At 37.9% G+C, this 61,062-nt stretch overlaps 3 protein-coding genes across 4 annotated transcripts; 2 read left to right on the top strand and 1 right to left on the bottom strand.

The window, feature by feature from the left end:
- The first annotated feature begins 33,496 nt into the window (after positions 1 to 33,496).
- LOC118491143 (sister chromatid cohesion 1 protein 3-like) lies at positions 33,497 to 35,023 on the top strand. Its single transcript, XM_035988626.1, has 2 exons — positions 33,497 to 33,819; positions 34,683 to 35,023. The coding sequence occupies exons 1-2, from the start codon at positions 33,696 to 33,698 to the stop codon at positions 35,021 to 35,023; spliced, it is 465 nt and encodes a 154-aa protein (XP_035844519.1). The 5' UTR covers positions 33,497 to 33,695.
- Positions 35,024 to 38,051: 3,028 nt separating this feature from the next.
- Positions 38,052 to 44,802, top strand: LOC110874624. Of its 2 annotated transcripts, none has more exons than XM_022123163.2 (8): positions 38,052 to 38,282; positions 38,352 to 38,504; positions 38,588 to 38,674; positions 38,747 to 38,977; positions 39,064 to 39,222; positions 40,280 to 40,333; positions 40,448 to 40,594; positions 44,377 to 44,802. In XM_022123163.2, the coding sequence occupies exons 2-8, from the start codon at positions 38,379 to 38,381 to the stop codon at positions 44,749 to 44,751; spliced, it is 1,179 nt and encodes a 392-aa protein (XP_021978855.1). In that variant the 5' UTR covers positions 38,052 to 38,282; positions 38,352 to 38,378; the 3' UTR covers positions 44,752 to 44,802. The 2 variants fall into 2 exon arrangements, with proteins under 2 accessions (XP_021978855.1, XP_035845940.1); XM_035990047.1 differs by having other exon boundaries at positions 38,270 to 38,290.
- An 8,556-nt stretch (positions 44,803 to 53,358) lies between these two features.
- Positions 53,359 to 57,408, bottom strand: LOC110929343 (phytosulfokine receptor 1). The gene is made up of 2 exons (XM_022172487.1): positions 56,239 to 57,408; positions 53,359 to 53,505 (listed from the first exon to the last, which is right to left on the bottom strand). The coding sequence occupies exons 1-2, from the start codon at positions 57,406 to 57,408 to the stop codon at positions 53,359 to 53,361; spliced, it is 1,317 nt and encodes a 438-aa protein (XP_022028179.1).
- Positions 57,409 to 61,062: the final 3,654 nt, after the last annotated feature.

The following is a 61,062-nucleotide window of genomic DNA, read 5'->3' on the forward strand; positions in this document are numbered from 1 at the left end:
ATAGAGTATTTTGGACTTTATAAACTGTTCGGAAAACTCAGATTTCCTGTAGAACTCGGAAACCTCTTTTATAATCTTTAAAAATGACCGAAATACCCCTACGGGGCATATAATGGATTTAAACTCGTTACGGGCATTATGGAAGGTATCCTACTGATACCACAACCTCTTTAAAGCACATTGACTTAGGAAACCTGTGTAGGACTCTTACGGTTACCCGTTACGCCTTTTGCGCGCACGGTTCGGTTTATATAACTAGTTTACATAAACTAGCCGAAACGGGTCAAACCTTATCGTTTTCATCTCAAAATCCAGAGTGTGGTTATATTACCCATATGAAACAAGTCTTCAAACTTGTTGGGTCCGAATCACAATCCATTCCCGGTTTTCGCCTTTCACGCGATTAAGCCGTAATTATCTTTTGAAACCAACCGGTCTAGCTAAGGCTACATTAAAGACCCGTTAGGATTCTAATAGGTTGTTATAAACCTTCGTTCCAGAATAGGAGACCAGTAAAAGATACTTGCATTTATTTTATTGAGGATATTACTTGCAAAGGTAAATACTTTTAACTTATTTTCCGTTATACGGGCTTGGGTTACGGTATTTAAAATACCGCTTGGTCGGGCAATTGACCCCAATTCATTGGTAGTTGGGTATTATCAATGTGACCCGTTTAAAAACTTGTTTTGTTGGCTTTACGCCTTTGGGAGCTTAATGACCATGTCCCGGATATCCTTGGCATCATTTTACGAAATGGCCACGACCCGACACACGGGTGTAGACGTACACCCGTAATGTGTCTATATTATTAAAGGTATAACCGTTGGTTTTCCCGCCACGGCTTTATGCTTTGTGGCGTGTCTATTAACCTTTAACCCGGCACGACCCGGGCGACCGAACGCATAGTAGACATGTAATTCTTTTACAAGATTTAATTATAAATTTTCCCAAGTTATAAAGAGTTTGTGCCATGTGCATTCAAATCAATTTTATTAAACATTTTACAAAAGTGTCGGTTGAATGTATTTACCAGTATAAACTGACGTATTTTCCCAAAAAGATTAAATGCAGGTACTAAGGGTAATTGGCTGGATATTTCTCCTTAGCATCAATAAAGAGTCTCGCAAGCTTAGGATTCCTACGTCTGTTGAACAATACTTATATTTTATTTTGATCCCCTGTGGATTATATTTCAACGATCGTGATACTTTGATATTACATTCAATGATTGAAATATATTTATCTTTATGCTTCCGCTGTGCATTTATATATTGTGTGGTTTGACTATATTGTTGCCAACTACGTCACGGTAATACCCCACCGGGCCCACCGGTGATACACGTCGAAATCGGGGTGTGACACTGCAAGCCTCTGAACTTTGACAGCACTGAAGGTGCTGTAGCTTTCGTAAGATGGGCTGAGAAGACGGATTTTGTGCTGCGAATGAGTAAGTGTGCACCAGAGCATCAAGTCACTTACATTTCTGGACTATTCCTAGATGGAGCTCTATCTTGGTGGAATCTTCAGGTTCAGACCCTAAGTAAGGCTGCAACGTATGCTATGACTGGGGACGAGTTGAAAGAGTTGATGCGCAAGAAGTACTGTTCTTGAGCTGAAATTCAGAAGTTGGAGACTGAGTTTTGGAATCTAAAAATGGAAGGTTCTAAGATAGCTGAGTACGTGCAGAGATTCCATGATCTGTCTCGTGTTGTCCCCTACATGGTAGAACCAGAATTTAAGCGAGTTGAATGCTTCATTTGGGGATTGGCGCCCCAGATTTTAAGCATGGTGACGACTTCTAAGCCGCCAACGATCACTGAAGCCGTTGACCTGAGTGTAGCTTTGACTGAAGAAGCAATTAAATTGAACAAGTTTTCGATCTCTGATCAAAAGAAGAAGGAGACTCATGTCGAGTCGTCAGGAGAAAACAAAAGGAAGTTTTCAAACTTCAAGAAAGGTACCCAGAGAAGCAATAACAGCGCTAGTAAGCGAAGAGATGCGAATCCACCAGCCGAGGTCAGGACTGGTGTTGCTACTACTGAGAACAAAGGAAAAGGATACATGGGCACTCTGCCCAAATGTAATGTATGTCAGTATCATCATGCCGGCCAGTGCAAGTTTAGGAAGTGTGAAACTTGTGGAAAGAATGGTCATTCTAAGGAAACATACTAGGTTGGTAATGGTCGCGGAAATGGCGGTCAAAGAGGAAATGGAAATGGCAATGGCAATGGTAATCGTGGTGGAAACGATAATGGGGATAGAAATAATCAGGGAGGTAATGGAAACCGAAATGGAAACCAGGCGGGAAATGGAATCCGCGGAGGAAATAACAACAACAATAGGGTGGTACTGGAAACAGACAAGGTTGCTTTAGCTGTGGTGATGTTGGGCATTTCAAGCGGGATTGCCCAAAGAACAACCAAGCCCAAGGAAGAGTCTTCAACATTGGAGCCTGGGAAGCTCGTCAAGATCTGAACGTAGTCACTGGTACGTTCCCTATCAATCAACATTTTGCGTCTGTACTATTTGATACTGGTGCCGATTATAGCTTCGTATCCCTAGAATTTAAAAATATACTTGGGTTAGATGTAAGTAAGTTAGATATCCCATACTCGATAGAACTAGCTAATGGGAAGCTAGTGGAAGCCAACGAGGTGATTAGTGGCTGTGTGATAGAGCTTGGAGAGCGTGAGTTCCCGATAGATCTTCTGCCAGTTGAATTGGGAAGTCGATGTAGTAGTTGGAATGGATTGGTTATCGAGCAACCGAGCTGAGATCGTATGTCATGAGAAGATTATCTGCATCCCGGTGACGAATGGAGAGACGATCGTGATTCACAGGGAGAAGCAGGATATGCCTCTACGGATTATCAGTTGTTTGAAGGCATGAAAGTTGTTGCGTAAAGGATATGTTGCCTTCTTGGCTCACATAGTTGACAAAGAAGCCGAAGAGCTGAAGTTGGAAAATATCCCTGTGGTAAGGGAATATCCAGAAGTCTTCCCCGAAGACTTGCCAGGATTACCGCCCCAACGACAAGTCGAATTCCATATTGAATTGGTTCCAGGCGCCGCGCATGTAGCCAAGGCACCTTACCGACTTGCGCCTTCAGAGATGCAAGAGTTGTCGACGCAGCTTCAGGAGTTACTGGACAAGGGATTCATTAGACCAAGCTTCTCGCCTTGGGGAGCTCCAGTTCTGTTTGTCAAGAAGAAGGACGATAGTTTTCGTATGTGCATCGACTACCGAGAGCTAAACAAGTTAACCATCAAGAATCGGTATCCTTTGCCGAGGATTGATGATTTGTGCGATCAACTTCAGGGTTCAAGTTACTACTCCAAGATTGATCTTCGATCATGTTATCACAAGCTGCGGATTCAAGAAGAGAGTATACCAAAGATTGCCTTTAGAACTCGATATGGACATTACGAGTTTCTAGTAATGTCGTTTGGTTTGACAAACGCGCCTGCAGTGTTTATGGACTTGATGAATCGAGTTTGCAAGCCATATCTCGATAAATTCGTGATTGTATTCATCGATGATATTTTGATCTATTCACCGATAAAAGAAGATCATGAGCAACACCTTAGAGCCATCTTAGAGCTGCTAAAGACGGAGAAGCTCTATGCTAAGTTTTTGAAGTGAGAGTTTTGGTTGCGTGTGGTACAGTTCCTCGGTCACGTGGTAAATGAAAATGGTATTCATGTGGATCCCACAAAGATTGAGGCAATCAAGAATTGGGAAACTCCTAAGACGTCAACCGAGATCCGACAGTTCTTGGGTTTAGCAGGGTACTATCGCAGATTCATTGAGGATTTCTCCAGGATTGCTCAACCGCTGACCTCCCTTACAGAAAAGGATAAGAAGTATGAATGGGGATATAAACAAGAAGAAGCTTTTCAGCTGCTTAAGAATAAGCTTTGCGATGCACCTATTTTATCCCTACCCGAAGGCACCGATGACTTCGTGGTATACTGTGACACCTCGCGTCAGGGATTGGGCTGTGTGCTGAAGCAGTGACAAAAGGTTATCGCTTATGCTTCACCCCAGTTAAAGGTTCATGAGAAGAACTACACCACGCATGATTTGGAGTTAGGCGCAATGGTGTTTGCTTTGAAGATTTGGCGACATTATATGTATGGTACTCGCTGTATGATTTTACAGATCACAAGAGCCTACAACACATATTCGATCAGAAAGAGCTTAACATGAGATACCGACGATGGGTAGAGTTGTTAAATGATTATGATTGCGAAATCAAGTATCATCCAGGAAAGGCGAATGTTGTGGCATACGCCTTGAGTCAGAAGGAAAGGATTAAGCCCATAAGGGTTAGGGCTTTAGAGATGATTATTCAGACAGATCTCTCGTTGCGTATACGTGCTGCACACAGAGAAGCTCTTAGGAAAGAGAACATTAAGGATGAATATCTCCGTGATGGAGAAAAAGTTGGTACCCAACGAGGAAGAAACCTTGTGCTTTATGGGATAAATTTGGGTTCCGCTTTTTGGTGGTCTTAGAAACATTATTTTTGATGAAGCTCATAAATCAAGGTACTCGATCCACCCAGGATCGGATAAGATGTACCAAGATTTGAAAGGTTATTATTGGTGGCCAAGACTTAAGGGTGATGTTGCTACTTACGTTGGAAAGTGTTTGACTTGTGCCAAAGTGAAGGTCGAGTATCAGAAGCTTTCAGGTCTTCTGCAACAACCAGAGATACCCATGTGGAAGTGGGAGCAGATCTCTATGGACTTCATAAAAAAGTTGCCCAAGACACCCAGAGGTCATGTTACGATTTAGGTAATCGTGGACCGATTGACAAAGTCTGCATACTTTTTGCCAATCAGAGAGAAGGATAACACTGGTAAGTTAGCTGAGTTGTACCTAAGGGAGATAGTTGCATGACATGGAGTGCCTATCTCGATTATATCAGACAGAGATGGAAGATTTGTGTCAAGGATTTGGCAATCCTTCCAAGAAGCTTTTGGTTCTCAGTTGAATCTGAGTACTGCAAATCCACAGACGGACGGTCAGAGCGAGAGAACGATTCAGACGCTTGAAGATATGCTTCGTGCTTGCGTAATGGACTTGGGTGGCAGTTGGGACACTCACCTACCTTTGGTTGAGTTCTCCTATAATAACAACCACCATACAAGCATCCAAGCTACACCGTTCGAGGCTCTTTACGGAAGCAAGTGTCGATCACCGCTATGTTGGGCATATGCAGGTGATAGACAGCTGGTTGGTCCTGAACTGGTCCAAGAGACAACAGATAAGATCTTGCAGATCCGAGAACGCATCAAGGCGGCTCGTGATTGTCAGAAGAGTTATGCGGACCGAAGACGTAAACCCTTGAAATTCGAAGGGGGTGATATGGTTCTGTTAAAAAGTTTCACCTTGGAAAGGTGTGGCACGCTTTGGGAAGCGTGGAAAGTTAAACCATCGATTTATCGGACCATTTGGAATCTTGGAAAAGATTGGTACAGTAGCATACAAGTTGGAGCTGCCATCAGAACTTAATGGTGTTCATGATACATTTCATGTGTCTAATCTAAAGAAAAGTCTAACTCAAGAAACCGTGGTTATCCATGCTGACGAAGTTCACATTGACGACACACTCCACTTTACTGAAGAACCCGTAGAGGTTACTGTCACACCCCAACCGATGGCGGAATCATCGGGGCGCGGCACTGAGCGAAACAGATTGTTCAGAAGTTTCCATAACAACTATTTATATAATCCAGTTAAAGATATGTCCCATACCGTATCCCGAATAAACAAACATGTCATTACAGATAATCGTCCAAACAAGAAATTCTGTTCCGACAACTCAGATTCAAATATTATTACAGCAATTGTTTATCCGCTTCTAGACCCCTATTCTGTTGACTTTCTGGCTGTAATGCCAGAGGACAAGATCTACAGACAACTATGCCTTAGACGCTTGTTCCTAGCAGACAACTATTTGTTGGGGGCTCCTAGAAACTTATTCAAGCCTCGCTTTCCTAGCAAATAAGCATCCTAATTACCAATCACATACGTTAAAATAAAGTCAATACATAAAATGTAAAGGTGAGCATACAAGTTTAACAATAGCATATAGAGTTCGAATAGTTTACGCATAACCAGCACGTACACAGAGGAAAAACGAAGCATGTTAATTATCGACATGGATCTATCGATACCAATGACTACGGGTTGACCGTCCAAGACGGTTCGCAATACATGATTACCACCGTAATCCATGCAAGTAATTGTCCTTAACAACCCCCGTGTGAACGGGTGCTGAGTCCAAACTATAGTACTACGTCGTTAAGGCAGGTAGACAGCATTCCACGTGTAAACACAATCAACAAGTATTCATTAAGTCACGTAATACATGCATATTGGTTAGCGTTCAAATAGTTTGAGTAGTGTGATCGTTTGTGTTTTGATATAAGCAACGTATGTAACACCCAAAAGTGCTAAAAGCAAAAAGGGATCGAGTATACTCACAGTGATTGATTATGGATTGAAGGGAGCGCTGAGAGTAGGGTTAGCCTGAATAGTTCGATAGCACAACAATGAGTAATGCGGAAAAATAAGACAAGTGAATGGATCGAATGGGCTGGTCGATCGAACGGCAGGTTCGATCGAACGGGCTGTTCGGTCGGCTGGTATGTCCGGTTGGACAGTCCTGTTTGATCGGCCGGTAGGCTCGATCGGCTGGGCCATTCGAGTGGATTGTTTCTTCCTCTGGTGTGTTTGTGTTGGAGGATTTGAACTTTTGAAGTTTTCGTTGCAGCATTTGAGAACACTGAAGTGTTCCTACCTTTCAAGTCGGTCGATCGAACGGTCTGTTCGATCGGCCGGCTTAGCCGATCGGTTAGGACTTCAGAAGTAGTTCTCTGTGGGATGTCACTCGATCGAACAGCCTGTTCGATCGGCTGGCACACCATACTACGAACGAGTTGCAAAAACGATTGAGTGTTGAAGTATAGTATCTCATGATCCGAAGAGTAATGTTTACGAATCGAGTAGCGTATTTGATCGAACATCACTTCGTCAATAACATACTTCATGAAACTTGAAAAGTGTGGGGCCATGTGCTAGCCGATCGGCTGGCCCGGCCGATCGGCTGGTATGTTCGATCGGCTGGGCTGTTTGTTTGAACAGCCTAGCCGTTCGGCCAGCATCTCTGACCTGGTCGGCCTTTCATCTAACACTTGGCTGCTTGATTTGATATGATTTTGAGGTATGTTGATAACAAGTTGAACCATAGAACACGGGTTCCTACTTGTTTCACTGGTTCGGACAGGAATCACCCAAGTCCGGCCGGTGAACTGTTCGAAACGTTGGTTTAACGTTTAACCCGAAATCGATGAACCTCGTGGGTAGAATCCGAATCTTGAACCTCTTGACTGTTAGAATGGCTAGTCAGTTGGGTCAAGCTTCGTTTCTATCGATTTTAAGGCATTGAGTGTAAAAGAGTTGAAAGAAGGTCGGGAAAGTCCTTCTTTCAATCCTTTCCACAGTGAGATATGTTAAGATTCCGGCGAATCCTAGTTTGTTCATGTTGAAATCGGTTAGATCTAAGCCATTCATGGTTGAATGAGGCCAAAGTTTGGTGTTCTTCAAGAACACCATGATGACATCACCCAAGAACACTTAGATCTTGGTGATTTCACGGTTAGAAATCAAGTTTTGAAAGATAGAAAGGTGTAGAATCATGTAGTGATAAAAAACGTACAAGAATTAGAGTGGAAACTTACCGGAGTTGAGAGAAATCTGAGAAAAGGTGAAGAATAGGAGCTGGCCGGTCAGAACTTTCCAAAAGTGGAAATGAAGACAAGGACAGCCCTATTTATAGGCTTCCAAAAGGGGAAAGTGGCAGCTGATCGGCTAGGAGCTCCGATCGAATGGGCTGCTCGATCGGCTAGGAAGATGCTAGCCGATCGGCTAGCTTGTTCGATCCGGATGCCTCCTGTTCGATCCGCGACCCACTTTGAGTATTTCGCGATGATTTTCGATGTTTCGATTTCGATGGACGATGGTACGAACACGGTAGAGTTCCTAGTCAAATTACTTTCAGTCTCAACTACTATATCTAACCTACAATCTTCTATAAGTCACGTTTCGATGTCGGTTTCGATTGAGTTCGATTCATTTTCGAGTTTCGATTTGATTTTCGATTGATTCACTTGAATACCACACCAAACATATAAGTAAACACGCACAAGTAGCACATATGGCACACACACACATATAACAACACCAGAGTTCGCATAATTCGAGTCTCGAGTTTGATTGATGAGTCGATTAGCTTGATTATTGATTGATTAACTTTATCCCGTTGTTACTTCCTACTATTCACAGTCGTAAATCGGTCGCATTGATTAAACATTCGATCATTTCATTTAGACAACACTTACTCCACATAATACAAAAAGTAAAGAGAAACATTAACAGTCAAAGAAGTCAAAGTTGACTTGGACTTTGACTTTGACTTTGACTTTGACTTTGACATTCGAAAACACGGGGTGTTACAGCCTCCCCTTGTTTAGGGAATTTCGTCCCGAAATTAGGTCGAAGGCTACACAACACCACGATTTACCAATTTGATGCTTCAGATCTATTTATTTAAACAACTGCGGGTACTTGGCCTTCATGTCGCTTTCGAGTTCCCAAGTGAACTCCGCGCCTCGTTTGCCTTCCCATCGGACCTTCACGATCGGGATGCGAGAGCGTCTGAGTTGCTTGGTTTGGCGATCCATGATTTCGACAGGCTTTTCCACGAAGTGTAACGTTTCGTTGACCTGAAGATCGTCGAGCGGTACGATTAGATCATGATCAGCAAGGCATTTTCGGAGGTTAGAGACGTGGAAAGTCGGGTGGACGTTACTGAGTTCCTCCGGTAGTTCGAGTCTGTAGGCGACTTTTCCGATCCTTTCCAGAATCTTAAAAGGTCCAACATATCGAGGCGCTAGTTTCCCTTTCTTGCCGAATCTGACTACACCCTTCCAAGGGGATACCTTTAGGAGTACGTAGTCGCCAACGTCAAATTCAAGGGGCTTGCGTCTTCTATCGGCGTAACTTTTCTGTTTGTTCCGAGCTTTCACCAAGTTGTCTCAAATCTGGTGGATTTTGTCAGTCGTTTCTTGTAGAATCTCGGGACCGGTTAGTTGCGAGTGACCGATCTCGTGCCATACAATAGGCGATCGACATCTTCTACCATACAAAGCCTCGAAAGGTGCCATTTGGATGCTGGTATGATAGCTGTTATTGTACGAGAATTCCACCAATGGCAGGTGTTTGTTCCAACTACCACTAAAATCTATGACACACGCTCGGAGCATGTCTTCAAGAGTACGGATCGTTCTTTCCGTCTGTCCGTCGGTTTGAGGATGGAATGCAGTACTCAGATTAAGCGACGTACCAAGGGCCGCTTGAAACGTTTCCCACAATCGCGAAGTAAACCGAGCGTCACGATCTGAAATGATGTCACGAGGCGTACCATGATTACGAATGATCTCGTCGGTGTAGATTTGGGCTAGTCGTTCCACCTTGTAGTCTTCCCGTATCGGCAAAAAGTGGGCTGATTTTGTTAGACGATCGACTATAACCCAAATACTGTCGTGACCTGATGGCGTGGGCGGGAGTTTTGTTATGAAATCCATAGCTATACTCTCCCACTTCCATATAGGTATCGGCGGTTGTTCGAGTAAGCCAGAAGGTCTTTGATGTTCAGCCTTGACTCTTGCACAAGTTAAGCAACTTCCAACATAGAGAGCGATATCCCGTTTCATGCCCGGCCACCAGTACTTGTAGCGTAGGTCCTGGTACATCTTATCTGCGCCGGGATGAATAGAATACCGGGACTTGTGGGCTTCATTCATGATAATTTTTCGCAATTCGGTCCGCTTAGGGATCCAAATTCGGTCCAGGTAATAGAATATCCCATCGGATTTGCTTACCAACTGAGCTCCATCGTGATAGATTCTCTCTTTCTTCAATGTACGCTCGTTAAAGCAAGCATGTTAAGCTTCGCGAATAAGGGTTTCGAGGTTGTGCTGGGCTTGGATGTTTCGGGTACTGAGCACGTAGCTCTTTCTGCTGAGCGCGTCAGCAACCACATTCGCCTTGCCTGGGTGATAACGAATCTCACAGTCGTAATCGTTGAGAAGTTCTACCCATCGGCATTGACGCATATTAAGCTCTCTCTGATTAAATATGTGTTGTAAACTCCTGTGATCAGTGTAGATTGTACACCTAGTGCCATACAGGTAGTGTCGCCAAATCTTCAATGCAAAGACAACCGCGCCTAGCTCGAGGTCATGGGTTGTATAGTTCTTCTCGTGGATCTTGAGCTGACGAGATGCGTAGGCTATAACCTTGTCTCGCTGCATGAGGACACAGCCGAGACCAAGGTTAGAAGCATCATAGTAGACAATGAAGTTGTCGCTTCCGTCGGGCAGCGTAAGAATCGGAGCGTTGCACAACATATGCTTAAGGGTTTGAAAGGCAGTCTCTTGTGCGTTTCCCCACACAAAAGGCTTGTCCTTATGAGTAAGAGCGGTAAGTGGCACAGCGATCTTGGAGAACCCTTCAATGAATCGTCGATAATAGCCCGCTAGTCCGAGAAAAGAACGAACTTCAGACGGGTTCTTAGGCGTAATCCAGCTTTTGACGGCTTCAATCTTCGCGGGATCAACATGGATACCCTGACTATTCACGATGTGACCCAGAAACTGAACCTCCTCCAACCAGAATTCGCACCTGGAGAATTTGGCGTAGAGTTGGTTCCCCTGGAGTAACTCGAGAACCAAACGTAGATGTTACGCGTGTTCGGCTTTCGTTTTGGAATAAATCAAGACATCGTCGATGAACACGATGACGAAACGGTCAAGATAAGGCTTACACACGCGATTCATCAGATCCATAAAAACCACGGGTGCGTTGGTTAGACCAAAGGGCATAACAACAAATTCGTAATGGCCATAGCGGGTTCGAAAAGCGGTTTTAGGAATGTCTTCTTCTTGAATCCGTAGCTGATGATATCCTGAACGCAGATCGATCTTAGAGAAGCATGCTGCACTTTGTAGCTGATCAAACAAATCGTCGATTCGGGGCAAGGGGTATCGGTTCTTGATGGTTAGCTTATTCAATTCCCGATAGTCGATGCACATCCGGAACGATCCATCCTTCTTTTTGACGAAAAGGACTGGCACGCCCCAAGGAGAGGTGCTTGGGTGAATATAGCCTTTTTCGAGTAATTCCTGGAGTTGGTTCGAGAGTTCCCTCATTTCGGAAGGTGCGAGTCGGTAAGGGGCTTTAGCAACGGGGTTTGCTCCAGGAATGAGGTCGATGCGGAAGTCGATATCACGACTTGGTGGTAGTCCGGGAAGATCGTCAGGGAACACCTGAGGAAATTCACGAACCACTGGAACGTCTTTGACTTCAACTTTCTTTTTCTTTTCCTTCTCTGCTACTACAATGTTGGCCAAGAAGGCTCGGTATTCCTTGCGGAGATACTTGCTAGCTTGGACACATGACATAAGCTTGAGACCCTTTGACGCTGTTTCACCGTACACACACAATAGATCACCATTCGCGAGCGAGAATCGAATCATCTTTTCAAAGCACACAACTTCAGCATGGTTTTCACGAAGAAAGTCCATGCCTATTATGGCGTCAAAGCTTCCGAGTTGCATTGGAATAAGGTCGATTGGGAAAATGTGATTGTTGAGTTTGAGAGTACAATCACGGAGTACTGAATTAACGGCAATAGTTCTTCCTGTAGCGACTTCGACTTCGAATGACGAGGACAGATAAGAGCGCTTACGACTAAGGAGCTTCTCGAATTCAAACGACACAAAGCAGTTATCGGCTCCAGTATTAAACAAACATGATGCATAAATACCATTCACAAGGAACGTACCATTAACCACGTTGTTATCCGCCTGAGCCTGACGGGCATTGATGTTGAAGGTTCGGGCATGGGCTGCTTGCTGCTGTTGCTAAGGCTGTTGTTGCTACTGGGGCTCTTGCTTAACCACCCTGTTCGGGCACCTGTTTGCAAAGTGGTTAGGGTCACCACATGCAAAGCAGACTCGAGCATTGGCTGCTGGTGCTTGAGCTGCTTGTTGGCCTTGAGGGGCAATGAGTAGAGCTTGGTTGATAGTGGCTTGAACTGGGGCTTGACGAGGACCATAGCGACAGTTCGCAGTGAAATAACCGTACAGGTTACAGTGAGCGCAAAATCGACAGGCTAGACCCACCGGGTGATGGTAAGAGCATGTCGGGCAGAGTGGGTGAGGGCATGTGTATGCACGCTTTGTTGGCGGTGCATTGATCACTGGAGCTGAGCGCTGGTGCTGCTGCTGTTGAACCGGTATAGCTTGAAGAGGAGCATCAGTAGTTGTCACAGCACAGTTATTGTTGCTGGAGCTGTTGTTGTTGTGCTTCTTCTTCCTTCTTGATGACTTGGAGGATTGAGCAGATGAGTCGGTGGGTGTTGCGGTGGCTTGGTGCAGAGACTTGGTTTGCTTATCCCAGAAACCAGACTTCACTCGCTTGTCATTAATCTCAGCGGCGAGTAGGTAGGTTTCTTCCATCGTTGCTGGCTTGGAGGCGTAAACAAAATCTGCTACACAGTCTGGCAGAGCTCGGATATACTTCTTGATGGTCATTTCTGGAGTCTTAACTTGATCGGGACATATGATACTGAGCTGCTTGAAGCGAGCAGTGAGAGCAGCGTTGTCTCCGTCTTTCTGCTTGATGACCCAAAATTCATCCTCCAGCTTTTGGCGTTCATGGGGAGGGCAAAATTCGTCAATCATAATTGCCTTCAGTTCCTCCCATGTCAGCTCGTAAGCTGCATCATTCCCACGCTTGTTTCGTTCAGCAGTCCACCAGTCTAGAGCACGGGACTGGAAGACACCAGTAGCATTGAGAGTGCGGAGATTTTCGGGGCATCCGATTTGTCGCAGAGTGACTTCGACTGAGTCGAACCAATGAAACAAGGCGGTAGGGCCATCCTCACCGGTGAACTCCTTCGGTCCGCAAGCTTTAAACTGCTTGAAGCTAAAAGCAGTCTTGCTTGAATCCTTAGGGTTCTCAGCTCGGGATTCTTCAGACGTTTTGCTGGCATTTTCATACACCTCACTCACGGCTTTTGCCACTTGTTTGGAGATGATAGCAGCGAGGCGTCTGTCTCTCTTTTCTTGGCGAGTCAGACGGTGACGTGATCCAGACGACGACATGGTCTGCAATAGACATCGTCACAGGACTCAACACAACGTAATCGAATCTCACCTCACACGTTTACTACTATCTAAAGCTTAGAATCACGTCGAAACACACGTCACGAAATCTCATAGACACAAAAGCACAGAATTCACATAGTCACAAAAGCACATAAGCAAGTAGGGCACAGAATCACATAGTCACGAAAGGCACATACGCATTTAAGCACAGAGGTAGTCAGAAAACAGAAACCTATCCTTCAAAGCTCGCGTGTCGCTCGAATAGCATGTCGAATAGCATCGTATTAACCTAACTTAGTTATATAGCATAACATAGTATGATATCGTCTAGAGTTGCGACAACTGGATGTCGAATTGAGATAGAACAGCAAATGCGAGTCGTGTGTGTCGATTGAAATGATAGCAAAATCGAATAACATCCCAAGTATAAACTCAAAAACAGAAAAAGCACACATATAACACATAAAAATCAACGAGTCATCAGAGTACACGGTTGCGGTTCTCAGAATCGAAACACATAAAATCGAGAGATAGATTGTCTGCGGCTACTAGACATCGACTGCCCTAGGCAACTCGACTATTCACAGTAGACTTGTCATCACTTTCGACTCTAGAGGTCGTGTTTCTGCCTCGATTCTTGGGCATTCCACAAGCGTTCCCTAGGTCATACTTGTGAGTTCAGGTTGTTGGAGTCCGTCGAGGCCTTGGTGAGATAAATAAAGTCCAGAACAAACTACCAAGGTTAGGGTTTCACCCCTTGGCTTAGCAATCTCTTCCTTGTTTTAAGAAAATTCAAGGAAAAATTTCGTCAAAATGGGGGGTTTCACACCTGTTTTGGTATAATTCTCCTCGTTTATTGGCAAAAATGTCGAGATGAAGGAGTAAAATCCCCATAAGCCAGTCAACTTAGTCGGGAGTTTGCGGTTTTCACACCTATTCCAGACTGAATCGTCTAACTTTAATTGAAAACTCGAGTGCAGTGGTAGTGAAGAATTGCAGAATAAGGCACATGAACTGGGTCTGTTGGTTCCTAACTATAGTCTAGGTCTCTAAGACAGCGACCCGGACTAGGTCGTGTCTAACCTAATTCCCTATAGTTATGGCTCTGATACCAATCTGTCACACCCCAACCGATGGCGGAATCATCGGGGCGCGGCACTGAGCGAAACAGATTGTTCAGAAGTTTCCATAACAACTATTTATATAATCCAGTTAAAGATACGTCCCATACCGTATCCCGAATAAACAAACATGTCATTACAGATAATCGTCCAAACAAGAAATTTTGTTCCGACAACTCAGATTCAAATATTATTACAGCAATTGTTTATCCGCTTCTAGACCCCTATTCTGTTGGTTTTCTGGCTGTAATGCCAGAGGACAAGATCTACAGACAACTATGCCTTAGACGCTTGTTCCTGGCAGACAACTATTTGTTGGGGGCTCCTAGAAACTTATTCAAGCCTCGCTTTCCTAGCAAATAAGCATCCTAATTACCTGTCACATACGTCAAAATAAAGTCAATACATAAAATGTAAAGGTGAGCATACAAGTTTGATAATAGCATATAGAGTTCGAATAGTTTACGCATAACCAGCACGTACACAGAGGAAAAACGAAGCATGTTAATTATCGACATGGATCTATTGATACCAATGACTACGGGTTGACCGTCTGAGACGGTTCGCAATACATGATTACCACCGTAATCCATGCAAGTAATTGTCCTTAACAACCCCCGTGTGAACGGGTGCTGAGTCCAAACTATAGTACTACGTCGTTAAGGCAGGTAGACAGCATTCCATGTGTAAACACAATCAACAAGCATTCATTAAGTCACGTAATACATGCATATTGGTTAGCGTTCAAATAGTTTGAGTAGTGTGATCGTTTGTGTTTTGATATAAGCAACGTATGTAACACCCAAAAGTGCTAAAAGCAAAAAGGGATCGAGTATACTCACAGTGATTGATTATGGATTGAAGGGAGCGCTGAGAGTAGGGTTAGCCTGAATAGTTCGATAGCACAACAATGAGTAACGCGGAAAAATAAGACAAGTGAATAGATCGAATGGGCTGGTCGATCGAACGGCAGGTTCGATCGAACGGGCTGTTCGGTCGGCTGGTATGTCCGGTTGGACAGTCCTGTTTGATCGGCCGGTAGGCTCGATCGGCTGGGCCATTCGAGTGGATTGTTTCTTCCTCTGGTGTGTTTGTGTTTGAGGATTTGAACTTTTGAAGTTTTCGTTGCAGCATTTGAGAACACTGAAGTGTTCCTACCTTTCAAGTCGGTCGATCGAACGGTCTGTTCGATCGGTCGGCTTAGCCGATCGGTTAGGACTTCAGAAGTAGTTCTCTGTGGGATGTCACTCGATCGAACGGCCTGTTCGATCGGCTGGCACACCATACTACGAACGAGTTGCAAAAACGATTGAGTGTTGAAGTATAGTATCTCATGATCCGAAGAGTAATGTTTACAAATCGAGTAGCGTATTCGATCGAACATCACTTCGTCAATAACATACTTCATGAAACTTGAAAAGTGTGGGGCCATGTGCTAGCCGATCGGCTGGCCCGGCCGATCGGCTGGTATGTTCGATCGGCTGGACTGTTTGTTTGAACAGCCTAGCCGTTCGGCCAGCATCTCTGACCTGGTCGGCCTTTCGTCTAACACTTGGCTGCTTGATTTGATATGATTTTGAGGTATGTTGATAACGAGTTGAACCATAGAACACGGGTTCTTACTTGTTTCACTGGTTCGGACAGGAATCACCCAAGTCCGGCCGGTGAACTGTTCGGAACGTTGGTTTAACGTTTAAGCCGAAATCGATGAACCTCGTGGGTAGAATCCGAATCTTGAACCTCTTGACTGTTAGAATGGCAAGTCAGTTGGGTCAAGCTTCGTTTCTATCGATTTTAAGGCATTGAGTGTAAAAGAGTTGAAAGAAGGTCGGGAAAGTCCTTCTTTCAATCCTTTCCACAGTGAGATATGTTAAGATTCCGGCGAATCCTAGTTTGTTCATGTGGAAATCGGTTAGATCTAAGCCATTCATGGTTGAATGAGGCCAAAGTTTGGTGTTCTTCAAGAACACCATGATGACATCACCCAAGAACACTTAGATCTTGGTGATTTCACGGTTAGAAATCAAGTTTTGAAAGATAGAAAGGTGTAGAATCATGTAGTGATAAAAAACGTACAAGAATTAGAGTGGAAACTTACCGGAGTTGAGAGAAATCTGAGAAAAGGTGAAAAATAGGAGCTGGCCGGTCAGAACTTTCCAAAAGTGGAAATGAAGACAAGGACAGCCCTATTTATAGGCTTCCAAAAGGGGAAAGTGGCAGCCGATCGGCCAGGAGCTCCGATCGAATGGGCTGCTCGATCGGCTAGGAAGATGCTAGCCGATCGGCTGGCCTGTTCGATCTGGATGCCTCCTGTTCGATCCGCGACCCACTTTGAGTATTTCGCGATGATTTTCGATGTTTCGATTTCGATGGACGATGGTACGAACACGGTAGAGTTCCTAGTCAAATTACTTTCAGTCTCAACTACTATATCTAACATACAATCTTCTATAAGTCACGTTTCGATGTCGGTTTCGATTGAGTTCGATTGCTTTTCGAGTTTCGATTTGATTTTCGATTGATTCACTTGAATACCACACCAAACATATAAGTAAACACGCACAAATAGCACATATGGCACACACACACGTATAACAACACCAGAGTTCGCATAATTCGAGTCTCGAGTTCGATTGATGAGTTGATTAGCTTGATTATTGATTGATTAACTTTATCGCGTTGTTACTTCCTACTATTCACAGTCGTAAATCGGTCGCATTGATTAAACATTCGATCATTTCATTTAGACAACACTTACTCCACATAATACAAAAAGTAAAGAGAAACATTAACAGTCAAAGTTGACTTGGACTTTGACTTTGACTTTGACATTGACATTCGAAAACACGGGGTGTTACAGTTACTGATTGGAAAGTTAACAAGACTCGGAGGAGTAGTGTTAAGCTTGTCAAGGTTCGATGAAATGCGCGTCACGGCTTTGTTCCCTAACTCCCCTGCTGCTAGTAATAAAGCTGAAAATTTCGGGATGAAACGAAATTTTCTTAACAGGGGGAGAATGTGGCAACTGTCAAAATTCCAGGTATCCGTACAACTATTAAACCATGATTAGTGCTTAATGACTGTGCTGCATTACAATAAATGATTTGAATTGCTTTCTGATATTGTCATATACAAACATGTGCATCATATATTGCAAATGACTACCATTATTGCATGCAAACTTTGTTGATTCAAATGATGTACGAAACACAGTTAGCACAGTATCAGACAAATCAGAAAAATGCTGACGGAGTTCAGTACATAGACAAACATTGTGCTGAGACACAGAATGAGCCATAAACCAAGTATTACACTAGTATAGTGTGTAGGAAAGTAAGGATCACAAAACTGCATTCCTAGTGATAGTTTAAGTGCCGGAAAGTGCCTAAAACTCACATAAGTAAACACTTTATGTTCCTGCTTTCTTAAACATATGAACCATTGGAAAAACCCTTGATATGGATTATAAGTAAACACTTTAAGTCCATAGCTTCATATCTTTCACACACTAACACACACATACACACACTCTTCTCTCTTCTCCCTTACTTGTTCTCGGCCGAAACCCAACAACCATACCTCCACCATCATCACTCATTCTTCATACATTCTACATATAAACCAAGGTGCTAGAAGACATACATAGAAGCTTGGAGCTTGTAGAAGTTCAAGGACCTTCTTCATTTGCTTTTATCCACTCTATTTCTTCTCTTGATCATCCCTAGCCTTGAGCTAGTGGTAAGAACACTAATCTTCTCATTTTTACATCTTATCTAAGTGGTTAAAAGATGACACATAATGTTAATCACAAAGAACACTAAGAATCAAGAGAATGAAACTTGAACATAAGCTTAAATCATGAAGAAATCATGTTGTTTATAAGTTGTTATGCTTGTTGATTATTGATTGCTTATGAAAATGATGTAGATCATCATATGATCTTGCTAGATCATGATTAAAAACATAATCTAGCAAGATGAGAGTATGAACATGTTAGAGATTAATGGATCATCCTCATGAAAGTCATGAACTTGAATGAATATATTGTTTCTTGTAAAATGATGAACAAAGTAAGTTTAAAGTCTTGTAAATCTAAAGATTTCAAGTATGATTTTCCAAGAAACCAAGATAAAAATACAAGTTTTACTAAATCTTGATTCTTAAAGAAATCAACCGTGTTTTTAGTGGTTAAACAAGTGTAGAAGCACATGTGTAACAAGAAAAATCCACGAAGAAACATTTTTAGAAAATGTGATCACAAGTTGTAAAGATCTATTTTCTTTAAAAAATGACGTTTTTAAAGAATCAACTACACTTTAAAGGGTAACAAGACTTACTAAACACCCTAGTAAGTTACTACAAATTTTTATAAATTTTCAAGTTCATGAAGTGGTAGTTTATGCTTGCTTATGGCAAAATTGGTAAGTGTAGAATGTTTATTGTTAATTGTTGATTAATTGTGTTGATTTTACAAAAGAAAATGATATACCTTCAAGGTATGGAAACCTCCAGTTTTAAGAGAAACTATGACAATTTTTTTCTAAAAATTAAACACTTAGAAAAATAGTTTTAAACAAATATTTACAAGTGTATTTTAAACCATGGATTTTCACATAAATTTGCCATAATTTTTGTTACAAAAATTACATATATTGGAGGTTGGTTTTTGTGAATAAAAGTGACTAAATATGTATTTAGGAAATATATATTTAGAAGCCACCTTGTGTGTGATTATTTGTATATTATGTGTATTAGTTATATTATTTTAGGACTTGAAATAATATAACTCATCAAAATACCAAAAATTACAATCCAAAATATTCCCAAAATCCCAAGAATATGAATACATAAATTATACCCAAAATATTGGTGAAACCGAACAAAGGAATATAACTCATAAAAATATTCTGGAAATATTACTCATAAGTATATTTTTGGTAAATAATATTTTGGACACCAATAGAACAAAAATACGATTTTTACAATTATTACAAGATTATATCATGTTTTTGGCAAGGATAAAATATATTATTTTTGACAAGTAAAAATATATATTTTTCTTGAAATTACTAGAAGATATATTATTTTTGGAAGAAATATATATTTTCTCAAACCAACATGAAATACATTATTTTTTGGAGGAAATGTATTTTCTTAAATAAACTTGAAATATATTATTTTTGGAAGGAAAATGGATTTATATATATTTTCTAAGTTAGACTTGGAAATCTATTATTTTGAGTCTTGTATGAAATTACAAATATTTCTGCCAAAGGAAAAATGATAAATAATTTTTCTAAGTAATGTTTCTTAAAATATATATTTTAGAAATATATATTGATGTATTTTATTTAAAGATATTATTCCGGAAAAGTTAATACAAAAATTAAGTATAAGAATACTTAACAATTACAAGAAAATACTATTCTCGTACGTATGAATACACTCCAGAATACGACACCAATACATGGCAAAAATATACAAGTATAAGAATACAAATACAAATATACCCATCCTTGGGAAGGATATACGTGTATAAATACTTGAAAGATATCAAGTTAAAATATATTGTTTTAACAGTTATTCCAAAATTTAATAAATATAATTTAAGTTAAAATATTTATTATTTTAACATATAATTATATAACTTGGTATAATATCAAAGACACAAAGAACGTAACTCAAAGACACTAATTGATGCTAAGTCAAGACATGGCCCGCTCGTCTAATAAACCGTAGTACGTTGTAGGTAGTCGTGTACACCAGAAGAGCTTTGAGTTACCGTTGGTTGTGAAGAACGCAACACTATGAGTTCATGTCCCCCTTTTCTCTAACTGTTTTTGGTTTTATAACTTCGGGGGTGAAGTACATGTTACAAACTGTTTACAAACGTTTTATACATGGTATGGTTAGCTAAGGAAGGGTACTGCTTGATCATGTGAGTGGTGGGTATAACGCCTAAAACCATTAATCCTCATTGTTTGACCGAGGGACATGAGTGATAGATATACCACACCAGTACTCAGGCCGCTCCGTTTGAGGCATTGTACGGACGTAAATGCCGGTCACCTCTTTGTTGGGCAGAGGTTGGCGACAGCCAAATCACTGGCCCAGAACTTGTGGTGGACACAACTGAGAAGATTGCTCAGATACGACAACGAATGGCGGCAGCTCGTGACCGTCAGAAAAGCTACGCTGATAAGCGCAGGAAACCACTCGAGTTCCAGGTTGGGGGTCGAGTGCTACTCAAAGTCTCACCTTGGAAAGGTGTAGTTCGTTTTGGCAAACGAGGCAAACTCAATCCGCGATATGTCGGACCGTTCGAAATCATTGAGAAAATAGGCAAAGTGGCCTACAAACCCAACCTACCAGCAGAACTCAGTGGAGCTCACAACGTTTTTCACGTGTCGAATCTGAAGAAGTGTCTGTCATATGAGACCCTCATAGTTCCTCTCAAGGAACTTACTATCGACGATAAGTTGCAATTCGTCGAGGAATCTGTAGAGATTACAGACCGAGACGTTAAAGTTCTCAAGCGCACCAGAATTCCTCTTGCTCGAGTTCATTGGAACTCCCGTCGTGGCCCAGAGTTCACCTGGGAAAGAGAAGACCAGATGAAACACATGTATCCCCAGTTGTTCGATGAAAGTAAAGCCGCTACTAAGGCTGAAGCTACTGCGGAATTTTGGGACGAAATTCCAAACCAACGGGGGAAGGATGTGACACCCCAGGAAAACCGGGAAAACCATACAACTTAACTAGCTTCCTCAGTGAGTACGTGCTAAATTTCGGGACGAAATTTCTTTCAACTTGGGGATAATGTGACAACTCGTATTTTAGAACCTTCCTTTGTATTTCGATTTAACCTGTATGAACTCTATGTGATTATGTGATACGTGATTTTAATGGAATGTATGTGTTATTTTGTTATGTGTTGGAGTATGATATGTGTGTACATATAACTTAGTCGCGCAACACTAGTCCAATCGCACAAGCCCTTTGGGCGCATCTCTCTCTCGGCCCACTCTACTTGACTCGAGACCAAGGATGGCAACCCAAGATGGGTTCGGCCCACCCCTCTCATGCGCATAACACACAAAGGGTTGTGTATAATCCTCATAATTGCAACATAAGAAAACACACAAAACCCTAAGCTCTCTCCCTCTCCTCTTGGAAACTCGACGACAGCCCCACTCGAGGTCCTTCCTATCGATCCAACCAGTTCATTCGAGTATCACGGTTAGTGTTCCACCATTATTTGTGTATTAGATGATGTGTGATTGCCTTGATTGAACATGATAGTTAGGGTTGTTCATATGCATGATGATTGATTCTTGGGGTTGCTAAGTGATGTATTTTGATTGGTTTTTCTGGATGATTGAACCGGACCACGTGATGATTATGAGATTTGTATTCGTATGGAATTAGGGTTATGTGTTGATGTTCATATAAATCGGATTGCATAATTTAAAGCTAGAACCGAATAGATGTAATCGGCTGTCATGAGGTAATAATCGAAAGGGTTGCATGATGGTTAGGGTTGCATGTTGGTATTAGAATTCACTAATCTGATGATCCAGTTGAATGTTTGATTGTTGTTCATGATTAGATGATGATTAAGGTAATATGAATGTGTATGATTTCCGAATTCAATGATGTTTAATCTGAATTGAAACTGCCAAACTTGTTAAACAATTGTTACGTGAAGGATCGTTGTTTGACCCGACTGAGTCGATCAGAAGAGCTTTAAATCCGGTTCAAAGGCGGAATCAGTGAAACGGATGTGTAAACATCTTGATACTATAATATATGTCACTTATATTGCTTTTAACAAAGATTACAACCTGGACAGATTTTGGCAGCACTTCGTTACAATTTCGGAAGTCGCGATACCAAATGAATACACAAGTGCACTATATATAGTGAGTTAATTTCGCTCTTATGACCAAGATGCACGTATGATCGAAATCAGAAGTTTCTGATTTCGCTCCAAATGACCTTTGGTCATTATAAGCGAAATCACGTTCTTCTGATTTCGCTCCAAATGACATTTGGTCATTATGAGCGAAATCAGCACACTAACTTCTAAACTTTGTTTCTCGAACCTCGTGCACTGAATATCCTAACCTATTCTATTACATGATACAAGACGAAGTCAACAGACGTAATGCACTAACAGACTCCCCCTCGGATATTGACGAAGTCTTCAGTGTCTAGTCTTTACCATGACACCTCTTCAGTCTTGATCATTATGCCTTCTCTTTCAAGTTGTAACAATGTAAACATCCATCAATCTTTAACTTTTTCTATCAGCTTCAGGCTCCCCCTTTCGTCAAGCTTCCGTGCTTTGGGATCGACGCCTAGCTTTCCATCTACAAGCTCCTCTTTGCTTCAAGCTTGTCTTCAGAATCCCCCTTAGACTCTGCTCTCGGGATCGTAGTATGGACTATCTGCAAAACACTCAGACATTCATAAATACATTGTTTTCATATTATCAATCAAATTCTCTAATCCACTCCCCCTATGAACAAACTTTACAGATTTGGCAGCGTTAAAGAATCCAACTCCCTCACAGTTAATCATCCAAGTTCAAGTTAATGACCTTGGAGATGTCACAAACTGTTTTTGAAATTTTTGATTTTAATTCAAGTTTCAAATTAATGAACTTGTTTTATTTTCAGAAACACAATCAGCATTTTGAAACTCTGCATCTCAGACATCGGTTGTCGAAAATAAAGCAGAATCAAAAATCTTTTTGAATTTTTCTGAAAATATGAAACAGTAAAGAAATATGTACAAACATATTTACAGACAACATTTTTGTTTGAGTATGCGTCAGAGGATCATATCAGTTTTTGACAAATCACAAGTACCGTTGAGCTTAGTTACACAATAAGAATTAAACAATTCACTTAGATTGTCGATATACTGATCCACTTAAATTTTCACACAAATTTCAACTGATTCAGGATACAAATTAGGTGTTTTAAGAACTTAAACTCATTCATGTGTCCCACCTCTTGAATATACTCCCGTATCCAGATCCCAATATTCAGTCTTACAGGTGAGTATACCACAGATGATATCTGTAAGGGGTTAAATGCGAGGGCCGTGAGAGCTCAGGTCGATACTTCCGTATACGCAATGAGATGACGGCTTCGATTTTTCGGTGTGTCCCCTTTAGAGGATCTTTTTGTTTCAACAGCACACGATTAGCATTTTGCAATGTTTCATCGTTTTTTATGCTGAGGGCGATGCTATGTTTCAAGCAATGCGGAAAGTATTATTCGGGGACTAGGTCAGAACTTCCATTCAGCAGAAGTCCCGGAATAATACCCCAGATATCACTGAGTATAAAGACCTAGTATCTCAGAAAGAGGGACCTTTCAAACGAGATTTCAGGGGTTACCTATATATCCAAGTAGTGTTCCCCACGAAATAAGCAAGTTTGAATTTTAGGTTTATATCCCGAAAAAGTTTACTAAATGTATAAAAACCTATCGGCATATCATCAGTGAGACTGTTTAACGCTATTTAATCATTACATTTCTTTAGCATACTGTAACTGTCTACTGATATACTATCATTTCCTCTTTTTACGCAAAACTCAATTTTTGAATTTTATCATGTTTTTGGTTTTTTTCAAATTTTCTAATGTTTTTGTATTTTCTGACAATTTTTCTCCCCCTAAAATGCAAAACCATTAAAAGAAAAATTTGACAACACGATGCTGAAAGCTTTGTCTCGCCATCCATGTTCTGCTAACTGTGCACTGAATTACACTAAAAGCAGTAATTACCCCAATGATTTACAACACATTGATTTTTATAGTTTGAATACCATTTTTCAATCTGGTGAAAGTAATCATGTTTGTTCAGCCATGAGGGTTTCGGCGTATTCAATCAACATATAATTTTGTAATTTTCTATTTTTGACAAAAATAAAAAACAAACATATTTTTGGTTTTTCAAATTTTAACAAACTAAAAACATATTTTTGGTTTTTAATTTTTCAAATTTTTATGGTTTTGAAAATATTGTTTATTTATGTACAGAAAAACAAATAAACTCCCTGTTCAACCAAACCAGGGTCCAGCAGCAGCCTCCTCCTCTTGTTGTGCCAGGCTGCTCCAAGTTCCATTATCACAGTCTTTGGTATTCTTGAGCACCTGCACATTTTAGCTAACTGAATTACTTGAACAATTTAGCCCATGTCTGTTGAACCTTAGGCATTTCAACACAATAATTTTCATTCAATGCTGGAATTCATTGTCATTTTTCACAAAAACTTTCTCAATTTTAACTTCAACTTTCTCATCTTTTACCGGAGTCACTTGTTTCTTAACAGACCATGTCTGTCCTTTCGGTGTACCTCTTTTGTAAAAATGTGAATCTTTTTGAACACTTTGTTTTTGAACAACATTTGGTTTCCAAAACTGTTGGGGTTTTGTCTTATCAACTGATGTTTTCCAACTTTGTGTTGTTCTGTATCTGGGTGTATGAGAATTCCAGGTCTGTCTTGAATCGAACCTGTTCGGGTTTGATTTCCAATTTTGATTTGAAGCAAACTTGTTTGTATTGTACCTCCAAGTTTGTTTCGAATCAAATCTGATTGACCTTTATCTCACATTCTCAGATTTTTGTTTCTCAGCATCATTCTTCTTTTTGTCAACATCCACAGGTTTTAGATTTGGACATTTGCGTGCAAGATGTCCTTTTTTATCACATTTGAAGCATGTTCTCATGGACACATCTTTGACCTGTGGTTGTTGCTTTCTCTTTTGAGCATCAAACTCAGCATTAGACTGTCGTCCAATTTTAAGTTCTTTCTCTTCAGCTAAACTGTTTCCTTGAACAAAACTCATTTTTGCCTGATAATTTGGCGTCTCATTTTTGTTCCGATGTTGTTTATTCTTATAACCCAAACCAGCCTTCATATTTTTCTTCTTGAAACCAGGTTTGTTATACGAACCTTTATGACTCTTACCAACAAACTTTGAAATCTCAGACTTCTCAATCTCAACCATTTTGAAAACTTTGTCAACCTTTTCTGAAATCACATTCTGAATCGGAAATACAACATCTAAGAATAATTTGTCTGATCCAATCATGGTATAAACCAATCCTTTTGAATCATCATTCAAATTTTGCTCGGATTTTGTGTTTTTCAAATATCCATCATGAAGATTTCCTTCATCTTCATCCTGTGATTCAAATTTACCTGTAACAATCGACTCTTCTTTCAACACACTTTCAACGACTTTACCTACCACCTCTGAATCATGAGAATCATTAGATTTGGAATAGGTTATGTCAATGTTGTCTGGCAATTGGTCTACCATGTTGAAAGCTTTTTTGACCTTTTCCTCATCATAAAATGCAAACTTTTCCGGTGGTGGAACTTGATGAAACTCTGAGCCAATGCCTTTCTTGTTTTGCTCAGACTCACCATCTCCCGGTTTTATATTGAAAATTCGTTCAAGCACATATGACGACACGTGGTAACTCTTTAACTTGTTGTTTTCCTGTTCTAAATCAGCAATCTGTCGCTTTAACTTAGCAACATCCTCAATATAGGAATTAACAACATCTTGTTTTATAGCATACATTCGTTTAAGCTCTTTGGTTGTTTCAGAAAGATAATTCATTCGTGATTGAGCATATTTCATTTCGTCTTTTACTTTCTCATATGACTCTTTTGTAATGTGATATGATAATTTCATTGAATCATATTCTTTTTTCATTTCTTGACAAGCAATTTCTTTTTGTTCACATTCATTCGTCATTTTCAAAACATTTTCTTTCAAAACTTCATTTTCTTTTTCTAATTTGTTACATTTTTCTGAAAGTCTTTCATCATTTTCTTTAAAAACTTTTTCTTTTTCTAGCATTTCTTTGCATTTTACTTTGAAAATGTTTTCAATTTTACCAAATTCAAGATCTTTTGGTCTAAATTGCTCATCTTTTTCAGTACAAGCTCTGCACGGTTCCATGCATTTCTTGCACTGATAAATCAATTCCAAGTTATCAGAATCAGAATTTACCTCAATGATTGGCACTTCGGTGTTTTCAGCAGCTTTTGTCTGCATCAGATCAGCATCATCTTGCTTCTTTTCAACACTAACTTCATCACCAGCTTCCAAATTCTCATTCTTTTCTTCTTTCTTCACCTCTTCTTCAATCTGCTGTTCTTCAGTAACAACATCTTTCACAACTACAACTTTGACAGCTTCTGTGTTAACCTCTTCAGCAACCTTCTTCAGATTGTTCACCATTTCTTCAACATTCTTCTTCATTCTCTCTTCATCCCTTTTTCTTAGACATGATAACATAGCATATCTGATCTCCTTTTCAAGCCTTTTAGCATACGTGTCATCTTTCATCACCTTACTATAATACTCAGCTCTCAAAGGAATTATGAGAAGAACATCATCAAAGATTATGTCTTTCTTTGGAACAACCGGTTCACCTTCTCTGTTGTAGTAACACTCTCTCTTCTTATCCCATCTTCTGTTGCTAACAGCACTCTCATACTCTTCCTGCATCTCATCCATTCTGTTGTAGACCACGTTTCTTTCTCTGTAAGTCTTCTCACTCAAGATCTCTTCTCGAGTTTTCTCTTTGATCTCAACTTTTTCTTCACGGATTTCAGCAGTGTCTTTGTCTTTGTTTTCATCTTGAATCTCAGCAACAAAAACAAATTTTCTTTCCTCTGTCATAGCTCTTCCATGAGATGTTTTTCGAACATTCTCTAGACGATCTTCTTCTGGACAAATTGAGCTCCAATCAAAACCTTCATCTTCTTGAATTACAAAACAGGCTCTTGATTTTTCTCTTGGTTTATCTTCAATCAACTTTGGCTCTTCTCTGCTTCGGTGATATATCGCCTTTCGATAATAGTCGTCGTTGAAAGGACGTTCATTTCCTTCAGCAACTTCAGAGTTTCTACATTCTCTTTTGAAATGACCCTTTTGCTTGCAACTGAAGCAAGTCACTTTGGATTTGTCGAATCCAAGCTTTGTTGACGCACCTCCAAGAGATTGTTTCCCGGTAATCTCCATATACCTCTGAGCTCTTCGAATACAACTAGCTAAACACCAACGGATGTCAATGAGCTCCATCTCTTCCGGATCAATCTGGTCGTAGTCTTCTTTGGTCAATTCGGAGTTTCCAATTTTGCCAGCTACAAGACCTTCATATGACTCCAGAACAGATGCAAGGAAACTCATTTGCTGCTTAGCTACATTGATGCTCATTGCAGGAGAATTCTTCAATTTGAGAGCAATGTTGCACAGAATTTCTTCAGCTTCATCAGAATTTGACTTTGAAGATGAATGATATCCAGAATGATGACTTGTCGACGTTGTTTGTGGTTCTATCATCTTCTCACCACTAAATGCTGTTTTTGGTGAACCAACACCTTTATCAGAAGGTACACTACCTTTGTAGTACAAGGCAACATTTTGTTGATGTGAAGAACCAGTCATCTTGTTCTGTTTCTGCAACTCCAAGTCATGACTTTCAATCTTTTCAAACAAAGAATCAAGAGAAATTTCATCATATGAAGCATCATTTTTTAAGATAAAAACAAACGTTTGCCACTGATCAGCTCGTGGTAACGCTTCAATCACTTTATCTATAAGTTCCTCTCTTGTTTTATCAATTTTAAAACGTTCAAGTTCAATTTTGAGATGACAAAATCTCTCAATCATTTGTCTCACTGTCTCTCCTTTTAGACTATCAAACAGATCAAATTCTTTTTTAAGTAAAGCAATTTTGTTCTTTCTAATCTGTTTACCCCCCTCAGCTTTAACTCGTAAAGCTTCCCAGACTGATTTTGACGACCCATCATGAGTGAGCAGGGCAAATATATCATTTCTGATTGCTGTCTGGATCAAAGCAATCATTCTCTGTTCAGCTGCATATTCTGCTTTGTCATCTTTTGAAAATCTCTTGAATGGTAGTTCTTCGTTTTTGTCATCTTTTGGCCGTTCGTATCCAAACTCTAGACAGAACCAGCTTTCATGGGCATACGCTTTTGCCCAGTTAATAAACCATTCTTTCCACCATGTGTAATCCTCAATGCTTTCCAGAGTTGGTGGCTTTGAGTGAGTTCCGTAAAAGTTATCATGCTTGATGTTTTCGTTGATCGCCTTCGTGATGGTTTTTGGTGTAACATTTGCAATCTCGGATGATTCGTATGTGAATGCGTTGAAAAACGTGTTGTAGAATTCCTCAGCCATGATGTGAACCTGGACAGATAATCAAACAAACACAATTAGTACAATCAATATCAAATAAACTATAACAGTCTGACACTCGATCAATGTTTGGAGCGAAATCACAATCTTTGTATCTCAGGAGCGAAATCAGACTGATCCTAGGAGCGAAATCACACTATGTCCGTTCGAGCGAAATCAGGTCGAAGTCCAATTTTGTCCATTTTTAGTCCGAATTTAGGTATGAAACTTTCAAGGGTTTATCTATGTTCAATTTTAAACAATCTGTGAAAATTTGATCCGGTTTTGTCTGATAAAACTTCCTGAAATGATGAAAGAAGGTGTAGAAGTCAAAATGTGGATGATATCAAGCTAAACTCTTCTTCCTAAGCTCTGATACCACTTGAACGATCGTTGTTTGACCCGACTGAGTCGATCAGAAGAGCTTTAAATCCGGTTCAAAGGCGGAACCAGTGAAACGGACGTGTAAACATCTTGATACTATAATATCTGTCACTTATATTGCTTTTAACAAAGATTACAACCTGGACAGATTTTGGCAGCACTTCATTACAATTCCGGAAGTCGCGATACCAAATGAATACACAAGTGGACTGTATATAGTGAGTTAATTTCGCTCTTATGACCAAGATGCACGTATGAGCGAAATCAGAAGTTTCTGATTTCGCTCCAAATGACCTTTGGTCATTATAAGCGAAATCACATTCTTCTGATTTCGCTCCAAATGACATTTGGTCATTATGAGCGAAATCAGCACACTAACTTCTAAACTCTGTTTCTCGAACCTCGTGCACTGAATATCCTAACCTATTCTATTACATGATACAAGACGAAGTCAATAGACGTAATGCACTAACATTACGGAATTAAGGAGCTGCAAATAAGGGAGTTTGTTACATCTTCTGGTTTCGACAAGGGTTACGAGCCGAGACCTCATAGTCTCGACTCGAGACCACACCTTACCAGCACACAAACAACAAGACTCAATACCCTGGTTGCGGGTCTTGTTGCGACTCGAGACCCGACTCGAGACCACCTGGTCTCAAGTGAAAAATGCATAACCCGAGACCCAGGAGACTTCAACTCGAGATCGCACAGTCTCGACTCGATCGAGACCACATAATCACACATTCTGTTTGGACTTGCACTATTACAGGCCTCTGTAATTGGGCTGCATATTTGGGGCTTTGCTTATTTACGTAAATGTTATTTTTAAACTCGTTACGTACTGTTGTTGAACTGCCATGATACTACGTGTATGCTATGATCATTGTTTGTATGCAACTTGTTAGTATACGTGTAGGAAATATACGTGCACTACTTGAACCTAGATCTGACTTGTATGGTAACCATGTTAGGACGTGGTTGACCACAAGTGGCTCAAGTGACCTTTTGTTTATCTGCCGAGCAAACCAAGGTGAGTTCACACTTTCCACAAGGCATGGGATTCCCAAGGGTTGGGAATGGGTAAAGGATTTAAACTAACACCGCGTGATCTCCTGGTTTGGAACACGTACACACCCTCTTAAATGAAGGGTGACAACATGTGATAAGGATTGATTAGAAACTGCGTGATCTCCTGGTTTGGAACACGTACATACCCTCTTTATCGAAGGGTATCAACACGGATACTAGACCAAAAACTCTATCATTAAGTCCCTCATTTTTATATCGACTTAATCGCCGGGCCAATGGCAAGCGGGTCATTAATTAGATAGCGCTATTTAGGTTTGACAAGCCTCACACCATGCCGCAGAGTACGGGCGTGAACTAATAGATCTGGGCACTAGTCAATGATGATAGACATTGACGTCAGGGCACCAACTTACTTCAGTCAGTGGTCGATATGGTAACGGGTCTAGTGGTTCACATGGGGAAGCCCCCACTAGTTATGGATATGTTTGGGAAACAGGGTAAACTGATTAACTCATAACTTACAAATGAACTCATGGTTTTTGAAACAACTTAACAATGAACACTAACTGTGAACTCGCTCAACTTTGTTGTTGACTCGTTGTTACATGCCTTGCAGGCCGTTGGGTACTAGCAGGAGCTTGCATGGAGGGCGGGAGTCGTTGTGGGGACATGGATTGTTGAGTTCCATGTTAAACATTTGAACCTTTATACTATTACTTTGGTTTTACACTTTATGCTACCGCTGATGTTTGAACTTGATTAACTTGTTTTGGAACCCCAATTATATTGTGTGGTTGGATTTTTATTTAATTACTAGACTTGTTCAATATGATTGGTGGCTGGATCCTAGTCAGTCAAGCCTCCATGCGGTGATACTCCGCTTGTGGATTTTGGGGGTGTGACAGGTTGGCATCAGAGCCATTGGTTATAGTGAACTTGGTTTTAAAAGAGAAAAAGATTTTGTTAAAACCAGACTATAACCTGTACAGTGCTCAACGATCCACAACGACGCTTCGCTCCACGTGCAAGGCTCAACACTATAGGTGATATGATTTATGTTTATATTGCCCACTTGTTAATTGCATAGTGCATTGTTCATGGTATGCTTAGATAAATGTAGCAACTAATGTTTGAAACACATGTGTGCTTACTCTCTTCTGTCATTGCACTTTCGTGACACCTTTCTCACTCATGTTTCCTTTGATATGAAGATCATGGGTGGACGTGTTAACCTAACTCAAGCCCATCTGAGGGCTTTAATCAATGAACAAGTTACTGCAGCACTCGCAGCCGCTCAAGCAGGAGGTATAACCTGCGATCCCATCTATTCCTATGATGTTTAGATCCTACTCTCGTAAACCAACTTTCGTGCTTAACCTTGTCCTTTCTTACCCACACGACAGGTCAACCTGCTCAACCTCCTGTGTGTACTTTCAAAACATTCATGGACTGTCGACCTACTACATTCAGTGGCACTGAAGGAGCTGTAGGCCTCCTCCACTGGTTTGAGAAGCTCGAGTCTGTATTCAAAATGTGTGAATGCCCTGAGGCTCGTAGGGTGAAGTATGCTACTGGTACTCTTGAGGGTGTAGCGCTCACGTGCTGGAACGCTCAGGTCCAAATGTTGGGATTGGCGGCTGCTAATGCCACCCCATGGAACGACTTCAAGGATTTGATCAAAGAGGAATACTGCAATCGTGATGACATCCACAAACTAGAGGTGGAGTTTTTCAATCTGAAGATGACAGGATCTGAAATCGAGGCATACACAAAGAGATCGAACGAATTAGCTATTTTGTGTCCTACTATGGTGGATCCTCCTATCAAGCGTATCGAGTTGTACCTTAAAGGTTTAGTGCCAGAAATTCAGAGTCACGTGACCTCAGCTAATCTTGGCACCATCCAGCAGATCATCTGTTTGGCTCATCGTCTCACTGATCAGGCAGTCGGGCAGAACAGGCTGCCCAAGCGTATTGGTGCTACCACTACTACTACTTCTGATGCCCCCAGCGACAACAAGCGCAAATGGGATGGAGTCTCAAGCAAGGGTTCAACATCAGCTCAGTCTCAGTCTCAGCAGCGAAAGACTGACGACTATAAGAGTCCTGGTCAGCAACCTTTTGGTAGTCAGGGGCAGAGTGGGTACAAGGGGAACCACCCCAAGTGCAATCTTTGTGGTTTCCATCATAGCGGACCGTGTACTAAGGGCACTTGTCAGGGGTGTAACAAACCTGGCCATGCGGCCAAGGATTGCAGGAGTCTCTACCCTGCAAATCAGCGACGACAGAACCAGTAGCAAGCTCCACAGAATCAGCGTCAGCAGCAACAACAGCAGCATGATAACAACAAAGGATGATTTCAGTGTGGTGCTGAAGGCCACTTCAAAAGAGACTCTCCCTAGCTGAATCAGAGACAGAACAACAACAACAATCAGGGGAACGGAAACAATAATGGGGGAAACAATGATGGCAATGGTGCCAGGGGACGTGCGTTCGTGATTGGGCAGGGTGATGCAAGGAACGATCCCAACGTCGTGATGGGTAAGTTTCTACTGGATGACTTTTATGTTAATGTTTTATTTGATTCGGGTGCCGATACCAGTTATGTGTCCCTAAAAGTTAGTCAAATGCTTAAACGTATCCCAACACTTTTGAACACGAAGCACATGGTAGAACTAGCAAACGGTAAGAGTCTTGAAGCCACATACGTAGTTAAGGGTTGTAATCTCATCTTAGCTGGTCAAACCTTCTCTATCGACCTCATTCCTATTGTTCTGGGTAGTTTCGACATCGTTATTGGTATGGATTGGCTATCTCAACATCGAGCAGAGATTCTTTGCAAGGAGAAGATCGCCCGCATTCCTCGTTCAAATGGAGAACCTTTAGTGATTCATGGCGACAAGAGTGGTGCTGTTGTGGGCATCATTTCTTTCCTTAAGGCCCAGAAGTGTTTCTAAAAGGGCCACACTGCTATTCTAGCCCTCGTTACTGACACCTCAAAGAAAGAGAAGAACATAGAAGATATTCCGATCGTACGTCACTATCCTGAGGTGTTTCCTGAGGAATTACCAGGTCTACCGCCCCACCGACAGATTGAATTTCGAATCGAGCTAGCTCCTTGAGCAGCACCCATAGCTCGAACACCTTATCGATTAGCTCCATTAGAACTCGAAGAACTGTCCACGCAACTACAAGAGCTCTTGGACAAGGGTTTTATTCGTGCTAGCTCTTCGCCTTGGGGAGCTAGAAATAATCAATTTGATAGCCGTTAAATAATAATAATAATAATAATAATAATAATAATAATAATAATAATAATAATAATAAATTTGTTTTTCGTTATTGTGTCTTGTAAGTGTATAAATATGGTATAGTTTAAAACGTTTTATATGATTAGTTATTTATAGATTAGCAAAAAAATTAATCGTTTTTCGACACACATTAAAATCCCCTATAATTTCGGTCCAGCCCACACGAGTTCATGACCCATATCGTGTTTTTGAAAAAAAAAAAAAAAAAAACAAAATCATGGATTACATTCTTCCCTAAAATGGCGCCATTTTCTTCACCCTCCCCGTAATTTCCCCCAATTTTCAACCTTAATTCACTCACTCCCACCCCCAATTCTCACAAAACCCATTTGTGTCATTCAACAAAAAATCCAATCTTGAAGATGTTCTACTCTCACAATCTGCTTGCTAGAAAGGGTCCATTGGGCACTGTGTGGTGTGCAGCACATCTTCAAAACAGGCTCAAGAAACCCAACTATATTAGTGTCAACATCCCCTCAACTGTTGGTCAGTTCTTTGATCTTGAACCTTTGGTTTACAATGGTTAAAAGTTTTGATAATGAAAGTTGCAAGATTTATGTATTTGTTGTTGCCAATTTTAAAGTTTGTTCACTTGTATGATTGATTGTTGTGTTAAAGATCATTCTTTTTGTCACAGTGGGGGCATTGAAGGGATAAAGATGAGTAATTTCGATTTGGGTTTCTTTATGGGTCATTGATTGTGTGTTTCTTGGTTTCTTTTTGTTTGTTTTCATCTGGGTTAATCTTGAAAGTATGGTTTTTTTGTTACTGCTTGTTGATGCTGAATCTTTGATTTACTGTTTGGTTAAAATATATTTAAGATTGTTGATTGGTTGTAGCATGATCACAATGGTGAATGGTTTACAATCTTGATGTTGAAAGTTGCAGTTTTTTTTGTTGCAAGTACATGTTTTCGCATTGTGGATGATTGATTGGTGTTTTAAAGATCATTCTTTTTGTCACAAGGAAGGACATTGAAGGGGTAAAGATCAGTTTATATTGTTTTTGTATCTGATCAGTTTTTTTTTTTTTTTTTTAGATAAACCTATGATTGTTGATTGGCCTAGACACTTTTAGTTAGGCTCTAAAGCTATAAATTCCCAAACACTTTTCTTCTCATCTTATATATGCTGAATTAAATAACCTGAATCAGTTTGGAGTCAACAATAATGTTTGGTTTCGGGCTGAATATTCTAAAGAAAGTTGAATATTTGGTATCGGACCGTATTAGTTTTAATAAAGATGTGTATTTGTTTTATTAACTTTATTGGTTGATCAAGTTGGTTGATTTTGTTTTCAAGATTTTTCTTAATGATATACTGACTGATGCATGGATTGAACTTCTGTAGAGAAAATAATGAACCCGGAAGTCCCGATTGCCTTAAGAATGTCCGGGCATCTTCTATTTGGCGTTGTTAGAATTTACTCAAAGAAAGTCGAGTATCTCCAGCACGACTGTAATTCTTTACGTATAGAAATAAGCAAGGCTTATGCAAATGCTGATATTAATCTACCCGAAGACGCAAATCAAGCAAAGTACGAGTCCATTACTTTGCCTGACAACTTTGCCCTTGATTTAATGGGTATCGACGACCATGACCTAAATGGGTATACCCTTTTCCATTCAAACCTTGATCCTACTTTTGAGAGTCAAACATGCATAAACTTTTTGATAACATTGAAAAACTAGAACTTCCCTGAGAAAGGTTTCATCTAAAGTGTGTGGTCGATTCCCACGTATGCCTAAAACTCCATTTGGTTTAAATAAAAGGAAACCACGGCAAAGAAAGTCCACTTATTATTATTCAATGGCTAAATATAAACACAAAGATGTTAAAAGTTAAATGTATGTAGCATGAATTATGCAACAAACATTTGTAGTATGGGGGGAGGTCACTACACTATGCATGACCATGCGGCCGAAGAACAGGATATGGCAGTGGCGAAGCTTGACAATGAAGACGGGGGTCGAAAACGTATATACCCAAAAAAATTTATACAAAAACTACATATATAACAAACACTATTGAGCGAAAAGTCCCCCCCCCCCGATCCCGATATGGCATGGGTGTGAGCATGCACGCTTATTCATCAGATAGCATAGTGAAAAAAACAAACTCGGGTTATTCACCGGTAAAAGCCATTTTTCAAGTTGTTACATCACAAAAGTTTGGAAATATAACCATTCAAAAGTTAAGTTACCAGTCAGTCAAACACATTCAAAAAGACTTTGATTTATTCATCTTGAGGATTATTTTTCACATCCACAAACTCTATCGACTGGTCCAATTTTCTATATGCCAAACAATATAAATTCCATCACTTTCACTATTTCTATTTCAATAAAGATTAAGACATTCAAGACTTTGATTATTGATTCCTTGTTCTCCGTGTTCGTCCCTAACCCCTTTCATGTGGTACCCAATTCGCCCAGTTAGCTAATGTAACACGTCTCGACTTTTCATAATTTATAGTTTAAGAAAAAGACAAATCTGGAAACATCACCCTAGAAGAAAATGACAATTACAGCATTGTGTATATGTAGGATACTATTAACTTTGCAGCACAAGTTGAAGAAAATTTTCAAGGTAATAAGTTGTGAAGTTTGAGGTTTTGCCATTAGGCTATATTGTGTATATTGTGTAGAATAAAGCTTCTAGGGGCTTTATACCCCAGACATCATTACTCAATTATTATTATTTTTTTTTAATTTAGAATTTTATTAAAATTAGACAACAAATGAACTAAACATGTAAATATTAAAATTCAAAAACGGCACACTACAATTAAGCAATAAAAAAATTATTTCTACTTGTCTTCGTCTTCATCGTCGCCAGCATGGTTACTCCATAGATTTTCAATAAAATCCGCTCGAAAATTTAAGTGTATTTCCCTGTGACGTATCTTCATTCGGATAGCTTCATTTTGGGCATAGTTTAGTAGCTGATACGTCGATTGATAGGTGTCGTCGAAGTCAGCACATAAGGCTCTGCCCTTGTCCTCCAAGATCTGTTATGCAAAATAATACACGTATACTTCACGTTTCTCATTTTTTGCCTTTCATGAATATACGAGGGTTGGGCAATGATAGTCCATCGTTTCTTTAATACTCCAAACGCCTGTTTTCGACATATTTTCTTGCCGACTTGTGTTTCTTCTTGTGATACAACTGTTTGACGTCATCCAGACACGAAGAGTTTCACCAACGCAACCCACTCCGGATAAATACCATCGACAAGATAATACCTTGACATAAATTTTTAAGGCTATCTCGGCATACTCTTTCTGACTTGGGATGTTGGAAGCTGTTGGATTCCTCAAATATCATCTTCCATAGAGGTTGATAACACCTAATAATATACAAGTATTATAAAATAAATTACAACAAAGTTAATGTTAATAATAATAATACCTTCACAGAAATTTTCAAGACTATCTCGGCATACTCTTTCCGACATTCGTAAATACTCGTCTCATGCATTCGTTGACATGTCTTACGCCAGTTGATGAACCGCGGTTGTACATTTATGCAAAGGAGAGAATCCAACTTTACGTCTCGCATCTTCTCTTTGTTTAAAAATGTATACGCACGTTCTAAACCACCCGAAATTCTCAAAAAAAAAAGTTGGCGACTCATGTGAAACGAAGTTGGAAGTGTGTGTCATCATTCAAAGGGTTTTGAGCAGTATAATCATCTACCAAACGTTGATGAGCACCCAACCGATCTCGTTTAAGGGGTCCTTGTTTTGTACGTGGCCCAGACGATTCCGCTTCATCTCTTAAAAGTTGAACCGCCTCCTTAGTGGCTTGGATAATCTAGTCGTTGAGCACTCTCGCGTTTTCATGAGAGGGGTCGGATGACGAGTCGGAATACATTTTTAAAAAAATAATAAAGAGAATTGAGAGTGTTTGAGGGTTTAGAATGTTTTGTGAGTTATGATTGGGTTAAATGATTTGTGTTTATATATTAAAGAAATGTTTTTTTTCAATTATTACCGTTCGTAACGGTCTAAATCCTCAAAATCACCCCACATTCAACCTTTGGCGCTCGCCAAGCAACCGGCGAAGAGGGCTTTAGCGCATCTTGACGGCAGAACCGGGGCGGTGTAGAGGTCGCCATCATGCCTAGGTGGCATGGGACGCTACCCCACAACCTATATTTATGAAAGTTTTAGCGGATAGAAAATAGAAAGCCCGAGTTGACTTGAAGTTTTCGTATCAAAATGAAGTCTTCAAAAGTTTGACTAAAACTAGTTTTTGTAGAAAAATGAAATCTTTCGAAACTAGTATATATATGCCAAATACATCAATTTTGATAAACGCGGAAATGACATGAATATCTTTAATTTAGATTCACATAATTAAACTACTTATAAATAGATCGAGTTGATAAAAAATTAAATAATATATATTATGTTTTCTATGAAATTATATCTAATATTATAAAAAATAACTGCAAAAAATAAAAAAAAATAAAATTAATAAATGATAAATGAGCCGAGCTCGAATTCGAATTCGTTTTACACCCCAAAACAAATCTTGTATCACAATCTAAAAAGTTTCAGTTTTAGAGGACTCGGGGCGGTAACGTGATGGGCCTTCATCACGCGTTGAATGGCCACGGAACACCGCCGCCGGTGCTTTCTATCACTCGTGGAAGTATAACGAGTTATGGTGGTCACGCGTTGAACTTTGAGTTTTGATAGGGTATGACTTGTACATTGTGCATTAATACTTGTACATTGGAATCCCCATCACTAGTGATACCACCCCCACTACATTTCTATCACTATCACTAGAATATTGGGTGCTGACATGGCATGATTTGATTGGGTGCTCCCATCACTAGAACCCATCACTAGTGAACCACCCCGTGTGGCCTTAGGGCAGGTTAAAACCCTATATATAGTTTGCATGGGAAAACCCACCCTAGCTAGCAAACTTACCTGGTATGTATGTATGTATCTTCCTTTCTCATTTACGAGTGTTGCATGCAATTGAGAGTGATATTTTTGCAGGACAATTTAGCAAGTGTTCTTGAGAAGATGATGGAGGTAAAGCTGCTTCTGCCTTTCATGGTGGTGTTGTATTTGTTTATGGCGCCAAATTGGTGGTGTTATGCTGGCAGAAGTAGGTTTCCTAAAAATAAACATGTAGTTAAATCTATCAAGGTCTATTATCCTTCTCTCCTTTCTTAGTTTCACCATTAATCTTCTTGTCAAATGTTCCCTAATGTCATTAGCTTTTATATCAGAGTCCCGATGGTGATATAATAGACTGCGTTCATATCTCTCATCAACCAGCTTTTGATCACCCACTTCTTAAAAACCATACCATTAAGGTTTGCGTCTTTTCTCCGCATGTGTTTAGATTTATTCAAAGATTAATACTATGTGATTATATTTATATATAGATGAGGCCAAGTTATCATCCAAACTGGATAAAGGATGACAACATAACATCAACCAAAGGGAAAGCAATTACTCAGTTATGGCATTCAAATGGAAAATGCCCAAAAGGGACAATCCCCATTTTAAGAACAAATGAAGAGGATGTATCAAAGTATGTGAAGAAGAAGAAGAAAAGTCTTCCTTTTGCTTATTCCATTGATCCTGAATTCACCAGCGTGAACGAAAACCATGAGGTAAGCCTCTATATATAGCCCCGGCCATGCATACTCTACATCTTGTTTTCATAATTTACCTGATCTTGAATTTGAGATTTTGTTAGTATGCAATTGTAAGGACTCAAGGGAACTTTTTTGGAACAAAAGCAACATTTAATCTTTGGAACCCAAAGGTTCAAGAAAATGATGAATTTAGTTTGACTCAACTATGGGTAACAGCAGGTCCTGATTCAGATGTGAATACCATTGAAGCTGGTTGGCAGGTAAGTTTCCTCTTCTTTAAATTCTAGTATCATAAACACGTAAGTCCAGTGGCAGATTTATACCAAAATTTCAGGGGTAACGTTCAATTTTTTTTATCATACTTCAATAACGAAAAAAACACGATAATAAATAATACCTAATAGATTTCTCCTCTTCGATTTTTGAAAACTTAAAAATTGAGCCATTACATCCACTTCTTTTACTTTATGAAAAGTTTCTCTTTCGGCTCGAGAAAAAGCACAAGATGAGCCAAGCCTTATCAAGCTTGAGCCTAAAATAAAGTCCGTTTATTTATCGAGCTCGAGCCTGACATGTAAAGCTCGTAGGTTTGTCGAGCCCTAGTGTAACATTTATCCTTTATTTAAAGTTGTCTAGTAATTAACTTGCCGAACCGAGCTTATTTGAACTTGTTTACGAGCCAATATAAAAATAAGCTTGTTTAGTAAACGAGCCCGAGCTTCACTTATCAAGTTCACGAGCCTAAACGAGACTATTATTTATATTATTTTTATTTAATATATTAATTAATGTATGATAAATGAGCTAAGCACGAACCGAACTCGAGCTTTGAAAACAAAGCTAGAACCAAGTCGCGCTTGAGCTCTGCTGTGGTTGCTGTGTTCAGGTTCAGTTCTTTTTCCCCTTCAAAATCAAATTCTAACTAGTATTTGGGCTTTGATCTATCATTTTAATTAGGCTATTAACTTATAAATTAAGTAGTGGACTTTTAATAAAACTTTGAGATAATAATTTGATGAGTAACATAAAATAATTTCAGGGTTAGCGTAATACAAAAAATGTGAAATTTTTTTATGCATTGTACTATAAAAGTTGAGGGGTAGCGGGTATATACCACTCACAATACACTACATCATTCTCATTAGGATTAGACCTCGCAATACCCAATTTCATTAAAGTCTAAGGACACGTTTTTTCGAGCTCAAACAGGGTACACGAATTCTCCAGGCCCGCCCTGCATAACAAAGTAAAAAAAGTTAAATGATTAAAAGAACTAAATACTTGAACTTAAAAGTTATTGCAACCTGTTTGAAACAGGTCTATCAAGGGATATATAAGGACGCTACCACCAGGTTATTCATCTTCTGGACTGTAAGTTTATGTAAATTTGTACATGATACTTGTCTAAGTTACGAGCTTAAATTTATATCTTATTAAAGTATTATATATACAGTTTTATAATTTTCTCATACATATTTTGGGCAGAGTGATGGATATAAACAATATGGGTGCTACAATCTTGACTGCCCCGGTTTCATCCAAACCAACACTGAGATTGCAATTGGGGGCAGCCTATCTCCTACTTCACAAGTTGATGGTTCTCAATATGAAATGACCATACTTATCTGGAAGGTATTTCTCTGATTTCCTAACTAAGACTTCTCTTGTTACTTTTCATAACCACTTTCTATAAAATCATATTAAATCTTATCATATTTACCCCCTATACAAGTCATCATTTAAAAAAAAGTATTCTTTTTATTACAAAACAAATTCAAAAGTGTAAAAAATTATTACAGACATTTTTTTTCACAAATTTTGTTTGTTTTTAATTTTTATTGAACAATAAAAATTAAAAACAAACAAAATTTATGAAAAAAAACGTCTTTAATATTTTTTTTACACTTTTGAATTTGTTTTGTAACAAAAAGAATACTTTCTTGTGAAAGCGTAAGAAAAAAAGAATACATTTCGTTAAAATTGTATAGGAAAAAAACAACTTCCGTGTAAATTGTGTAGGAAAACGAATACTTTCCGTTAGAATTCTGTAGGAAGAAAAAAAATTATAGGAAAAATGAATACATTCCGTTGGAATTGTGTAGGGAAAAAACTAATTTTGTAAGAAATGGGTAGGAAAAATGAATACATTCAGTTGGAATTGTGTAGGAAAAAATATTTTCGTAGGAACTGTGTAGTGAAAACGAATACATTCCGTTGAAATTGTGTAGAAAGAAAAAAAACATTCGTAGAAATTGTGTAAGAAAAATAAAATATAATAAATATAAATATATTTGATTTAAACACAAAATTTTAAAAAATAAATATTCCGTGAGAAATGCATTGGAAAATTAAGAAAATTAATTTTGTGAGAAATGCGTTGGAAAGTTTAAAAATTAATTACGTGAGAAATAAGTAGAAGAATTTCAACTAAACATTTGTGTGGGAAAGGAGTAGGAAAATCAATAGGAAATGCGTCATAAGAGGATTACCCATGGGTAGAATTCCAACAGTCCGTTTTCGTGGGAAATCTGTGAGAATAATAGTAGTTATTTTTAAAAAGTTTTCAGATATTGTTTCTAAAGACAATTTCTCAAATAGCAATTTTGATTATATTTTTTATTGAATGTAGATACAAATTACTAGTAACAATTATTCTTATAAAACAATATTTGTGAATCAAGTCTAACCAGTTTTTCTGCTTTAGAAAAGTGTCCCAATCAATCAGAAGTCTTAAATGGGTTTTAAATAATTTATAACATACTTCTCACACTAATTAAATTTGAACTTACATATATTTTAATTTATAGTTCGATAACATTATTTTAGTATCTATTTATTCACTTACATGGATGGTTTACTTAATTAATCTATGTTAGGGTTAGGGCTGTCAACGCTATTTTAAAAGAAAAACCTTTTACTTTTTTAACAAATAAAAGAGTAAAATGCTAAAATGGTCTGAGTTTATGGCACTTTTGCCACCTTAGTCAAAAAAAGAAATTTGTATTTGGGTCTTTGAGGTTTAATTTTTGTTGTCATTTTCATCAAATTGACAAAATGGATTAGAATTTTCTGTTAACTTATCCTCTTTTTGTCGTTCTCCTCATTATAATGAAGGGTATAATCGTCATTTTATGTCATAATGTATTTTAATTAAATAAGGAAAACGACAAAAAAAGATGTTAACAGAAAATTCTAACCCAGTTTGACAACTAAATGAAAATAACAACAAAAATGAAACCTCCGGGACCCATATACAAAGGGTTTTATTTTTGGAATGAAGTGGCAAAAGTAACTTAAACTCAGGGACAAATTTGGCATTTTACTCTTCATTTAAAACACACTTTAAAGTATTAAAAATAACAAAAGTAAGACATTTAAAATACAAACTAGACGAGTAAAAGATATAATATAGATTTTTTTCAAAAAGAAAGATTAAAACTTTTTTTTATTACTTTTATAAAAAAAACGTTAATATTAATTTGTAAAGACGTTCAATAAAAAACATAATCAAAATACTATTTGAGAAACTATCTTTAGAAACAAAATCAACAATATCTAAGAACTTTTAAAAAATATATATATTTTTAAATAAAAATTAGAAAACAAACAACTTTTTTGAATAAAAAAAACCTTTTATAATAAGTTTTTACACTTTTGAATTTGTTTTGCAAATAGAAAATAAACAACTTTTTTGAAAAAAAAAACTTCTGTAATAACTTTTGAATTTGTTTTGCAAACAATAAGATGTAATAACTTTTGAATTTGTTTTGCAAACAATAAGAATACTCTTCTATTTAGAAATGATCACTTGTATAGGCATTTTTAATGAGAACTTATGACATTTGTTTCTCTTGTCAAAAAGTTTTTCTAAATTTCTGTGGTTCTAAATTTATATTTATACATGCTATAAATACTACAAAGGGGAATAGTATCAGACAGCTGCTTGACACTTTTTCATTGGTTTAATTAAATTATGATTTTGCTTTGTTTAAATTTATAATTTTCTCATTAATTTTGTTTTTTCCTCCTAACTAAATTACGATTTTGCCCTCAGTTCAAATTTACAATTTTTCCATCTTTTTTGTGTTTTTTTCCTGTAAAAATACGATTTTGCCCCCAATATAAACTTATAGTCATGTCATCATTTAATTTTTTTTTTTATTTTTGACAAAACTATGGTAGTGTTTTCTCTTAATTGGTTGACTTGGTGTAATTTTTATTCGTGACAGACGACTGCCTGATGCACACTCATTTGTAATGAAAAATTATAATTTTGCTCACAGTTTAAAATTATAGTTTTTCCATCGTTTTAGTTTTTTTTTTTTAGCAAAAGTATGGTAATGTTTTGTTTTAGTTGGTTGACTTGATGATATTTTTTTAGACCGTGTTATGAGTAATATGTATAAGTAACCGAAACACATACGTACATGTTATGAGAGAGAAATATTTGGCTTAGTGCTCCGTAACGCAGGCAGGACAAAAACTAGTATACTACAATCACTATGTGGGGGAATAGTGTTAGGCACTTCCCCATTAGTTTAGATAAATTACGATTTTGTCTCGTTTAAATTTACATTTTGCCATTGGTTTTGTTTCTTTTTCCTCCTTGCCAAATTATGATTTTGCCCTCAGAGCAAATTTACAGTTTTACCATTATTTTTAGTTTATTTTCCTATCATATTACAATTTTGCCTCCAGTGTAAAATTACAGTTATGCAATTGTTTTAGTTTTTTTTTTACAAAACTATGGTAGTGATTTGTTTTAATTGGTTGACTCACTCATTTGTCTTGAAAATTATAATTTTGTCCCAGTTTAAAATTATAGTGTTTCTATCGTTTTAGTTTTTTTTAGCAAAAGTATGGTAGTATTTTGTTTTAATTGGTTGACTCGATCTGTTTTTTTAAATCGTGTTATGAGTAGTATGTACAAGTAACCGAAACACAAACATACATTTTATGAGAGAGAAATATTCGGATTAGTGCCCTCGCAACGCAGAGAGGGCAAAAACTAGTTTGTATATACATAGAATTTGTACCAGATGACTCAGGTGCTTTTATAAATTCAATTGTCAAAAAAGTTGTTCTAAATTTGTATATACATTAGAATTTGTACCAGGTGACTCAAAATTCAACAAAATTACCTGAGACCAAAATTAAAAGCTTTACAAACCATTGAGGCTTAATGGGATTGATATTTTTTAGGGTATGTTATCTATCTCTAAAAATTATTATTTTTTCAGTATGATTTCAGTCGGCTTGGGTCACATAATAAAAAATAAAAACCAATTAACTTTCAAATGTATAATAGAAATACGATATCTCTACAGTCGGTTTTCATTTTTTTTTTAAGTTAACTATTAGATCACTGAGAGAAACATTCCTAATTAGTTGTGTTTTTATACCATTTTCGGTAGGAATCGAAAGAAGGGCTCTGGTGGATGCAAGTTGATGGAAATGTAATAGGATACTGGCCGGCCTCACTGTTTTCATACTTAAGTGAGAGCTCATCAAGAGTAGACTGGGGCGGGGAGGTGATTAACCTACGCTCAGGCGGTCATCATACAACTACCCAAATGGGCAGTGGTCATTTCCCTCAAGAAGGGTATAGGAAAGCAAGTTATATAAGAAACATTGAAATAGTTGATGACTCAAACACTTTAAGGTCTCCTCAGGATCTCCTCACATTCACTCCCCAAGAGAGTTGCTATGATATTGTGAAGGGCATCAATGATAACTGGGGTACCCATGTTTTCTACGGTGGAACGGGTCAAAACCCGAACTGCCCATGAAAAGATTGAACACAACATCGGTCTATATACTCATAATATTATGCCAAATTTTCATTTCCTGTATTGTTTATCCTAATATGCTATGTAATATCATGTGTGCACTATAATCAAACTAAACGATGTTTCAGTAGATTATGGTTTTCTATTCAGAAGGGGATGACGGCGCAGTTTGTTGCCCGTCTACCTGTTATCCTTATGTAATTTGTCTCGTATAATATTGAATTGAATATAAAAAAAATTGTAGGATTAAAAAAAATTATAAATTGTACAACAATATATGGTATTGTAAAGAGAATACATTTTAAGCTTGCTTATGTAGAAAATGAGAGAACGAAAATTCCTCGATAGTTTTTCTTACGGATTAATGATGCCTTAACAATATAAAATCCAAATAAATCTAACATAGATGATTTGTGAAGCCAAATTGCCAAAGGGGATGTATATAATATGTTCAAAGTTTTAGTAACAAATGTCTTTTTGTTAGCCTTTACTTGTTAACTAAGTTTGAATGAAAGTTATTGGGTCAATTATGTAATTCATGCATTGTTAGTTTGGTGTTGAAATTGTATTATCTAGAAGTCGTCTAGGGGATCAAGATGTAATTTAATTGCGTCGATTCATCAAAAGAACACCACGTTTCCCTCTAGGTCAATATATATGCAATCACATGTACGCAAAGGAAGTGGACAAATCACATGTAATCAAATAAAAAGCTTAAATGGGATTAATGATACCTTAGCTAGTGACAACATAAAATCCAAATAAATTTAATAGAGATGATTTGTAAGGCCAAATTGCCAAATGGGAGATATATCTTATGTTTTTAGTTTTAGTAACAAATTATTATTATGTTTTGTTAGCCTTTAATTGTTACCCAATAACTTTCATTCAAACTTGGTTAGCACTTAAAGGCTAACATTCACCCCCTAATTGTTATTCCAAGTTTGAGTCTTCTTATCTTCTTCCATGCTTCACACTACTTGAATCTTCAATTTTGATTTCTTCAACTATAATTATATTTGCTCCACGCGAACTTCTCTTCAAGTGGTTCATATCACACTCACTTCTTCTGGTGTAATTATCTTACACAACGCGTTCTTTAACGTTGATTGCTTCTCTCACAAATGTAGAACCAAGTTCTAATTTTGCCAATCCCCTCGTGATTCCACTTTGTCCATGCTTAGGATTAAAACTAACACTTGCACAACAATGTGGGAGACCGTCACGGTCCCTCATGGTTCCACTTTGTCCAAGACATCGACCAGATTCATCGTCCAAACTCTTGTTCGAGGCCAAAAAGAAATTGAAATCCGTATCTTACAACTCTTATAGTATATATAAATGGTCTATTTACACTTTTCTAGGCCAACTTTTTTTTTCTTTTTAATAACTTCTTTTAAAAAACAACAAATTCATCAGTTGAATGTTGAATATTGATAGAGGGTTTTAATATCACGATTCATTGTGTCCATGGATTGATACTCGGTATCTTACAACTCTTATACTATATATAATGATACGTATGCTTGTCTCTTAACGTGTGTAGTTTTGTTTTGTTTTGTGATTTATTTTAAAACTAGTCTATGCATTTCCTGCTCTATATGTGTTACTATATTTGCACACATCAAGTTTTTGACGTCATTGTTGTAAGGGACACGATAATTATGAGAAACAACCTAAGTTAGTTTTTTTAATTATTCCCTTCTCACTTGTTATTTGTGTCTTAGTTTAAGTGCTTTCGTACTTCGATTTTTGTGAAGATGCCGAACATTTGATTGTTGATTTCGTGCATCCCACTGTTGATGGAATTCTTACGAGCATGTTAAACCTAGCATGCACATGTTTTAGTCTTATGTGAGTTGTCTTCTCTACATGGGTTTATGTTATAATAGAGTCCACTTTTACTCTAATAAGTAAGATATTATAAGCAATGTCATGCACATTTAAGGGATTTGACCACGATTTTGACCCAAAAGTGTTATTCTGTCTATTTACCAGAAATAAGAGGATGCTGCAGTATTATAGAGTATTATAGACAGGGAGAGCAAAATGAAGCCACAAACAATAAGCAAGAAGAAGCTTAACAAGTTTATGGTTGACTTTCAATCTGAAGTTCAACTCTTATCTCATAATATGAAGTTATTGATACAAGATTGGATACATTTTGAGGTTTATGAACAAATGTGGTAACTTTTCATATCTTTTTTATTAGGGTAAATTACACTTTTCGCCTTTATGTTTGTATCCCATTGCAGTGGATGCCATTTAACTTTAATAATTACGGTCACATTCTTTTATTTGCAAAACTCGTTACACTCTACTTCCTTTACTCCTAACCTGGTTAAAATTTTTAGTTAAATATCACATGTGCCTTGCAGATGAGGGTAGATTGGTAATTTTACTAAGATATTTAGACAAATAAACAAATTAGCCATTAAAAACCAACAATCCACCAGCCACTAAACATTGGCTGACCATTCACGTCTCCGGAAGGCCCTTATTCCATTCACGTTGGCCCCTACTCGATAAGAACGCTGATGACACCCATTCATCCATTATTCTCTCACGCATTTAGTCGAACAGTTTACCTGCAATAATTCATCATCTTCATCTTTTCATATTCCACTCACTTCACAATCTTCCCAGAACTTGAATTTTGTACCAAACCATGACAATCCAAGCAGAAACCCATTGTAGGAACCGTTCGCGTAATTTAAATAAAATAAACAAATTTTTATTACTGATTACACTACAAAGAAATAAAGAAAGCAGAATTACAGTACAATTACAACTGAAAAACTAAATACAAGAAATGAAGATGAAGAAGAAGACTAAGGCACGTGTTCAACACGCTTCCCTTAAAACAAATTCCGAGTCTCCCAAGAGTACTCGTTTTGTTTCCCAGGGTACAACAGCAGGAGCAGTAGTACTGCCGGAGTTCGCCTATAACCCGAAGGTTACCTTGAAACTGCAAGAAAGAGATTAGAAAAGTTGTGGAGAGAAAGTGAATTGCTGTTGTGTTGCTTGTGTACTTCTGCAGTGGTGGAGATGTTGTATTTATACTACATCTTCATCGAAACGGTCAAAAAAATTAAAGGAGAGGTTTAAATTGCATTAAACGTCTTCAATGCAATTTAATACGTCATTTAATTCTCAGTCAATGATCGTTAATTCGTCAGTTTCGAAGCTGAACTGTAACTGCATAAATATTCAATGTTGGAAGCTTCTGCGCGCGCGCGCAAGTCACACTAGTGCACGCGCGCCCAGGTCCGCACGCTCATGCACGGTGCGTCCTCTTGGCTCACTGCCATGCGCACGTGCGCTACGTCACCTGTGAGCCGCTACGAGCACGCCACACAGTCACGCCGTATTGGCTCACTCTGGTGCGCCGCGCACGCACAACAGGACCCCTGCACCATGCGTACCCGCGCGCGGACTGCCACGTCACGCACTTCGAACCCGCACGCCACTTGGTTCTTGCAGCCTCTGTGATCCACCACCCGCACGTGGTCAAAAATACAAATGCGGCTCTCAAGCGGCTCGCGGCGATGCGAGCGTGCGAAGTGCGCCATCAATGCGCCTCATCGCCCATGCCACGCGCGCGCGTGTGCGAGTGCGAGTTAGGGTGCTCCGCACCCTTCCCGAGGACACTAGTGTGTGCTTCCATGAAACAATAAGGATGGAAAGTTCCACCTTAAATACCCATTTAAGTTTCATCTCTCCTCTGATGTGGGACAAGGTGCTACTTTCCCTTTTGTTTCAGCATTAATGTTTCAAACACCCAACTTTGAGCATCGATATCATTCATCTTAGCTCCGTTTTGGACGTGGTTTAGTTCGTTGCGAAGCTCTTCCAACATAGAACACAAACCCACAAATAAATATATAAAACCCGCTCATTTTATTATATTTATTTCTAGTCCAAAATAGGAAAAAGTCATTTTCCTATATTTGTGAAAAATGTTATTTTCACCTATTTTTCCAACACCCATCACACCAAAAAACACAAACACTCATCACGCAAGCACAATAAGAAGAAAGACAGTGTCACCGTCACTGTCAACCAGAAATCCCCATTAATCCCAAAGAAAAAAGCAGGTGGTCACAATGAGTTTAACGGTGCTTCGATGTTCGGTGCGGTTATGAACTTGTCAACCACCATCATCGGTGCCGGAATCATGGCTCTTCCGGGGGCCTGGGTTTGGGTATTGTTGTTATTATTATTGAGTGGCCCCCAAATTACACCATTTCTTCAATTACACACAATCCATCAAATTTCCCCAAATTACAAACCTAGAATTTCCATTTCCCTTAAAAAACCAATGGAAGCAAGGAAGTTTGTGTCTTCCCTGTAGATAAGAAGAAAAGAACGAATGTGAATCTGGATTTGTTTAAATCGGGGTCTGAATCTGACTCTGTTTAAATTGGGATCTGAATCTGTATGTGTTTTGACCAAACCCAAGTCTTCCCCGGTGCACCAGCGTTTTGAATCTGGATCCGTCTGAATCTCATGTTGTCGTGGAACACATATGAAAGCATTTGGAGATTGAAACCCCAGTATATATTTCTTCAACCATATTCTGGTGTCTCTTGAGATAATCTAGAGAGAGCAATGATGGTGGTGGTTGTAGTTGTTGGCCGGAGAAGATGTAGTTGTCGGCCAGAGACAACGTTGGCACCGACCGGAGATTGGACTGAATCTAGAGAGAGTATGTCAGTGGGTGGTGGGTAGATGTGTTTTTAGAGAGTGTTATATATTTTAGAGTAAACTGCAATTTTACCCCCTGAGGTTAGGGGTCATTGGCATGTCTACCCCCCTAAGGAAATAATTGCAATTTTACCCCCTACTGTTTGCTGTTATGTCGCAACCTTACCCTCTGGCCTCAAATTTGTTGACTAATCTGTTGACTATGACTTGAAATGACTATAATGCCCTTTCATATTACCCCCTGTATTTTGTGCACTCTGTGATATTACCCCCCTGCCACCACTGCCACCGCCATTCACCATCACAACCACCACTGCCACCTCCAGCCACCACCCACAACCACCACTGCCACCGCCATTCACCACCACAACCACCACTGCCACCTCCAGCCACCACCCACAACCACCACTGCCACCGCCATTCACCACCACACCCATCACTGCCACCTCCAGCCACCACCCTAATCCGCCTTGTAAAAGCTATTTATTTTCAAAGTAAGTACCACCTTTCCTATTGGTTCACTATGCTTTAACAATAGCTAGATTAATTTCAATACTGCCAGCTTATTCTTGTCTCCAATGTTGAAAGCCTTGAAAAATTAGTTGTATATTTGATATTTACAGTAAAGGCCCGGTTAGTCAAAGTATACCCTGACATGCGTTCATTGAATGGTTAGCTTTCAAGTATGGCTTATCCACTCATGATAGGGCGATAAGGTGGAATAAGGAAGGTGAGTTCAAGTGTATTTTCTGTAATTAATTATGCTGAAAGGGCTTCTATTACAAAATTTTATATGGTGTGTGATTCAAACGTCTTTTATTGTCAAGAGAGAAACATCGGAAATTTTAGCAATAAAAAGAGGTGCGTTCAGATGCTTTGTCAGCAGATTCAAGATGCTTGGCTTAGGCTTATGGGGCTTAAATACAGGTCTTCTAAACAGCTTGATTTAGCTGTTGCAGTTTGGAATTTCAATGCTTGTGATATAGTTGAGTAATTCAGCTTTTTTGTAAGCCTTTTGCAGGATGGTATGTATGGTGTTAAGGTAAAGATGGTCTCTTGGGTGTACTTGCAATAGCTTTTACAAGGCGGATTAGGGTGGTAGCTGGAGGTGGCAATGGTGGTTGTGGTGGTGAATGGCGGTGGCAATGGTGGTTGTGGGTGGTGGCTGGAGGTGGTAGTGGTGGTGAATGGCGGTGGCATTGGTGGTTGTGGGTGGTGGCTTGAGGTGGCAGTGGTGGTTATGGTGGTGAATGGCGGTGGCAGTGGTGGCAGGGGGTAATATCACAGAGTGCATAAAACACATGGGGTAATATGAAAGGGCATTATAGTCATTTCAAGTCATAGTCAACAGATTAGTAAACAAATTTGAGCCCGGGGGGTAAGGTTGTGACATAACAGCAAACAGTAGGGGGTAAAATTGCAATTATTTCCTTAGGGGGGTAGACATGCCAATGACCCCTAACCTCAAGGGCTAAAATTGCAGTTTACTCTATATTTTATTTTTTAAATACTTTTTGTTTTTTTTCTAAATAAATGGGTAAAATGACTAAAGTGCCCTCATGTGCAAGTCACTTGCCATATTTAACTAAAAATTTTAACCAGGTTAGGGTCAAAGGACATAGAGTGTAATGAGTTTTACAAATAAAATTTTTTGACTATAATTATTGAAGTTAAAGGGTATGCATTGCAATCTGATATAAACATAAAGGACGAAAAGTGTAATTTATCCCTTTTATTATGTATAATAATGTAAACTAGTTATTTTACGTCGTGTGTTACGACGAAACCTAGCAAATAATAATGTAAAACAAGCGTGATTTGGAAACAAAGTATTTTGTTTATAAAGCCAAACCATTAAAGCGGTTTAGTTTATCATCGAATCGTTTCATGATACCAAATAAATATTTTATTTCGAGTACAACTTCGTTTAAAAAAAAACTTATAACGGAATGTCAGGAAAAAAATCAAGCACAACTACGTGCTTAAGTTGTTAGAAAAAAAAGTTATAAACCTAAATTATTAAAGAAGCATCAAACTAATCCTTAAATTAATACATGTTCTAAAAAAAGAAAAAAAAAAGAGTTATAAAAGAAAATGACAAAGGAAATATATGGTTTTAAAAAAGGAAAAAATTAAAAGTTTGTTATTAAAAATAAATATAATAATAAACTATTATAATGTATTAAATAGAAAAAAATAACAAAAAGCTATATATTATTATAAAAATAAAATTACTATTTATCGTCCTTCGTCAACAATATATATGACAGGGAAAAAATCAAGCACAACTACGTTCTTAAGTTCTTAGAAAAAAAATATAAACGTAAATTATTAAAAAATATCAAATTAATTAATCGATAAATTAATATATGTTTAAAAAAAGAAAAAAATTATTATAGAAAATGGCAAAGAAAATATATGGTTTTAAAAATGAAAAAAAAATTATAAGTATGTTATTAAAAGTAAATATAATAATAAACTATTATAATATATTAAATAGAAAAATAATAAAAAGCTACATATTATTATAAAAATAAAGTTACTATTTATCGTATTTTGTCAACAATATATATAATATATATAATATAATATTGTAAGATGTACTTTCATTTATCAAAGCAAATTATTTTATGGACAAGCAGTCACATATTCTGTGACGTTTATTTTCATGTTTGCTTTGGTATATTATATATTATAAATTATAAATTTGTAATACTTATATGCAATTGAGTGTTGTATTCTAGACTTTATTAGTATTTTATGCATTAAAAGTGTTAAACTTTCTGCCTTATTGCTGGTATAAATGGCTCTATTTATATATTTATATACTATAATTTAAAACATATGTAAGCTTATGGTGTTTATATTTCATGTTCCATTAGTGTTATTTGTTTATTTAGCTTGTACTTTATGTTAACGGTTTTGTGTTGGGTACATGTGGCTTCTGAGGTGTCCCTCTTACACAGTTGTCCTCTATTTTAGGATTCATCTCCTCTTAGGTGGTTTCAATATTAAATGTTTTGAGAAACGACGGTGGGGTTTCTAGAGAGAGATACAAAGTAAAATGGTGTCGTCTTGATGTTGTCGTCGGCTTTCCGGCCACCCATAGCGGCAGTGGACCGGTGTGCTCTTCTCTATATTTCTTTTTGGCCGACAACCATTTACGTGACCTACTAAGGTCTGGTTTTGTACACGGAGAACAGGTTTTTAGAGAGAGAAACAACTTTGTATTTGCCGACAGCATTCCAGCTGTCTATGGCGGCAGCAGGGGTTGTACGACGTGATAACTCTCTCTCTCTCTCTCTTTTGTTATACAGGGATGAAGTATAATAAATGTTCTTGGATGGAAACCTTTGGCAGTAGGCTTTATATGGCCAGCAGTTTATGTGTGTTTCATGATGATGGTTGTTTTTGAGAATCCTGATGATGGTTGTTTTTTGGGTGGTTTCGATGCTACGACGTCGAGTTACTGTTTGTTGAACCGATGATGATGATGCTCGTGCATCTGAGTTCTTTTTGGTTTGTGAAGTCGATGACAATGATGGAACCATCATCTAAGACAAACAAAAGCATGGTGATAATGACGGCAAGCTTCACCTGAACGGCTGAACCCTAATTGTCTAAAACATTTTCTCCTCTAATTATGATTTTTGATCTTGCTTTTTTTAGATTCGTTTGATTTTCATCGAGTTGGATTGTGTTTGATTTTTGAATTTGATTGGTTTGGTTTTTCATTTATGTGGCTGTGATGATTTTGGGTTAGATTTGGCTTTCAGTAGTCATGGTTTTTTTGTGGTGTTGAGTAATATGTGTTTGTTAAAAGCGTGAGGAGGTATATGTTCATTCAAATTTTTAGTAATGATAGAAAAGTAAAATTGAGTTGCAGAAAGAGGTGTAAGGCTAGACGATATGGGGATCATCCCCCACCCGTCCAGCCCCGGCGATGGACCGCACACCATCCCGCCCCACCCTGTCCTCGCCCTCACCGTCAAGTGTTGGACGTTCGCGACGGTCGCTAAAAGACAAAATCCACTTCAATTCTGTTTCCTTTACAAAAAAAAAAAAAAAAGTTAATCACACACTTCAATTTGTGCGACCTGCTAGGGCAACAAGTTAAGGATTGGGCCTTTGCTGTTGAGCCTCAATGGGTGTGTGTGGTGTGTTCAGTCCAAGAATTTATAGTGGTGTGCGAGATTTAAAAAAAAATAATAAGAAAGTAATCGTTCAGTCCAAGAATTTATGGTATTTTCCTAATTTATTTGTTAAATGTTAAAAAAGTGGAAGATTTTAAAAAATAATAATAAAATGATGAGGTATGATCATCCTCTCATTTCCACTAATTTTGTAAGATGGACTATCCTTCCAAGAATGGTGATGTGGCACCTAGGTTCATGCCATGTAGCCTAATAGATATGCAAAGGTATGTTAAAATAATGTCTGGTGCTTACATGATTTCTTCGAACTCAACAAAGAAAAGTCAAACTTGGATTCAAAATTTAACAAAAAATATTAAAAATAATAATAAGCTTGGCCTCTTGTGGGCTTTTTTTTTAAACGGACAACAAAATCAATCCCGGACACTCTTGGGGTACCCACTGGACAAACGAAGTACTCCGAGAGTAACCCAAGTCCACCACCAATTCCGGGAAAAACCCGGTAACCCACCCACCCGTAGGCATGACGGTGAAATTACTGGTAAAATCTGTTTGACTCAAAGATCCAACCCAAGTTTCCCCGGATCTTCTATCATTGCCCACCAGTGCCTCACTCTGCACCAAGTGAGTGTTGAACTTGCATCTCTCAAAATAAATGCAAGTCTTCCACCAATTTATCTAATTTCACAATTTGGCAGTGGAACTTTAGGTTATTTCGGTGTATTAGATATGTTAATTCATTTGGGGCGAAACTTGGAAATTGATAGTTAAGATTTAAAGCAAGAGAAAGTCAATATGTTTACATGAATAAAATGGGTCATCAAATTAAATCCTAGATGTTTAAAAGATGTGAGCCATAATAGTTTTCTAAGGGCGGGTCAAAATATGTTTTATATATACAAATAAATATGTATTTTCATTAACCGTTTATATTTTTATAAATGTTGTTTTTAAAATTATTTGATTTTTAACCTTTTTAAATCGTGAGTCGTTTTTAAAATTATTCATTTTAATCCTCTTGTTTATTAGAATCGTTATTTTTAAAGTTGTTTGTCTTTTAATGTTTTTCTTAAACTATTCATTTTATATCGTTATTTTTAAAATCATTTTTTAAACTTTTTTAAAAAAAATCGTTTTTAGTCATTAATTTTTAAAAGCGTTTTTTTTAAACCGTTCCTTTTAGAACCGTTTTTATATCGTTCATTTTTTGAAACTTTGTATTAAGTTTACTTATAGCTGTTAGGGAAAAATAACTTCAAAAAATGAACGATTTCAAAATTCGAAGGAATTTAAAAACGATAGATTTTAAACGAACGAGTGGTTTAAAAAACGAAGATTAAAAATGATGTTTATAAAAAAAAACAAAACCTTAAAAAACAAGTTAACAAGTGTAAGCAACTAGAAAATGCACAAATTCAATAAACGAAAGGTGAAAAAAATAACGAATTTGATTAAACAAACGATCCAAAGAAATGAAAGATTTGAAAAAGAAATAAACCATTCTAAAAAAAGTTTGAAAAATGAACGATCTTTTGCAAACTTTTTATTAGAATGTTTTTTTTTTCAAATCTACATTTTTTTTTGTTTTTTATACATGTCGTTTTGTAAAATTTAAATAATGAACAACCTAAAAAGTGTGTAGTTTATAAGTGCTTACAAAATAAATGATTTAAAAAAACGGTATAAAATGAAGTGTTTAAAAGAACTTCAAAATACAACCGACCTTAAAAAGAACAATTTTAAAAAACAAATGGTTAAAAAGGAACAATTTTAAAAATGATAGATGGTTTAAACAAAATGTAAAATAAAAAATTATTTTTTAAAATGACTTTTATAAAAATAAACGGTTAATGAAAATACATATGCATTTTTATATTTAAAACGTATTTTGTTAAATAATAATCGTGAAAATAACGAAATAATAAAAAAAAGAGTAATTGTATTAACAATCTCAAAAATATTAGAAGAACATTGTAATTATCAAAAACAACCCCTAAGGTATATAATGACCTAATTACTCTTACACTTAACTGAAAAAAAGTAACCAAGTTAGTGACAGGGGTCAAAATTGTTATTAAATGCAACCTCAGGGTCTGATATGTTAAGAGATTTCTTTTTAGGCTGAAATGGTTAAACCACAGGGGTCAAAATAGTAATTTACTCTAATGGTTATTTTTTATATTAAGGGCATTTAGTCATTTCACACCCACTTAACTCTAAAAAAACTAACCTCCATCCGCATGAGGGACCATCCAAGAACGAATTTGCAAACCTTGGGGACCGTAGCTGTAACTTTTAAAATGTAGGAACTATAGGTGAAATCTGGATAAAGATTATCCGAACACTTTTCTCTATAGATTAATATTATTTTGAGTAAACTGCAAGTTTACCTCATGGGGTTTAGGCCAATTGTCACTCTTACCCCCCTAACGAAATAATTGCAATTATACCCCCCCCCAACGTTCGTTGTTATGTCGCAAGTTTACCCCCTACCGTTAACTTCTGTTAAAAGTCAACATAATTAAGTAACGGTCAAAGGGTATATAGGTCATTTCCACTATACTTTTGTATCTTACACATTACAACCCCATGTACATTTGAGACTCCTAGCACTCTTACCCCTCACCTTCCCACACCACTCCTCCACATCTCCGCCGATCTTCTTCTCCAACGATCTTCTTCTCCGGCAATCTTCATCTCCGGCGATCTCCATCTCTACACTAAACAAGACAAAGGTTTCATGAAACTGCAGATCGGGTAATCCTGTTAGGCTTTTTGGGATCTCTCCACTTAGATAATTGTTTGATAAATCCAAGTAAACCAAAGACTGCAAACTTCCTAAAAAGAGTGGGATACTTCCGGTCAACTCGTTCCATGACAAGTCCAGTATCCTGAGTTTGGTTAACCCGTTTAACCAAACAGGTATCCTACCCGTGAGCTTGCAACTAGGAATCACTAGAGTTTTGAGCTTTTTGAACTGTAGTTTAGCATCAGACGACATTTCTTCGCTGTCAAAGCTTCGGCTAAGGACCAGAGTCGTAAGATTTGGGCACGTATGTAGAATTTGTAGCGATCCAGATAAGTTATTCAAGTTGCACATTGATAAAGAAAGATAACACAATGAATTAAAGTTTTTAAATGTTTCCGGTATTTGCCCTGTTAGATTATTTCCACCAAGATCTACGGTCTTTAACAATGGGCAGGCAGGAAGATTATTCAGAATCGAACCTGTAAACTTATAATCAACCAAATCAAGCAACTTAAGGTTCACCATCGCCGAACAATTCAAATCAATAAAACCAGAAAACGAATTGTTTCTCAATACCAACGACGAAATGCTGCGAGAATTCACAAGTGAAAAGGGCATCCTCCCATCAAGATTATTCGAATGCGCAGCAAAGTAACTCAAATTCGGAAACAAGTGAAAGATTTCTTCGTTGTCAAAGCTTCGGCTAAGGACCAGAGTCGTAAGATTTGGGCACGTATGTAGAATTTGTAGCGATCCAGATAAGTTATTCAAGTTGCACATTGATAAAGAAAGATAACACAATGAATTAAAGTTTTTAAATGTTTCCGGTATTTGCCCTGTTAGATTATTTCCACCAAGATCTATGGTCTTCAACAATGGACAGGCAGGAAGATTATTCGGAATCGAACCTGTAAACTTATTATCAACCAAATCAAGCAACTTAAGGTTCACCATCGCCGAGCAATTCAAATCAATCAAAGCAGAAAATGAATTGTTTCTCAATACCAACGACGAAATGTTGCGAGAATTCACAAGCGAAAAGGACATCTGTAACACCCCGAAAACGGGTTTGGTAATCGAACCCTGTTAATACTAAAAGACGGGTAAAGTACCGTTAGTAGTAAAAATAACCCGGTAAATATTTGGATTTAAATAAGAAATCCTAATAATAAATACAAGCGAATCAAAGTTTTAAGGAATTGGGTTTATAAGAGCCCGAGTTAACGGGACTTAAAATAAAACGGGTTATAACTCCCGGGACCCATCAAGTAACTAGGAATACTAACCTATTTAGTTAGTATCTTGACATAATAGAACAAATATGGTTAAAATATGTAACATCCCGAAAATATAAAACTTTATAATAATATAAAGTTTAAATAAACGAGAATTTATCAATTAGAAATTTGTAACTTAGTTAACTAACAAGTCTAAAATTTAACTTACATTGTGGATAAAACAACAAAAATTGTTATGTTAAACAAATGGAGGGGCCAATCTTGTAAAAAACTAGAACTAGAATTACTAAAATAGTAAAAACCAACCAAACACCCCATTCAAGAGGTGTCTGGTCGATCAACAAGCAGGGGCGACAAGAGGGTTCTTCACCCAAACCCTAATTTGCAAGAAAATCACAAATTGAAGCCTTAAATCGGTTAGAAATCGAATTCCAAGCATAAAATCGTGATCACCTCGTCAAAGGGATCTTAAGGTATGTCAAATTAGGTCATTTAGATGCAACTCAAATTCTTACTCATGATTGAAATTGAATGTTTAGCTTAAATTGGTGATAGTAAACATGAAATTTGTGAGTAAGATGAGGTTGTGGAACAAACCCTAGATAAATCCGTGTCAAATCTTTGCATGATGGTTGTATGGATCAAAATCACTATAGTGGGTGATTACTATGTTAGTAGAACTTGATAAACACTAGGATTTAGGTTTTTGCCTAGTGTAATTTGAGATTTTGAAACAATCTCTAGGATTGTTCATGCTAATAATATGTGTATGTTGTAAAAATTGAGTGAATTGGAATGATAGATACAAGTTATGAATTTAAATTAGATCATGTAAAAAGTTGACCCGCTAGGTGTTCGATGAAACGCCTAAATTAGGGTCAAAATGTTAAAGGTTTGGTAAAACGCAGATTTGAATGTGTTAATTAAATGATGCGTTAAAGCTTGAGAAAGAGTCCTAAACTTGTTGTAAATTGAACTCTTTAGGCAAGGAATCCGGGACGTCGAGCGGACACGCCGGAGGAGATACACGCGGAAAAGGGGTGCTTTAAAGGTAGCGACTTTAGTCTCGTTGCATTATGTAATAACGTTTAGTTTTAATGTATAAATGATGTCGGATTGTAATTGATGCGTTGATGTATCGATAAAGTGGCGAAGTTCACTAGATCATCAAACGGGTCAAAATAAACACTAGAAATTTGGTTTGGCATGATAATAAAGTGATGGTCTTCACTAGATAGCCAAACGGGTCAAAATGTTGCTTGAAAACGAATCACATGAGTAGAGACTTAAAAGTCTCACATTTTGCAAGGTGATAAATGTAATGCATCAATAAATTGGTTATGACATTTTAAGTCTACGAACCCGGTATATTGGGTCAAGCAATAGAAGTTGATAGAAGGTGTCGTTTGAAACGGGATGCTTGAATTCCGAGAAAACAAGTGCTTAGATCGGAGAATACGCGAAGCCATGGTATGGCGCGTATACTCCAAGGTCATAAGCTCGAGAAGTGGGGTAATTATGTCTAATGTGTCATAGGGATGGAATTATGGAATCATGTACCTTGTGAATGGGTTGTAGATATTGAAACAAAGAAATTATGAGCCGAACGTTGGTATCTCGGTTTTCGTGATGAATAAATTATATGGTTGGGTCCGTAATCTTATTACAGACTAGTAGGTGAAAGAACCGACAAAATCGGACTAACGAGTAAAAAGTTATAAACTTTTAAAGTTGAAAAATGGTTAAGAGGCAAGAATGCAGAACCCACCGTAACTTACGGTGACACCGTAAGTTACGGTGGACATCAAAAGCTTACGGTGTGAACCTTCTGATTTACGGTAGAACAAGGGGCATTCCAGGTTCACCGTAACTTACGGTGACACCGTAAGTTACGGTGGAACCCAGGAAAAAAAAATTAAATTATTATATTTTGTTTGATGCTTGTATTGTTAAATTTCGTTTATACGTAATGTATTATTGTCAAAACTAATATTTTAGTGTTTGACCTTAGGTATGGATGAGTTTCCCTCGGATGGTGATCAAGCATGTTGTCAAGAACCGAACACGCATTTTGAAGCTTCCGCACTAAATATAACCATGTCTAGAACTTTATTATGTTGTAAACACTTTGTTAATCATGTTTTAAACTCCTTAAACTAGTGATTAGTTATTAGTAAGGGTTAACTTTTAACTTGTTAAGCACTGTTGTACAAGGTTTGGTAAGTTAATGTGTTTGTATGTCCTTAAAGGATGAAAAACTTTTTATAAACTCTGATTTGTACCTTAACTAATGTAATTATTAATTATATTCCGTCCAAATACTAAGGGTGTTACAAAATACCCCTTAAATAACTTGTGTGAAGTAGAGGGACTAAAGTTGATAAACTAGAAACTAGTTTTAATTAAATAAAATGCCAACACCAAAATACACACTCTAAGTGTGTGTTCTGGTCGATACAATCACAGGAGCCAAGGGCTCTCCTACTCAACCCTAAACTTCAAGAAATTCATCAAATTGAAGGGGCAAATCAAGCCCGAATCGAAATCCAAGCATGGATTAGTGATCACCTCAGTAAAAGGATCATGAGGTATGCGAAATTTTACTATGTGGTTCCATCTTAAATTTTAGATGAACTTGTGAAATTCAAATCTGAGCTTGCATGTTCATTTTTTTTTGGATGAAATTAGGGATGAAACTATGTCTAGGAGTAAACCCTAGTCATTTATTTGTTAAATTGATGTTCATGGTTATGAATTCATGATCATACACTCATGTGTCAAGTGGGTTTTGTAGAATTATGCCGAACACTAGGATTATCTTGTTAACCTAGTGTATTTGAGCTCCATGGAGAAAACCCAGAATGTTTGATATAAAAATTCGACATGAACATGTGACACGATGCTTAAATCTTGGCTAAATAGTTAGTCAATAACTTGATTTTGAACTATATTAAATCATGCACATTAGGTGTTTGTTAAAATGCCTAAATAAAAACTAAAGTGTTGGAATTAGAGTGAAAATGTGTATTTGAATGATATGGCGATTTTGCGTAATATGGAGTGATAAGGGTTCTAAATACGATGTTGATCTAGACTTAATGTTGTAACCCATGTGATGAAGAAGTAGTTAACTTTAGATAAGCTAAGTTAACTAATCATGTAGTCGAATAGTAGCTTCGGCATAGAAAATAAGTGAGGTGGAATAGTCGTGATTTTTATGACTAATTTAACCGCCTTGTAAATGATTGAAAATAGTTTGACGCCTAACGAGCTAGGTGGAGGCTTGGGAAAGGAAGCGGGTCAAACAAATCAAGGATAGAGGAAAAGCGTAATTCGGATGCAAGGTAAGTATATCTTACACTAGTCATATATTTAAGAATATTCTTTCGTCGTATTAGTTACGAAAAAGACAAATACCTAATTGAGATATGTTGTTCCGGCGTGTAGTCGTACGGAACAAGAC

This window comes from Helianthus annuus, chromosome 1 (assembly GCF_002127325.2).
Source record: "Helianthus annuus cultivar XRQ/B chromosome 1, HanXRQr2.0-SUNRISE, whole genome shotgun sequence".
In the NCBI taxonomy this organism is placed as follows: domain Eukaryota; kingdom Viridiplantae; phylum Streptophyta; class Magnoliopsida; order Asterales; family Asteraceae; genus Helianthus; species Helianthus annuus.

Excerpts from the sequence above, each read along its gene's own strand:
- LOC118491143 (XM_035988626.1), top strand. The coding sequence starts at position 33,696 with ATGTTCTACTCTCACAATCTGCTTGCTAGAAAGGGTCCATTGGGCACT. Across the intron at positions 33,820-34,682 it reads CAACATCCCCTCAACTGTTG|AGAAAATAATGAACCCGGAA; the intron begins GTCAGTTCTTTG and ends GAACTTCTGTAG.
- LOC110874624 (XM_035990047.1), top strand. Across the intron at positions 38,978-39,063 it reads GCGTGAACGAAAACCATGAG|TATGCAATTGTAAGGACTCA; the intron begins GTAAGCCTCTAT and ends AGATTTTGTTAG. Across the intron at positions 40,595-44,376 it reads TGACCATACTTATCTGGAAG|GAATCGAAAGAAGGGCTCTG; the intron begins GTATTTCTCTGA and ends CATTTTCGGTAG.
- LOC110929343 (XM_022172487.1), bottom strand. The coding sequence starts at position 57,408 with ATGTCCTTTTCGCTTGTGAATTCTCGCAACATTTCGTCGTTGGTATTG. Across the intron at positions 53,506-56,238 it reads TGGAGGAGTGGTGTGGGAAG|GAAACAGAATTGAAGTGGAT; the intron begins GTGAGGGGTAAG and ends TTTTTTGTAAAG.